This window comes from Vanessa cardui, chromosome 22 (assembly GCF_905220365.1).
Source record: "Vanessa cardui chromosome 22, ilVanCard2.1, whole genome shotgun sequence".
Taxonomy (NCBI): domain Eukaryota; kingdom Metazoa; phylum Arthropoda; class Insecta; order Lepidoptera; family Nymphalidae; genus Vanessa; species Vanessa cardui.
Window position 1 is genome coordinate 5041050 of NC_061144.1, and position 72089 is coordinate 5113138.

General features: G+C 33.3%; 4 protein-coding genes and 1 long non-coding RNA gene across 5 annotated transcripts; all 5 read right to left on the minus strand.

Moving 5' to 3' along the window:
• Positions 1 to 1296: 1296 nt before the first annotated feature.
• On the minus strand, positions 1297 to 9970 carry LOC124539188. Its single transcript, XM_047116487.1, has 8 exons — positions 8946 to 9970; positions 8234 to 8456; positions 7939 to 8158; positions 7570 to 7843; positions 3872 to 4711; positions 3423 to 3645; positions 3128 to 3347; positions 1297 to 2137 (listed from the first exon to the last, which is right to left on the minus strand). Exons 1-8 carry the CDS (start codon positions 9765 to 9767, stop codon positions 1858 to 1860), a joined length of 3102 nt encoding a protein of 1033 aa, XP_046972443.1. The 5' UTR covers positions 9768 to 9970; the 3' UTR covers positions 1297 to 1857.
• A 1864-nt stretch (positions 9971 to 11834) lies between these two features.
• LOC124539158 (UDP-glucosyltransferase 2-like) lies at positions 11835 to 13697 on the minus strand. Its single transcript, XM_047116456.1, has 4 exons — positions 12838 to 13697; positions 12516 to 12738; positions 12221 to 12440; positions 11835 to 12129 (listed from the first exon to the last, which is right to left on the minus strand). The coding sequence occupies exons 1-4, from the start codon at positions 13657 to 13659 to the stop codon at positions 11850 to 11852; spliced, it is 1545 nt and encodes a 514-aa protein (XP_046972412.1). The 5' UTR covers positions 13660 to 13697; the 3' UTR covers positions 11835 to 11849.
• Positions 13698 to 15863: 2166 nt separating this feature from the next.
• On the minus strand, positions 15864 to 17156 carry LOC124539160. The gene is made up of 2 exons (XR_006967017.1): positions 16996 to 17156; positions 15864 to 16435 (listed from the first exon to the last, which is right to left on the minus strand). It is a non-coding gene; the product is annotated as an uncharacterized LOC124539160 (long non-coding RNA).
• Positions 17157 to 17173: 17 nt separating this feature from the next.
• On the minus strand, positions 17174 to 19894 carry LOC124539157 (UDP-glucosyltransferase 2-like). The gene is made up of 4 exons (XM_047116454.1): positions 19045 to 19894; positions 17864 to 18086; positions 17571 to 17790; positions 17174 to 17468 (listed from the first exon to the last, which is right to left on the minus strand). Exons 1-4 carry the CDS (start codon positions 19864 to 19866, stop codon positions 17189 to 17191), a joined length of 1545 nt encoding a protein of 514 aa, XP_046972410.1. The 5' UTR covers positions 19867 to 19894; the 3' UTR covers positions 17174 to 17188.
• A 7665-nt stretch (positions 19895 to 27559) lies between these two features.
• On the minus strand, positions 27560 to 29974 carry LOC124539189 (UDP-glucosyltransferase 2-like). Its single transcript, XM_047116488.1, has 5 exons — positions 29153 to 29974; positions 28554 to 28776; positions 28256 to 28478; positions 27897 to 28140; positions 27560 to 27679 (listed from the first exon to the last, which is right to left on the minus strand). The coding sequence occupies exons 1-5, from the start codon at positions 29972 to 29974 to the stop codon at positions 27560 to 27562; spliced, it is 1632 nt and encodes a 543-aa protein (XP_046972444.1).
• Between the last annotated feature and the right edge of the window lie 42115 nt (positions 29975 to 72089).

Genomic DNA, 72089 nt, shown 5'->3' on the forward strand with positions numbered 1-72089 from the left:
CCATGTGTATGCTCAACAATGATACTTTCTTAAACTAATTTGAAAAAAAAAAAAAATATGTTAGATTATAGGTATCCCTTTGTTCGGTCGATATAGGGATTTAAGAATCCAAGACTAACGCACCATGCGGCTTCTACTAATAAATAGTCATCTATTAAAAACGACTTCGTCACAACACAGATATACTCGTTGGTCTGGAAGCAAAGGTCAGCAGATATCAGTTCCAAACTGTTAAATATTTAATAGTTCTTTATTAATTACTTCTCAATAATGGCTCGGAGTTTTGTAATTAAAATGTGTGTCTGTGTGTATTCCTCGGATAGCACGTAAGTTTATACCTGAACTCTTTTCAACGTAACCGTATCATTGCATTACAAAAGTAGGGAAATAGAGTGTATTTGTGTTCACACTGAGCACACAATTGGGTATTGTAATTTGAATACCATAAAGGCTAAAATCGGTCAGGATGACATAATCATGTCAAAATCATTCTAATATTATTTTCTTTCCTAAATAAGACAACACAAGTAATGTACCTTACTTGGATTTGAGACGGTATTTTTTTCTTTGAGATCCTCTTTTAGTCACTGAATCATGTAACAGACGTAATAATCTTAAATAGATTTTGGATAAAGTTATATTATAAGTATATTTTCGCGATTAGTATTGTTCAGGAGTATTCTCTCGAGAGTGTACGTGGAGAATTTCTACAAATTGTTAAGGGTATCATTGATAGTGACTGGATAACATTTGCCCTGAATACAAAGTATTCTCTTGAGATGTCGCTATTCGTTTCGTAAGTTCTCTGAAATTAGACGTTGACACTAATGGACTCGATACATGTTAGATTAATCAATCAGGGTTAGAATTCATACGTAGTTATTGAAAATCATCAATAGTGCAATGATTTACGCATTTATTGAATTGCCTAGCGATGAAAAAAAAATGGCCGGTCGAATCATGACCCTTTAAGCTATTGTTAAGATTTGGAGGATTTTAAGGGATAAATAGAAATGTTAATATCCTTTAAAATCACAAAATGATATATTTAATTTTATATAAAACATATACATTTCATGTTCAGGTCGTCAAGACTATTCAGGTCGTATAAAATTTAAACCTGAAATTTTCATATTTGTCAGTTTATAATTTATTTGTTCATGTTATTATAATATTAAGTAATTATGAGTTACATTACCACCTTCTACTGTTTTAACATTTACGTTAACGTAAATTAATGAACATTTGAACAACAATTTAGTGTTCCTAAATTGGAATAAATAAAATAAACACCCATTTACTGACAACGACACTTTATTGGTATTCGTTTTTAATATAGTCTAACAATAAAATTTAATTACTGCAGATAGCTCACAATGTTTAAATGTCGATACATAATTATTAGCGCAATAATTCGTCACTGTATTGCGTTTATTTATTACACGAACTAAATACAAAATAATTCTAAGCATATTATAGGTTTGCACACTTTATGTGTTTTCCAAAAATTACAAAAGGAGTAACGAATTTAGACGAATAGATCAAAACATACAACTAAAATCAGATTGACTTAGTGCTAGGGTTTTGTTAACACAAAACATGTTCGTCTGTGTATTTCATCTCATATTTTAGTGATATCTATATCAAATTATTCTTATTTTATTACACATAACCTTTGCTATAAATAAAGTTTTATCTTACTATACTTTAATTTAAAGAACATCAAACGAAACAATCGAAACATTGCATACGTTAGCTTAAGAAATATTTTTTATACAATAACTATTCTAGTTTCTTTGGTATCTATTGGTAGCTGATGAACCTTATCTTTATTATTGATGACGATAATATAGCATTTTAATTCATTTTTCTTTTAATTGTAATATAATTTAATTTTAATAGAGCTTTGCGTATTATAAACATCAATATGAGCAATAATATAACAAAGGTACTTAAAAGTAATATTACTAAATCCAAAGCATAATATTCAGTCCATTGTATGTGAGCTGCCGGTGAACGTAGATGGGTGGCGCCCTTATGTCTTAAGACGTATTCCGTCCACCAAACAGCTCGTTCTAACGGTGACAACGGATTATCTCGCATAATATTTCTTAATTTTACAGCATTCTCACGAAAGCTAAAAAAGAAAGATTTTATTACACACAAAAAAAAATCAAAAATATGTCATATTCAAGGGTCCCAGAAATCAATGTCAAGCCGGCAATAGGCGATAGGTCAATTGATGTAAGTTATCAGAAAAAATATGTTTTTATATACAATTTAAAAATAGAATGGCTTTTTAAAAAAATCCAGAAACTGACATCATGTCCCTGTGTCAGTCTTTCAAGCTTTATGACCATGAATCTTGACCATATTTTGATTTCATTTATGTAACGGATCTCTGAACCCTTTTTTTTTCTTTTTTTTTTCTCGCTGGAAAAACGTATTACGCGCTTCCTCCACGTGATGGAAAGTGGGGGGGGGGGTGGCACTCCCCGGAGCCCTGGACGCCGAGTGCGCCCAAGTACGCCGGGTTTACTAACTAAAAAACCAGCGGTACCCTTTTCCGTCTTTCGATGGACGCCACGGGATCGCTTACGCATGCTACCGTGACGCCCTGACGGTCGGCCCACCTATGCGGGCCTCTAACACCTAGGGGTGATTCCCGGGGTACTGGGACCCCCCTAGTCCCTGCGGCGCCTATTGAGGCGGTGGGAGAAGGTGCGCGTAGCGCTTTTTCCTCCTCCCCGGTCGTCTTCTGCGGAGCGAGTCAGCGGCGGCACTCTCCTCCCGCTCCCGCTCTGCGGCTTCCTTCTGCGACATGACACTTTCGCAGAAGGGGCGCATCTCTGACCAGCACATCTCGCTACCGAGCATGGCGTTGATGATGCTCGGCAGCGAAAGGTCTCCGCCTATAGTCGCCGCAAGGGTGTGCCTCTGGGGCCCCCACGCAGCACACTCGTACAGGGTGTGGTACGCCGTATCCACTGGCGCATCACACTCGTGGCAGGAGGGTGACTCCTCCCGCCGCGCTATCCCGTGCAGGTACTTACCGAAGCATCGGATCTCTGAACCCTGTATAGTAATCAAATTGAAAATAATAATAATAATAATTTATTATGCATACCTATTATTTGTTATAATAGTTTCTATGGCATATTTTAAGTTTTCCTCAGTGAGTGTTTTCATATTAAGTTTGATGCCTATATTATGTTTTACATAATTTTCGACATTGAACCATTGGTCTCCGAGCATTGGTACACCGATGAGAGGTACTCCAGCTGCTATGGCTTCGTCTGTCGATTGCAAGCCTCCTTGAGTTATGAAAAGCTTAATTTTAGGATGCTCTGAAAATATCAACATTCATATTATAAATGTTACCTTGATGACTTTATATCATTGAAATAAAATATTAAACTCACTGAGTAAGTCGGACTGCGGGAACCATTTAGATATTCTTACGTTCTTAGAACGACCTGGAATTTCATCTTTATCCCATTTCCATAGAACGTCGTAAGGCAGCTCTGAAAATACTTTTGTAAATATTTGCACCTTTTCTTTCGGTAAAAGTGACGGTTGAACGTTTGTACCAAAGCTCATGTATATTACACCATTTTTTGAAGAGTCGAGATAAGATTTTAGATCCTGCAAAATGATGGATAATTTTCATCAAGTTCCAACATATTAATAAATATATTATAAACTCTTCTATTGTTAATAATTTTTAAAAAATCGATCCACAGATTTATTGTAGGTGAAATAAGACATATATTAAAAATACATAAAGTGGACCAAGACAATTCTTTAAATTACGAAGAGGAACAGATATGACACGACATTAAGTCTTACTTATTAAAACTCTTAATTATACCTGCGGTAATTCTTTAACGACGTTTGTGTGTAAGCCTCCTAAATAAACTACATTAGGCGGTACAGGACGATTGAAATCCCATATCGGATGTACGTTTAGAAATAACATATGTACATTTTTTTTCAGTTCTCTAACACTTGGAATATTTGGCCCAAATATATTCTGCAACATTTTATCTTCCAAATTTACAAGCTGTGCATACTTATACTCTCCTTTAAAACGGTTATATAATTCTTGAATTTTTTCCAACAACGTTAAATTATTGAGGCGTTGCTGGATGTTTATTGGATATACAAGAGGATTCATTGCAGCTCCGGATTTATCAAATGTTTCATAAATAGGACCAAATGAACTTATCTCAATAACTGGTATTTTGTATAAGTAAGTGAAACTTAGAGCTGGTCTCATACACGATTCGATAAAAAGTAAATCAAATTTATTTTTCTTATCATTAATAAGTTTCTGGACTTCAGTCGTTTTCAATTGCGCTTCGAAAATTCGTACCATAGTTTCTAAAATAAAATTGACTTGTGATGGAGCATCTTCTTCTTTCCCTTTATCCGCTTGTAAAATTGTTTTCCATATATTGTAAGATATATCGTGAACGTCTATTTCAGTTATGTTTTGTGGACTTTGTCCTTTTGGAAAGGCTGGATCTGTTGTTATCACTGTCACATCGTGTCCACGTTTTGCTAATTCATGCACTAGAGGACGAAACACTATTTGATGACTGATAGACGGTGTTGGAAAAACTGCTAATATTTTAGCGCATTCACTCTTCACTATTGCAAATAGGAATAAAACTGCTAATACGTTCGACATATTTGATTGATTTCTGTGAAATGTTAGATAAAATTAATTTCTTGCTATATATAAACACTTCCTGTATAGGTTATTTAGATGCAATAAATGTTGTGACACGAGACAATTACGTCGACCACTTACTTCAATGACAATGACCTTGATTATATGCTTTGATGTCATGCAACGACATCTTATCGTGAGTTAGAATAAAGAGGATTTTATAAAGACCACTTCCATGATAAAATACATACATATAATAACCAAATATCATGGTATTTGCTTAATTCTACTGATCTCAAACAGATATTCCGTTACATTTAAAATTTTTAGTTTTTAAAGTAACAATTCTTTCGAATTTTAATCCAATATTATATAAGAATATTTTATAAACATAAAAAAAAAACATAATCTTCACCAGGCTATTTGCTATGTTGTGTTGCAGCACTCTGAAGGTTATCATACCTATGCAAAAAAGCTGAGCTAGTTATTCATATTATGAAGACGATAGCAGCTGGCAACATAAAGGAACATCCCGTCTTTGTACAAGTTATTGCTTTAAGTATTCCCTTAAGGTCTAATAAATGATCATCTAAAAAAATTATAATCTCTACGAGTGGGTGATTTTATATGTCCAATAGCTTACCAACAAAGGATTCATTAGGAAAATAATATAAACTGATCCCATCATATTGAGTTATTCACTAATAGTATATTATATTAACTTGACGACCAGCGGTGTCGAGTGGTGTGTATACCGGTTTTCATGGGTACCCCACTCCGAGGTTCCGGGTTTGATTCCCGGCCGAGTCGATGTAGATTATTATCATTAGTTTTCTATGCTGTCTTGAGTGTGTGTGTACGTTTGACATATTTGATTATTTCTTGTGAACTAGACGATAAATATCGATCAAATCACTGATATAAAAATATATCTGTCTAGTGATAAGCAATATCAGCGGTGACATGTGATAACAATAATCACAAATTAAGTTTAATGAATTACATAAATAATGACACTTATATATGCTTAATAACATTCTGAACAAACGTTACATAATTCTCATTAACGAAATGGCCCAGTGGTTAGAACGCGTGCATCTTAAACGATGATTGCGGGTTCAATCCCAGGCAAGCACCGCTGTTTTTTAATTCATCTCGTGCTCAGCGGTGAAGGAAATCATCGTGAGGAAACCTGCACGTGACAAATTTCATAGAAATTCTGCCAGGTGTGTATTCCACCAACCTGCATTGAAACACCGTGGTGGAATATGTTCCAAACCGTCACCTCAAAGAGAGAGGAGGCCTTTAGTCCAGCAGTAGGAATTTACAGGCTGTTGTTGTTGTTGTTACACAATTAGACATGAAAAATATCTTTAGTTTTTTTATAAGAAATCTCTATTGGTATAATGCTTAAATAATTCAATAAAGATCAAACAAAAAGTATCTTTAGTAATGCTGTAGAGTAAAGTTCAGCGCATGCTGAAGGTACAAATCTACTTCCGTGATCTACTGTTGATACTTTTCTAGCTGTAGTCGATTGCTATACTAATACTTTATAAAAGTAAGATGATTGAGGACATGTGTGTTTTCATAATTATAAAATCACTTGCAGGCAAGTCTTGGAAATTGCCTACTGTAGCAAGTACTGTGACAAATAGTTAATTTATTTGTTTATTTATTTTAAAAGTACAACTTTAAACGTACAATTTTAAAAGTAAGCATGCTTTTAATAAGTGGATTTTTTTCTATTTAAAGATTTACATAAAACATAAATATTGTAAATCATAAAATCGACTTTGTTACGCACCCTTGTTTGGAATGATTTAACGGAAATGTATTCATCGGTTTTTTTTTCATCTAAAAGCAAAATGGAAATCAAAATAATGTTCCGATTTTAGATATTAATATTTTAATACATTATACACACATAGTGATTGATTTCGGAACCAATGTTTCACGAATGTGGATGTGAAATATTTATATCTACGTGAAACTGATCTATGTAAATACAAGATTTTAAATCAACATGGTTCTTTTTATTATTACAGTTATTAAATACGGGATATTTATTTATCAGACTGAGACTGAGAGATAAGTCTCGTGAACAAGACATACGTAGATAATGTCGTAATATGGAGCTCCGCCGAATAAAAATAAAAAACATGGTAAATACAGTAATTTTTATTTTGAAAAAAGACAGATTAACAAGAAATATTATTCAACGCTTATCTTTAGTTAAATTAAAGGAATGATTATTAAAAATTAAATTCGGTAAAAATATCATGATACGATACGATATGTATAATTGTAGTTTTCATTTTTAAAGAATGAACGAAAAAATCTAACTCATTCATTTTTAATTAATAAAACGTAATCACTTTCTATTCATTAAAATTTAAATCCTAACTTTTATTATTCTTTGCTAATCACATCTTTAGTAATACCAACAACAACAACAACGGCCTGTAAATATATATACCTACCTACAACTGCTGGGCTAAAGGCCTCCTCTTCCTTTGAGGAGAAGGCTTGAAACATATTCCACCACGCTGTTCCAATGCGGGTTAGTGGAATACACATGTGGCAGAATTTCTGTGAAAGTTGTCACATGCAGGTTTCCTCACGATGTTTTCCATCACCGCTGAGCACGAGATGAATTATAAAGACAAATTAAGCACATGAATCAGCGGTGCTTGCCGGGGTTTGAACCCGCAATCATCGGTTAAGATGCACACGTTCTAACCACTGGGTCATCTCGTCTCGTGTTTCGAATGTCACTATCAAATGTCTTATTACAATTTTTACTTTAATTCTTTTCATATTTGTGCGGAATTTCCCCAAACGTGTAAGTGATATCAAAATAAAAGGCATAATATTGGAAGGTTTACTTAATTAATTTTACTCTTAATCCGAATATCCGTTAACCTTGATAATACCATACGAATTACAAACATTAATATTAACACTAAAGTCACAAAGGAACCTAAAATAAATAGTACTAAATCCATGGCGTAGTATTCAGTCCAATGCATGTGAGCTGCCGGTGAACGCAGATGCGCCGCGCCCTTGTGTCTTAAGACGTGCTCCGTCCACCACACAGCGCGCTCTAATGGTGATAGCGGTCGATCTCGCATCGTATTTCTTAGTTTTACAATATTTTCGCGAAAGCTAAAAATAGAACGATTTCATTAAAAAAAGGTCAGATTAATAATTAATCTATGTGATATGATTTTAAAATGAAAAATAAACTCTGTTATAAATACCTATTGTTTGTAATAATAGTTTGTATGGCGTTCTTTAGTTCTTCCTCTGTGAGTGTTTCTATATTAAGTTTGATGCCTATATTATGTATGACATATTGTTCGACATTGAACCATTGGTCTCCAAGCATTGGTACTCCGATAAGAGGTACTCCAGCTGTTAGCGCTTCGTCTGTCGATTGCAAGCCTCCTTGAGTTATGAAAAGCTTAACTTTGGGATGTTCTGAAAATATCAACATTCATATTATAATTGTTACCTTGATTACTTTATGTCAATGAAATAAAATATTGAACTCACTGAGTAAGTCGGACTGCGGGAACCATTTAGAAATTCTTACGTTCTTTGAACGACCTGGAATTTCATCTTTATCCCATTTCCATAGAACATCGTAAGGCAGCTCGGAAAATACTTTTGTAAATATTTGCATCTTCTCCTCCGGTAATAATGAGGGTTTGACGTTTGTCCCGAAGCTCATGTATATTACACCATTCTTGGAGGAGTCAAGATAAGATCTGAGATCCTATAAAAATATACATGATGTACTTTTTTCAGGAGCCACATAAATTATGCACGAAGTAAGGAATTAAAACAGATATGAACATTTGAATAGTAAATTAATGCAGTGATATATTTAATGCAAAAAATATTTATCCATTGATGAAAGAAAATTAGGTTCAGCATTATATTTACCATGCTTGATTTAAAAATGGAAATAATTAAATGATTTTCCAGGCTTATAAATGTAAATTAAACAAAATAGCTGCAGTAAATTAGGTATTCATTTTCATTAAATATTTAGATGTCAGAACATATATAAAATATCGAAAGTAAACCAAAATCTCAGCATAATATAATTAAATTATATTAATTTTTTTACACATTTTCTCACAAAATCTGTGAAAATAAGATGACAAATGATTCAAACAAAAATAATGAAATATATGCCAATAAACTTGCTCTACAGATAAAATTAACTTCGCCATTAAAGTAATTAAGTATTCTTACATACCTGTGGTAATTCTTTAGCAGGATTTTGGTGTAAGCCTCCCAAATAAACAACATTAGGTGGTACAGGACGATTGAAATCCCACAGCGGATGTACGTTCAAAAATAGCATTTCTATATTCTTTTTTAATTCTGTAATACTTGGAATATTCGAACCAAAGATTTTCTGTAACATTTTGTCTTCTGTAGGTATAAGATCAGCATATATATATTGCCCCTTAAATTCTTTATATAATTCATGAATTTTTTCCCACAACGACAAATTATTAAGTCGTTGGCGACTTGCTACAGGGTATAAAAGAGGATTGGTTGGAGCTCCTGAATCATCAAAGGTTTCATATAAAGGACCAAATGAGCTTATTGCTATAACTGGCAATTTGTATAAGTAAGTAAAACCCAGAGCTGGTCTCACACACGATTCTATAAAGATTAAATCGAATTTATTTTTCTTGTTATTAATAAGTTTCTGGACCTCAGAAGTTTCCATTTGCGCTTCAAAAACTCCGGCTAATAATCCGAAAATAAATCTAATTTGATCGTAAAAATTATCACCGTTTCCTTTATCCGCAGTTAAGAAATTTGTCCACATGTCATAAGATATATCATGAACGTCTATTTCAGTCAGGTTTTGAGGACTTTGTCCTTTTGGAAAAGCTGGATCCGTTGTTATCACTGTCACATCGTGTCCACGCCTTGCTAACTCCTGCACCAGGGGACGAAACACTACTTGATGACTGATAGACGGAGTTGGAAAAACCGCTAATATTTTCGCGCACTCGCATTTTGCAAATAAAAGAACGAACAACACCGGCAGTACGTTTGACATATTTGATTAATTTTTATGAACTAGCCGATAAAACAACTTTATAACTATATAAATATTTTCTGTTGAGTGATAAGTAATGTAAGAGGTGACGTGTGATAACTGTGATAACACATTAACTATAATTATGGCAGTTTTGAAATGACCTTGCTTTATCACACTTAAATTGATGTAATATGCTTACGCGCATTCTGTTCGGAAACTTATTGTGTATTGGAACAATAAACCATCACTAAATCATTAAATACATAAATGTCTAGAGTCTCTGTCAATCAAAATACGCTGTGTCATTTTTGAGTCTACCGTGTTGCACCATATTATGTAGGTATTATCAACAACAACTGTTATATAACTATAGATAGAATGACATAGCAATTTATGAACAAGTTTCTTGGTATTCAACTTACTTATGATTTATGTACTTAAAGTTTGTAGTGAAATAAAAAACTGCCCATAAGTGCTAATAAGACGAATACATTTCGATAAAAAAATCAAATGTTATCATGTCAAAAGTTAACATGAATCAAAAATTAGTCTTTTTTTTCCGATTTCGAATCTGTAAGGCGGTTAAAATTCTGATAATTTCAGCTCTTAAAGTATCAAAGATACAATGCAATAGTTTTTCTACATAAAATGATTCAATGATCTAACAATCCATGCCATGAGACACTTATTATAAGGAAGTTACCATACTCGTATATCCGTCATCCCTGCGTTAAAATCCTGATGTTTTCAACCGACTTCCAAAAGGAGGAGGTTATCAATTCGTCTGTATTTTTTTTTTTTTTTTTTATGTTTGTTACCTCATAACTTTTCACTGGGTGGACCGATTTCGATAATTTTTTTTTGTTTGAAAGGTAGTGCTTCCCGTGGGGTCCCATTTTTTTTTTTTTTCCGCTGATGGTATGGTATCCATATGAAAACGACATAAGTCTTAAATTTGCATTATGTATATGCGCGACAAATAGGTGAATAACTGAAAATCACGTTAACCAATTTTGATAATTCTTTTTTTATTAAAAAAAAAATACTTCAAGGGTAATTTGGTGAAAGTTTGGTAAGGTTCTGAGCACAGGATCCATGACAAAGTAACGGAACGGAAGGGAACGGAACAATTCTGAGGAGCACGTTAGCGATACTCGGTCGAATCTTTTATTTATAGGTTATTTGAATATTTGAGTCACCTTCCGTAATGTGGTTATGTTTATGTAATTATCATAGTCGAATATTATAATCAACTAGCTACCCATTCCGGCTTCGCACGGGTGCAATAGTGATACTAAATATACTACAGAATTTGTGTATTTACGACATCACATCGCAAACTTCTAAAATTATCAGTGTTTCTTTACTATATTGTTCGTATATTATATACACAAACCTTCCCCTTGAATCACACTATCTTTTAAAAAAAACCGCATCAAAATCCGTTGCGTAGATTTAAAGATATAGGGACAGAGAAAGCGACTTTGTTTTATACTATGTAGTGATGGAACTCCTATACGGCTCGCAGTTAGGGTGCGATATGGGGCAGAATTTCTTACTATCTTTAATCAAATTTTGTGTATGTGATGTGATGTCATATGATGGACGAAATGTAGTTGGTCTTTTTCAAAGTTTTTTTGCTGAGTTCGATTACAGCTCTTTCGAGGAATCCTTGTAGTTTACGCCGCGTGACGTATTAAATCCGCATTTTCGAAAGTCTATTTTTGCTTTATTCGCAAGTTTCCTTTGAAATTGTCCTCGAAGTAGTTTCTTACTCATATAATCGGAATGCTTAATCTATCCATATTAAAAAAAATTAGTTAGTCAACATCAGCTTCACTTAAAATCAAAAAATAAATAAAATTTTAACAAAAAGAAAAACCGACTTCAAACAAAACACTATTTTAAAACAAATGAATATGCACGAAAAAGTAATAAAAATAATTGCGTATTCAACATATTTTTTAGAGTCTTCCTAAGTTAAATGAAATGAAAAATATTAGACTACTTAAAAGTCGATTAACGATTATATCATGTAGTTATAATTATTGTTATATTTGGAGTCGGTGAAATAAAAATTCATAATATTGGAAAGTACCTTTAATTAATTTTTGTCTTAATCCGAATTGTCTTTAATTGTGATAAAACTTTATGGATGACGAAAGTCAATATTAACAAAATGATAACAAAAGAGCCCAAAAGTAATAGAATTAAATCAATGGCATAATATTCAGTCCAATCCATTTCAGCTGCCGGTGAACGCAGATGCGCCGCGCCCTTATGTCTTAAGACGTGCTCCGTCCACCACACAGCGCGTTCTAATGGTGATAGCGGTTGATCTCGCATGGTGTTTCTTAGTTTTACAACATTTTCACGAAAGCTAAAAATAAAACAATCGTCAAAAAAATATCAGATTTCATAAACTATGCAACATGATTTTAAAATATACAATAAAAATCCGTTAGAAGTACCTATTGTTTGTAATGATAGTTTCTATAGAATCCTTAAGTTGTGCCTCAGTGAGTGTTTCTATATTAAGTTTTATGCCCATATTATGTTTTACATAATGTTCGACATTGAACCATTGGTCTCCAAGCATTGGTACGCCGATAAGAGGTACTCCAGCTGTTAGCGCTTCGTCTGTCGATTGTAAGCCTCCTTGAGTTATGAAAAGCTTAACTTTAGGATGTTCTGAAAATATCAACATTCATATTATAATTGTTACCTTGATGACTTTATGTCACTGAAATAAAACATTGAACTCACTGAGTAAATCGGACTGCGGTAACCATTTAGAAATTCTTACGTTCTTAGAACGACCTGGAATTTCATCTTTATCCCATTTCCATAAAACGTCGTAAGGCAGCTCGGAAAATACTTTTGTAAATATTTGTATCTTCTCTTTCGGTAATAATGAGGGTTTGACGTTTGTACCGAAGCTCATGTATATTACACCATTTTTGGAAGAGTCAAGGTAAGATTTGAGATCCTATAAAAATATACATGATATACTTTCTTCAGGAACCACGCAAGTTATGCAAGCAGTAAAAAAATAAAAATATATGATCGTGTGAAAATTCTTACATACCTGTGGTAATTCTTTAGCAGGAGTTTGGTGTAAGCCTCCTAAATAAACAACATTCGGTGGTACTGGACGATTGAAATCCCATATCGGATGTACGTTCAAAAATAGCATTTCTATATTCTTTTTTAATTCTGTAATACTTGGAATATTCGGACCAAATATTTTTTGCAACATTTTATCTTCTGCAGGTATAAGATCAGCAAATATATTTTTTCCCTTAAATTCTGTATATAGCTCTCGAATCTTATCCCACAGCGTTAAATCATAAATTCGTTGGCGAGTTACTACAGGATATGCGAGAGGATTGGTTGGAGCTCCTAATTCATCAAAGGTTCCGTACATACCACCAAGAGAACTTATAGATATAACTGGTACTTTGTATAAGTAAGTAAAACCCAGAGCTGGTCTCACACACGATTCTATAAAGATTAAATCGATTTTTTTTTTCTTGTCATTAATGAGTTCCTGGACCTCAGACGTTTTCATCTGCTCTTCAAAAACTCCAGCTATTAATTCAAACATAAATCTCAGTTGTGAGTTTAAACTATCTCCGTTTCCTTTATCTAACTTTAAAAAATTTGTCCACATGTCATAAGATATATCATGAACATCTATTTCAGTCAGGTTTTGAGGACTTTGTCCTTTTGGAAAAGCTGGATCTGTTGTTATCACTGTCACATCGTGTCCACGTCTTGCTAACTCCTGCATCAGGGGACGAAACACTACTTGATGACTGATGGATGGAGTAGGAAAAACCGCTAATATTTTCTCGCACTCGCATTTTGCAATTAAAAGAACGAACAACACCACCAGCACGTTTGACATCTTTGATTTTTTTCTGTACACTAGTCGAAAAATTCACTACATTTATAGCTTCATAATTTTTTTCTGATTTGATAAGAAATATACGTTGAAATAAGATTTTGGTGATGATACGTTAACTTTAATGATTTGCAGAAATCGAAACGAACTTGCTTTGTCATGCTTAAATTGATGAATTCTGCTAACATACATTTTTTTTCAGAAACGTATTTGTTTTTATGAGAATAATGAACTACCATTCAGTAATTTATACTATTTGTAATATCAAAATATACATGATATGCTTTCAACTAAATAGCACTACTAATTAAACTAAATTCCATATACGTGGTATGGAAACATACGCGGTGAAAATACCAAAATAATATATTTTTTTAATTTTTGTTTTTGGTCTATCTGTTTGTGCTGACTGATGCTTGTAACGGCTAGTTCAATTTTGACGGTACTTTCACTGGCACACGACTGTTGAAATAAAAAGTAACTTAGGCTATAACAACAACTTTTTTTTCTAAATTCAAACGCGTACAAAGTCGCGGGCACAGTTAGTTATATAAAAAGTATATACAATAACTGCAAATCAAAATATTCTGCATCATTTTTGTGTACTTTGTGTTGACCATATTATCTCTAGTGTATCAACAACATCTGTCAAATCATTAATTAATGAAGATGACAAGTTAATTAAATATATCCAAGTATCTTGATGTTAAAATTATTTACGTATTTCCTTATTTAGGTATTGAGTTATATTCCGGCCTACTCTCATAAGCATACAAAACGACACCCCACATACAAATCGAATCAGGGATAGAACCTGCAAGGAGTTAAAGAAAACAATTATTAATTAATTAATTTACTGAATTATTTGATTAGTTTTTGTTATAGACCAAACGACCGAATGTTTATCATAAACACGTCAACAGGGATAGAACCTGCACGAAGGAAAGTTGCCTGGACCATTATTTTCACAAAAATAGTAGTAACACTGTGTTTTTGAAAGTGTGACAGGCGGTACAGAGCCATCTAGCGAAATTAAACGGAATCTACGAAGAAATTTAAAACGTTGCACTTTGGGTTTAATATATTTTGAATGCAATATCTGATTTGAGTAATTCAAAAAGAAATTAATAGGTGTTGAAATACTAAAGACTTGAATATGATATTACTTATTACCGTAAGGATAAATACTATATTGAGGCATTTTATTTTTAATTTGTGTTCGCGCCTATAATTTTATTATAAGTATATATATATATATAAAACCTTTTTTTACAACATTAAAAAAAAAGGAATGTGTAAAATCAAATGTTCTGTGATGTTCTTTTGTTATTTTTTATTCACTTACTAAGTATTAATGACTACGTAACAATGTACAATTATGTTTAATTCTGATATTAAATAAGTTAATTATTGTAAGTTAAATAAATTTATATTATATTGCAAGAATATTAATATAAAGTAGTTTTAAAGGCAATTTTTTGTTTAATTGAGTTCGGACTCCAGTGTCTAAGTAATAGACATAATTGGCGACCGTGACAGGACAAAATCTGTCGAAGACAATATCGATTCAAGCATTCGGATCGTGGAAGCTTGGAGTCCTGCTGGAATTGGTCAGCAGCAGCGCCATAGCAATCAGCTACCGGGCAGCACCGCACCGAGTCCAGTCAAGTATTGAGGAACGAGCTAAACCCACGGAACATTTATGCGCATTTTAAAGTAACACGGAGTTAGCATTGCCGGTCGTTGGACTTTAGACTATTCACAATGCAGCAGACTATAATTGCAGCTAAGCTTCCCTTCTAGTATTCTGTTACTATTTTTCAATCATTTATGAACATCTTTTAATATAATTTCGAAACGCTTGGCTCTTCGAGTAGTGGTGCCAAAAGCTTCATCAAAAGTATAACATCTCGCCTCATTGCCTTCACTGGTGATAGGAGGGCTGGTTCGTTTTTTGCCCAGAGGATCGGAATTGCGATTCAACGGGGAAATGCTGCTAGCATTCTTGCCACCATTCCACACGGTCAAGATTTATACAGTAACTAGTTTTAGTTCATATTTGTATATATATATTTAAGCATTTAATGTTGTTAATTCTTATGTTAATAAATTATACCTTTAATGGTTTTGACTTGTATAATAAGATAATACCTAATTACATTTTTTGAATGTTTGCGTCTTTGTGAATGTATTGCGTCTTGTCGTGCGCCTTTGTGAATGTATTGCGTCATTCGATTGTATAGTCGAGTTCTCTCTAGAAAATAAGTAATCTGTCCGTTTACTTACTATATTTAAAAAATATCAGGCAGATATTAATATCAAATATAATTGTTAAATCTTAAATTTACCTTATTTAGTATTTTTGAGTCTGCCGTTTTTAAATTTCATCGTCGATATAGCAACCGTTACTAGTCTTGTGGTGGGTCTGCCACCTCAGAGCTCTCAGGCTCGCTCGGTTTTCTTCGGGTATCCTCCTTGGTGATTTGATTCTGCTTTGAGGCGCAGAATATTCGCCTTGTGCCCTGCATCCGTTAGCAACTGCAACGCTTTATGGCGAGGCGCAGTGGCGCGGTTGCAGCAGGTCCCGGGGTGGACGGCGGGGACGTGGATGTCTCGGTCTGGCTGAAGTTTGCAGACCCCTGTGTTACGCCATTAACAGGGCGCATTCGGTATCATGGTGCTTTATAGAGACTGTAGCTTCACCTCGCTAACAGTTCCACCAAAACCCTTCAGCTTCCCACCCCATAAATATAGGGTAAATAGTAACATTAGTGATTTCCTAAAATGAGACGTTGCTAGTAATAATCAAAACATCGTATTGCCCTTAAGTAACGAAATGTTTATGTTAATAACAGAAATATCAAAATTAAAATATAGATATAATAAATAGAAATAAAAACTCTATTTGGTTCGAAAAAACTATTAGCTATTTAAAACTTTTATCGTAATACCGAATAGTTAAAAAAAAATTAGTTATCTATATTTGGATAAAGCAATAATTGGAGATAATTTAGAAGTAGCTATAATATTGGAATGTCGAAGGGCTTTGAAGACACAACATACAAATGAATCTTTATCTACAATATATCATATAGATGTCAAAGATGTCCCTGGATCAGTTCTGATCAGATCAACGTTTTCCATCCTGAAGCTTAAGACAGAATGAAATATGGACAGATGACCACTTCTGTCTTTAACAGACGAACCCTGATTCCCAGGTTCGGCTAGAGCCTTGGGGACCCTGCAGGATTATCGATAGTGAGGCAATCCCCACTTCAATCATTGGATTTTTGGGAAGGTTACGGACTGAAAGTTAGGATGATTATATGATCAACTCACATGAGCGTTTCGAAGTGTATTTGTACGGGACAGCTCTGCGTTGCCGTTTTTTACATTTCCGCGAAAGATATACCAAAATGAAACTTCATATTATTAGCATGAAAATTTAATTAACACCGCTAGTACGTTTGACATATTTGATTAATTTGATTATTTCTTGTGAACTATAAGTCCATAATATTGTAAAGTACTCTTAATTAATTTTACTCTTAATCCGAATATACGTTAACTTTGATAATACCATACGAATAACAAACATTAATATTAACACTAAAGTCACAAAGGCACCTAAAATAAATAGTACTAAATCCATGGCGTAGTATTCAGTCCAATGCATGTGAGCTGCCGGTGAACGCAGATGCGCCGCGCCCTTGTGTCTTAAGACGTGCTCCGTCCACCACACAGCGCGCTCTAATGGTGATAGCGGTCGATCTCGCATGGTGTTTCTTAGTTTAACAATATTTTCGCGAAAGCTAAAAATAGAACGATTTCATAAAAAAATATCAGATTTTATGTGATATGACTTAAAATAATATATATTTTTTGAATAATTCATTAAACTCTGTTATAAATACCTATTGTTTGTAATAATAGTTTCTATGGCATTCTTAAGTTGTGCCTCAGTGAGTGTTTCTATATTAAGTTTGATGCCTATATTATTTATGACATATTGTTCGACATTGAACCATTGGTCTCCAAGCATTGGTACGCCGATAAGAGGTACTCCAGCTGTTACCGCTTCGTCTGTCGATTGCAAGCCTCCTTGAGTTATGAAAAGCTTAACTTTGGGATGTTCTGAAAATATCAACATTCATATTATAATTGTTACCTCGATGACTTTGTCAATGAAATAAAACATTGAACTCACTGAGTAAGTCGGACTGCGGTAACCATTTAGAAATTCTTACGTTCTTAGAACGACCTGAAATTTCATCTTTATCCCATTTCCATAAAACGTCGTAAGGCAGCTCGGAAAATACTTTTGTAAATATTTGTATCTTCTCTTTCGGTAATAATGAGGGTTTGACATTAGTACCGAAGCTCATGTATATTACACCATTCTTGGAAGAGTCAAGATAAGATTTGAGATCCTAAAAAAATATACATGATGTACTTCCTTCAGGAGCCACACACATAATGCACGAAGTAAGAAATTGAAACAATTATGAACGTTTGAATAATAAATTAATGCAGTGGTATATTTAATAAAAAAATATTTATCCATTAATGAAAAAAATTAGGTTTAGCATTATATTTACCATGCCTGATTTACCAATGGAAGTAGTTTAATGATTTCCCAGGCATATATTGTGTAAATTAAACAAAATAGCTGCAGCAATTTAGGTTTTCATTTTAATTAAATATTTAGATGTCAGAACATATACAGTTATTGGTAACTCGACGTGTAACCGTTAGGAGGTGATAGGGGTGACTATTTGCAATATAGCCTAAATAAAGTATTAATAAGCGAATTCGAGAAACTCTCTAAAACAGAGCACAGCACACACAGCATGTTCTACAATGAATAATGCAGGATCCTTACTATTATCCTCACGAAGAAATTTCTGAAAGGAATGTTTTTTTTATAAGTTGTGCTTAATGCGGATTCAGGAGTTCCGTCTTGTTTGGAAAAGAACTGTGAACCATAAGAAGCCAAATTCGATCAATAATATATAAGGATTATAAATTTTTGAAGTTACATTTTTGACACATTTTAAAAAAAACTAAAAAACGTGATAACTCGAAAATGGATCACTTTTGGAGTATGTATATGAGGGTTAAAATTATTGCAAATAGTCACCCCTATCACCTCTTAATGGATATACGTCGAGTTACCAATAACTCTGTATAAAAAAATCAACAGTAAACCCAAATCTCAGCATGATATGATATCATTAAATTATATATTTTTTTTACAGATTTTCTCGCAAAATCTATGAAGATAAGATGACAAGTGATTCAAACAAAAATAATGCAATATATGCCAATAAACTTGCTCTACAGGTAAAATTAACTTCGCCATTAAAGTAATTAAGTATTCTTACATACCTGTGGTAATTCTTTTGTAGGATTTTGGTGTAAGCCTCCCAAATAAACAACATTAGGTGGTACAGGACGATTGAAATCCCACAGCGGATGTACGTTCAAAAATTGCATTTGTACATTCTTTTTTAATTCTGTAATACTTGGAATATTCGAACCAAATATTTTCTGTAACATTTTGTCTTCTGAAGGTATACGATCAGCATATATATATTGCATCTTAAATTCTTTATATAATTCGTGAATTTTTTCCCACAACGACAAATTATGAAGTCGTTGACGACTTGTTATAGGGTATAAAAGAAGATTGGTTGCAGCTCCTAATTCATCAAAGGTTTCGTAAAAACCACCAAGAGAACTTATTGATATAACTGGTACTTTATATAAGTAAGTAAAACCCAGAGCTGGTCTCACACACGATTCTATAAAGAGCAAATCGAATTTATTTTTCTTGTCATTAATGAGTTTCTGGACCTCAGAAGTTGTCATTTGCGCTTCAAAAACTCCGGCTATTAATTCAAAAATAAATCTAATTTGGTCGTAATACTTATCACCGTTTCCTTTATCCGCTGTTAAGAAATTTGTCCACATGTCATAAGATATATCATGAACATCTATTTCAGTTAGGTTTTGAGGGCTTTGTCCTTTTGGAAAAGCTGGATCTGTTGTTATCACTGTCACATCGTGTCCACGTCTTACTAACTCCTGTACCAGGGGACGAAACACTACTTGATGGCTGATGGATGGAGTGGGAAAAACCGCTAATATTTTCGCGCACTCGCATTTTGCAATTAAAAGAACGAACAAAACCGCCAGCACGTTTGACATCTTTGATATTTTTCTGTGAACTAGTCGAAAAAATCACTCAATCGCTTTATATTTTTTTCTGATTTGATAAGAAATATACGCGTTGAAATAAGATTTTTGTGATGATACCTTAACTTTAATGAATTGCAGAAGTCTAAAAGACCTTGCTTTGTCATGCTTAAATTGATGAATTCTGCTAACATACATTTTTTTCAGAAACGTATTAATTTATGAGAATAAACTACCATTCAGTAATTTATTCTATTTGTCTTATTAAAATAACCGATTTTAAGTAAATGCATGTGTGTGTATACGCGGTACATATACCAAAATAATGTATTTTTATAATTTTTGTTTTTGGTTTGTCTGTTTGTGCCGACTAGTGTTTGGATCGCCTAGATCGATTTTGAATACAAACAACTGTTGAAATAGAAATTAACTTAGGCTACAACAACAACTTTTTTGCTAAAGTCTAATAAAACTCGAGTATGATTCGTAACGGACTGACGCTTTATTTGAATTTCGGGTGACGCTGTTTGTACATAGACAATATTTTGGTACCATAGATAAAATATACAATATATTTTACACCACCACTTAACAAAATAATGTCCACACAGCTTACACATAACAATTTAAGGAAATCAAATTAAACAATTTTTGACAACCCTAACATCTTCATAAATTTATAATGTTTGGCACTACAGAGACTCTTAGTAAGTATGTCAGCTGGCATCTCAGCTGAAGGTAAATAAGATAAATTGACCCACTCTTTAACAACACATTCTCTGATAAAATGATGCCAAACATCAATATGTTTTGTTCGTCTATGAAATAAAGGATTACATGCTAATTTCTGTGAACTCTGGTTATCACTTAACAAATCTACAGGTAAATTATCAATTTGGCCTCCATTTATTTCAAAAATTAAATTTCTTAAATATACAGCTTCTTTACATGCCTCGGAAAGTGCCATATACTCTGCCTCGGTGCTAGACAATGCAACAGTCTTTTGTTTCCTATATTCATATGATATTGCACTTCCAGACAATTTAAAAATATACCCTGTATAAGATTTCCTGTCTATTGAACAAGATGCCCAGTCAGTATCCACAAAGCCAATCAATGAACTATCCCCTTTTACATATTTCAACCCATAGTCTTTAGTTTTACTTAAATATTTCAAAACTCTTTTTAAATGTTTCCAGTGAGTCTCATCATAACAGTTATTATATTGACTTAGGAAACTCACTGCATAGGCTATATCAGGTCTAGTTAAAACACATAAATACATTAGTGCACCTAATAACTGCTAATATGGATATTTCTGAGAAATAGACTTAGCTTTATCTAATTTCAAATTCTTTTCCATAGGAGTATCTGAACTTTTACATTTAACCATATTGTATCTTTTTAAAATAATATCTACAAAATCCTTCTGATCTATAGTAACAAAGTTATCTTTTATAGTTACATTTAAGCCTAAACAATGTTTCATCTGTCCTAAATTTTTTATGTTAAACTTTGCCTTCAATTCACATATTAATTTATCACATATTTCTTTACTATTATAAAATACAAAAAAATCATCCACAAATAATGCTATATACACTCTGACATTTTTATTACAAATCATAAACAAGCAAGGTTCATACTGAGACTTGGTGTAACCTAGTTTTAACAAAAAAACTTCCACTCTCTGGTACCAAGCTCTGGCCGACTGTTTTAATCCATATATAGCTCTTTTAAGTTTTAGTACTTTATTTTTACAGTTAGGCATATTTGAATAGGCTGGTATTTCCATGTAAATACATTCATCTAAAGAGCCATTTAAAAATGCAGTAGGTACATCAAGGTGTAAACATTCTAAATTCTTATCTACACTTAAAGCTAATAAAAGTTTCAAAGTAGAATATCTGAGCACTAGTGAGAAGGTTTCTTTGTAGTCCATATCTTTCTTTTGTGTGAAACCCTTTGCTACAAGTCTAGCTCTATATCTCACTTTGTTTTCACTGTTATATTTAATTTTAAATACCCACGTGCACTTCACTATTCTTTTGTTCACTGGCCTATCTACAAGTTCCCATGCTTCTCTATCACTAAATGATTGCAACTCTTCTTTGATTGCTTGCTGCCAGTGTACACTGTCTGGACCATTGATTGCATCACTCAAGGAAATGTCATCACATGACACCTCATCATTAATACACAGATTAGCTATACCGTAGTACTCAGGCTTTTTCCTTACTCGCTTTTCTGCATTTTAAATACCACTAGAAGGAAAATTAGCAATCTCTGTATCTTCTGGCATCAATGAACTTGACTCCTGGAAGCTGTCCTCCGACTCTAAACTGGACTCTTCTGGCATATAAGTCTCATCATGGTTGTTTGTCTGCTCATCTTCTGTATCACAACTTGACTTGTCTGACTGTTTATCCCCCACTGAATCCTGCTTTTCTTCACTGTTCTCCTCCAATATTATCTGTGTTGTCATACTGTCATTCTCTGGTTCCATGACCACAACATCTCTTGCTACTGTAACAGATTTTGATTCGGGATCATACAGTCTATATCCTTTAACGTTCTCAGAGTATCCAACCAAAGATAGTTTTTTCGCTTTTCTATCCCACTTCAGCCGCCTTTCTTTTGGTATATGAGTCATGACTAAGCTGCCATATACACGTACATGGCTGACGTCTGGTTTCTTGCCAGTCCACAGTTCAAATGGGGTGCAATGCTGAAGACCCGCAGCTGGGGATCTATTCTTGAGTTATACTGCAGTTTGAACTGCCTCTGCCCACAATGTTTTTTCAAACTTGGCATCAAATAAAAGACACTTAGCTTTTTCAACTACTGACCTATTATACCTCTCACAAAGCCCATTCTGTTGGGGTGTGTATGGGTTGGTCTTTTGATGTATAATTCCAGTCTGCTTCAAGTCATTTTCCATTTGTGCTGAACAGAATTCACCACCATTGTCTGTTCTTAAAATCTTTATTTTTGTAGATTTCTGGTTCTCCACCAAGTTCTTAAATTGCTTGAAATAAGAGAAAGTCTCATCTTTAGATTTTAAAAAATACACAAATCCCATTCGACTGTAATCATCGACCAATAGAAGAAAATATCTAGCCTGTCCGAGCGACTTGTTCTTCATAGGCCCGCAGAGGTCAGCATATTCAGAATATTATCACTGCGTGATGAACTAATGGGGAAGGGTAGTTTGGTTTGCTTTCCCTCGCAGCACACTGTACAATTAGCTCTGCTAATTTCTGCCATATCTTGGAGTAATAAGCCTTCAACTGCTCCATCTCTCATAATCTTAAGGTCATTACAGTTTATGTGGCCAAGCCGTCTGTGCCATGTCCAACTAGAAGTCACTGCAGATGCTGCTAACAGTTGTTCTGACTTCACAATGTTCAACTTATACACACCATTGGTTAGGTTAGCTTCTGCAATGCATTCATTGTGTTTATTATAAATGCAGCATACATTTTCTTTGAAAATCACTCTGTTGCCACTATTTATTATCTTACTCACAGATAGAAGGTTTGTGGTAAGGTTATGTATGCATAAAGCATTGTTGTCATTTACCTTGTGTTCCTTATTTCGAACTTTTGTGGTAATTTCTATGTCACCGGAACATATAACTGGCACGGTTTCCTTATTAGCCACCACTATATCACGAGTCTCAAGGTTATATGAAACATTCTTCAGCAAACTTTTGTTCGACTGCGAAATCATATGAGTACTAGCACCCGAGTCGACATACCAATCTTTGTCACTGAATTCACCCGTCAGGAACATTGCACTAAATGCATTTACTTGTTTATCCTTTTTCATTTCTGGGGAATGACACTGATTTTTGAAATGTCCGAGTGGCTTGCATTTGTAGCACCGAATATTTTTCACCGGTTTTCCGTCACTTGAATGGCTGATGTTTTTATTTGACGTTGACACTTGTATGCGTTTCCCGCCATTCCGTTGATGTTTGGAAGAACCTTTTGAAAAAAATGCACATTCGGTTTTAGTTTCGATATCTGCACTCATATCTAACAGCTTGGTCTTTATTGCATCTGCACTTATTTTTATGCCGGAGTGCTCAATGGCCATTATCATGGGCGCGAACTTGTCGGGTAACCCGGCTAATAAAAGTGAACCAACCCACTCGTCATTAATCTCGAAACCTGTACCTTTTAGCTTTTGAGCCGTATCCACAACCTGGGTAACGTACGCAGTCATTGATTCCGAGCTGTCTAGGCGGATGGAAATCAAAGTTCTGAGTAGGCTGATGCGACGCGTGAATCCGGAATCGTCAAATAACGACTTTAACTTTGCCCACAAGTTATGCACGGTGGTTTCATTCTTGATGTGATGGTAGAGTGATGGGTCGATAGTCATCACCATCTTTGCTTTAGCCTTCCGATCATCTTGCTCACTGAGAGTAGCACTGTTCGCGAGGTCGATACCTTCGAGAATCAAAAAGTTTTCGACCGCGAATGCCCAATCGTCATAATTATCTCTTCCCTTTAGCTTCGGGACGTTGAACGAATAATTTCCTGTCATTGTAACTGCACTATTATAAAGACTTTTTAATTAATTTGGACTGGGCCCATAACCTAATAAAACTCGATAATGATTCGTAACGGACTGACGATTTATTTGAATTTCGGGTGACGCTGTTTGTACATAGACAATATTTTGGTACCATAGATAAAATATACAATATTTTTTACAAATTCAAACGCGTACAAAGTCGCGGTCACTATTAGTTACATAAAAAAACCTATACAATAACTGCAAATCAAAAAATGCTGTATCATTTTTGTGTACATTGTGTTGACCATATTATCTCTACTGTATCAACAGCACCTGTCAAATCATTAATTAATGAAGATGACAAGTCAATTAATTATATCCAAGTATCTTGATGTTAAAATTGTTTAGGTATTTCCTTATTTAAGTATTGAGTCAAATAAAAACTATGAATTATAATCGCTGGGCAAACGACGTTTTGCTTAGCAACAAAAAAACAGCTCTTACCTCTCAGCCCCAAAGGTTTTCAGAGTAAATATTATATCATAAAAAATAAAAATATTCATTTCTAGTAGTTCTCTTTCCTAATTTGAAACAGTAGAACGGTTAAAATTCTGATAATTTGCGCTATTAAAGTGTTAAAGAGCGTATGGAAAATTTTGTATCTTAAATATTTCAAATATCTAACAATTTTTCCACTTGAATCTTTACCGCCAGGAAGTCATAAGGAAGTTACTCCGCCGTCTTCCCTGCGTGAATATCCCCCCATTTTATTGCAATATTTTTAACGAGACGTAAATAAATATGAAAAATATCTAATAGCACCTAAACATTAATATTAATAATTCATAAAAATCAACTTTGTATCGCAAAAAATTAAGATTTTAATATACTATATCCACATACATATAGTAATTGATTTCGGAGCCAATGTTTCACGAAAGGACTGTGAAATATTTATATTTCGTCGTCGTTACTTCTGGTTTTTCATAACACAAGTGCTTTAGCTAGTTACATTTGGGTTAAATTAATATATGTGATTTTGTCCAATTAATTATTTACTAATTTACGCGATTACGGCGATTTACTCAAGACGGCATGCAGAAGCTGGATGCGAGTAGCAGCAGAAAGACCGCAGTTGCGTGTATTTGGAGAGGCCTATGTCCAGCAGAGGAAAAAACATGGGCTGATGATGATAATTTATTTAATTTATTACGTAGTTCCATGAACTAATATAAATACAAGTATGTTGCTGCACTGGAAACAATACACAAAGCTCTAGGTGAGATACCATTGGTAAGTACATAAGATTTCGAAAGAAGACACGATTAATACTCACAATGTTGTACAAACAAAAATTTTAAGAAAAAAAAAATACCGATTTCAAGCAATATATTACTTCAAAACAAATTAATGTGCGCTAAAAGTAATAGAAACCATTGCGTATTCGAAATATTTTCGTCTTCTCCTACATAAAATGAATTTAAATATTAGACTACGTAAAAGTCGATTTACAATTATATAATGTAGTTACAATAATTATTGTTACCTTAAACCGTACAATATATCTAGCAAACAATAATATGAGAATACCTTAAGATTTTTTTTTATTTTACCAAAATCCGTTCACCTAGTTAAAAGTTATGAGGTAACAAACATTTAAAAAAATACAGACGAATTGATAACCTCGTCCTTTTTTTGAAGTCGGTTTAAAATCAGCAGTACCTATTATAACGGTATTTCTGGCTTCAGGTTTAAAGGGCGAGTGAGCCAGTTCCGGCACAAGGGAAATTGGCTTTTCAGAAGTCAAAAATTATATAACCCGCTGTCAAAGCAATTCATTAGAAAAATCAATTGCTATTTTTTCTTATTAACTTAATTACCCAAACAGTTACGCAGGTTCGTTTCATTTTGAAAATCTATTAACAAAACCACCGACCACCACCAAAATAATAAAAGGAGATTAATATTATTCCCTTAGGGAGTGAGAATGTATCTCGCTAGATCTGTGCGTTGCAGTTCAAAAAAGTATTTTTCATTGTTATTCGGCGTGGCAAAATGTTTTTACATTTTTTTCATGACGATAAAACCAAAAATGTCCCCTTATCGACCAAATCAAAACAAAATAGTTTAATAAATACCCTAATTTCAATTCCAAAATATTGGCAACTATTTGTGTTTATAATTCATCTCGCGCTCTGCGGTGAAGGAAAACATCGCGAGGGAACCTGTATGTGTCTAATTTCATAAAAAATCTGCCGCATGTGTATTCCGCCAATCCGCATTGGAACACCGTGGTGGAATATCTTCCGAACTTTCTACTCAAAGGGCGGGGGGACCTTAGCCCGTATACGGGGCCTTAGCTCAGCAGTGGGACATTTACAGGCTGTTGTTATTGTCGACAACGACCTCAAACTTTTGTTTTAAAGAAAATGTTAGAAGTAAAGCAATGGATGGAGATTTTAAGTACGTAGCTCATTATTTTTCTATGGATACCCTCGTACCGTTTAATGATATAACGTTAGAATCCCTTCAAGGAAATCATCCTTTGCAAATTCGATATCTGTGCTTCTGGTTCCGTCAATTCAGAACAGCATTTTACAGGTAACGGATGAGGATACCTATGACGCCGTTATGTCATTCGCCTTTATGGAATTGATGGTATCAATCCACAATATGTTAAAGATCTTGTAAATGCCTCGCCCGGTGACGCTGACACTGGCAGAGCCTTATTGAGCAATATAATCTATTTTATCCTATCAAGTAAGGTGATTTTACTGTTTTTTGTCACGTCTTCATGATGCAAAACATTGTGCCTTCAGTAAAAAAGTCGGAAGTAGCCGTTAATTAGCAATCGAGATCCCTTTTCGCCGTTTAGTATGTTAATTAGCATTTTACCCTAAAAACCAAATTTAAACCAATTCAACTCGGTTTTGCAAGCAGAGGTGGTTGTGAAACATTAGTGCACTCTACTCATACCTGTCTAAAAGGAAACCAGGCCGAGGTGCTTTAGAAAGTTGATGTAAAGAATGTTTAAAATTAAATTTATCACAATGAGTATTTTTTTAACGGTAGTATTTCAAGCCCTGATTCACTGGTTCACGAGAGGCTAGGGGCCCCGGACTTGTCGATAGTAATCTCCATTTAAGTCACTTATTGGGAAAATCTAGTAAACTGATCATTAGATTAACTCGAGCATTTTTCGAATGTCATTATTGAATCTGGAGGCACGGCAGTGCCCCAGCCAAGTCTCGAGCAAAACAGGCACGGCTGTACCATCTTTTCTCGAAGCGATTCGCGGCTGTTTTTCGCAACTATATGTTAAATATGCAATTATTTTTCTATGCTTTCTTTTTGTTAAAATTTTATTTTTACATTTAATGTTTTTGGTGGGATGTTTTTTTACAATGTTTACTTGAAATTCTCCCAAACGTGAAAGTTATATCAATATATAATAAAAGCCCATAATATTTGAGGTAACTTTAATTAATTTTTGTCTTAATCCGATTTTTCTTTAATTTTAATAAAACTATACGGATTATAAAAGTCAATACTAACAGTAAAATTACAAAAGAGACTAAAAGTAACAGAATTAAATCAAGGGCATAGTATTCAGTCCAATGCATGTTAGCTGCTGCTGAACGCAGATGCGCCGCGCCCTTATGTCTCAAGACGTGCTCCGTCCACCACACAGCGCGTTCCAATGGTGACAGTGGTCGATCTCGGATGATGTTTCTTAGTTTTATAACATTTTCGCGAAAGCTAAAAATAAAACGATTTTATAAAAAAAAAAAAATATATCAGACATCATAAATCTATGTAACGTGATTTTCAAACAATAAATTTTAAAATATTCAATAAAAATCTTTTATAATACCTATGATTATTGGTAATAATAGTTTCTATTGCGTTCTTTAGTTCTTCCTCAGTGAGTGTCTCTATACTGAGTTTTTTGCCTATATTATGTTCAACATATTGTTCCACATTGAACCATTGGTCTCCAAGCATTGGCACACCGATAAGAGGCACTCCAGCTGTTAGCGCTTCGTCTGTCGATTGCAAGCCTCCTTGAGTTATGAAAAGCTTAACTTTGGGATGTTCTGAAAGTATCAATATTCATATTATAATTGTTACCTTGATGACTTTATGTCAATGAAATAAAACATTGAACTCACTGAGTAAGTCGGACTGCGGTAACCATTTAGAAATTCTTACGTTCTTAGAACGACCTGGAATTTCATCTTTATCCCATTTCCATAAAACGTCGTAAGGCAGCTCGGAAAATACTTTTGTAAATATTTCCATCTTCTCTTTCGGTAACAAAGAGGGTTTGACGTTTGTACCGAAGCTCATGTATATGACACCATTTTTTGAAGAGTCGAGGTAAGATTTGAGTTCCTAAAAAAATTTATATATCATGTTCTTTTGGTATCACTCAAGTTACACATGAAGCACAAAATTGAAATAAATATGGACATATAAAATAAAAATTAATGCCCTTATGCATTGCAGGAGTTTCATTTAGTATTATATTACCACATTTACCAATTGAAGTAAATTTAATTCGCCCTGGGACAAATATTGTGTATAATCAAACTAGTTGTAATTTGCGTATTTTATTTCAACAAAAATTTAAGATGTCAGAACATGAAGATGAATTATGAAGATAAGATGACGATTGACTCAAATAAAAATAATGTATTATATGCCAAAGAAACTTGCACATAAAGTAAAATCATTTGCTTTAAAAGTAATTAAGTATCGTTTCATTTACCTGTGGTAATTCTTTAGCAGGATTTTGGTGTAAGCCTTCCAAATAAACAACATTCGGTGGTACAGGACGATTGAAATCCCACATCGGATGTACGTTCAAAAACAGCATTTGTATGTTCTTTTTTAATTCTGTAATACTTGGAATACCCGGACCAAATATTTTCTGTAACATTTTGTCTTCTGAATTTATATAATCAGCTACTATATGTCTTCCCTTAAAATCTATATATAGCTCTCGAATCCTTTCCCACAACGTTAAATTGTAAATTCGTTGGCGACTCACGACAGGATATGTGAGAGGATTGGTTGCAGCTCCTAATTCGTCAAAGGTTTCATATAAAGGACCAAATGAACTTATAGATATAGCCGGCACTTTGTATAAGTAAGTGAAACCCAGAGCTGGTCTCATACACGATTCTATAAAGACCAAATCGAATTTATTTTCCTTGTCATTAATAAGTTTCTGGACTTCAGGAGTTTTCATTTGCGCTTCAAAAACTCCGGCCATTATTTCAGAAATAAGTCTCAGTTGTGAAAGAAAACTATCACCGCTTCCTTTATCCATCTTAACGAAATTTGTCCACATGTCATAAGATATATCATGAACGTCTATTTCAGTCAGGTTTTGAGGACTTTGTCCTTTTGGAAAAACTGGATCTGTTGTTATCACTGTCACATCGTGTCCACGTCTTGCTAACTCCTGCATCAGGGGACGAAACACTACTTGATGACTGATAGACGGCATTTGAAACACCCCTAATATTTTCGCACACTCGCATTTTGCAATTAAAAGAACGAAAAACACAGCTAGCACGTTTGACATCTTTGATTTTTTTCTGTGAACTACTGGATAAAACCTTTTCATAGCTTCATAAACTTTTCCTGTTTGGTGATAAGTAATAATCGCGATAAAATAAGATAATTATGATTATACAATAACTTCAATGATTTACAAAATTATGCCAGTTTCGAAAGTACCTTGCTTTGTCATGCTTAAATTGATGTAATACGCTTACACACATTCTGTTCAAAACCGGATTTGTTTTTTACGTATAATAAAACGACATTAAGTAATTTATACTATAACAAAATTGGATTGTCATTAATATCAAAATAACCGCCGTTTACTAAATTCATGTGTACGCAGTACATATAACTTTTGGTATAACATATTTTTCAATTTTGTTCCGTCTGTCTTTCTGTTTGTTCCGGCTGATGTCTGGAACGGTTAAACCGATTTGACGGGACTTTCACTGGCATATAGATGATGTAATAAGGAGTAACTTTGCTAATAAAATTTTTTTGCTATATTCAAACGTGTACGAAGTCTAGCTATTTACATAAAAATATATACAATAACTACATATCAAAATATGCTGTATCATTTTTGTGTCCATTGTGATATTATCATTACTGTATATGATATCAATAATGTATTTTAAATCATTATCATTGAAGATGATAAAGCTGTTTATCAATTATCTTTCCATTCAAATTATTTACGTATTTATTGTAAGTGTTCTGTAGTATAAAAAACTGTCTATAAATCCTAAATTGCTGGCCATAAGATATTTCACTTAAAAAAAGACACGCTTATAGAAGGCACCTATTATGAAATCCAAAATTATACACATTTAAACGCTGTGTAGTTTTTTTGAATTTGAAGCAGTAATGCGGTTAAAACTGATTATATCACCTTTAAGGTATATAAAAGTCCCTATGAGGTTTTTCTATGTAAAATATTTCAAAAATCTGACAATTTTTCCACTTGAATCTTTACCGCCAGGAAGTCATAAGGAAGTCGTAAGGAATACTTCGCCCTCTTCCCTGCGTGAATATCCCGGTGTTTTATTGCAATATTTTTTACGTCACATAAATAACTATTAAAAATATATTTATTATTTATTATGAGAAGGCTCTCTTGCAGTAATGTCTTATTTCTGTTAAGAAGCTTACTGCAGTAGCAGATAGTAGTAATAATAGTAGTGGTATACAGATAAAAATCAAACTTTCGTGTTCTACGTTTGATTTTTTTCTAGTAGTAAGATTTTATAGGCATGTATAATTCTGCGATGCAGTGACGAATACTTCATTTGTTAATAGTTATTATTAATATTTTATGCTATTGCTTGGTGGACGAGTATATGAGCCACCCGATGAAAATGATCACCACCGCCCATAGACAACGGCGCTATAAAAAAACATTACCCATTCTTTTCAACGCCAATGCGCCACCAACCTTAGGAACATAACCATGTTATGTCCCTTGTGCCTATAGTTAAACTGGCTCACTCACCCTTCAAACCAGAACACAACAATACCAAGAACTGTTGTTTGGCGGAAGAATATCTGATGAGTGGATGGTACCTACCCAGATGGGCTTGCACAAAGCCCTACCATCAAGTAAACTTAAAGGTAAGTTGTATTTAGTTAGTGTATCATTATTATGTAAAATTGTAAGTGTACCCAAAACATTATGTATATTTTATCCTCATAAAAATCGACTTTATAACACAACTCTTTTTTGGAATTACTTCACGGAAAATTGATTGTTCTTTTTTTTTCTAAAAATAAAACGTGAATTGAAAAAAATATACCGATCCTATATATTGATATTTATTTTATTATACACATACATATTTAGTGGGGATTGTTTCAAGTTTTATCGAAAGGGATGTGGAATATTTAAATAAAACTAATTATAACGGATGAATCGGTAGACTACTACCCGTGACCACGAACACTGCAAAGTGCTCGATACGTCGGGATGTTTAAAAATAATTAATATACGCGATTCATCCGTTATAAATAGTTTTATTTAAATGTGTAATAATCGCGAAAATTTAAGACAACATGATGTGGAATATTTTTGATATATAACAACGAGATCTACGCACGGTATGTCGTTGTACTGTACTTAATAATTTAATTAATAATTTTAATGTGGAAAATAGGACCGAGATTTTGTAATGCTGCTTATAAAAGATAGATAAGAAAGGTAAGCTGTCGGTTTGTTGAAGACACGCTGAATGCTTTCAATGCTGCGTAATTCCATACCTAAGTTCCTTGCTTGCTTGCTTGCTTGTATGCTTTGCTTCCTATAAAAGCTTTATACAGATATAAAAGGGTGAATAGTTCAATAGTAAAATTTTGCCAGTGATGTAAAAAACCTCCCAGCACAATAAGGCTCAATGAAAAGGGTAAATAGTAACATTAGTGATTTCCCTTAAATGAGACGTTGCTTGTAATATTCAAAACATCGTATTGCCCTTAAGTAACGAAATGTTTAAATAACAGAAATATCAAAAGTAAAAATAGATAAATTATTTAAATCAGATAAAAAGTCGATTTGGTTCGAAAAAACTATAAGTTATATACAACTTTTATAATAATACCGAATAGTTAAAAAAAAAAAAAGTTCTCTATATACATATGGATAAAGCAATAATTGAAGATAATTTAGTAGTAGCTATAATATTGGAATGTCGAAGGTCGTTGACACAACATACAAATTAATCTTTATCTACAATTCCTCAGATAAGATCGTGTGGCTTATAAATGTTTAGTGAACGCTAAATAAACTTATTAAGGTACTGTTAACATCTTAACAAGCCCAAATAGCCGACATAGTAAGCGTGATTATAAATGGTGTAGTACGACACAACTTAGATTTAGCATCGGTAAAATTCGTAAAACCGATCAAATCCGAAGTAAGTACGCTATCCCATATTATCAATATTTATTTCTTATGTGGACAGATCTTTACACAAACGTAATAGCTTGTAATATCATAATATGACCTAATATATTCGTCAGTTTAACACGTCGATTTACAAGCACTTGCTTTCTCGTGTTGAAATGATGTGAGAATCAATAGCGACGAATGGCGTCGAATGGCGCGATAGGGAGGTATTTCTGTTGGTTGTATAAATCGGCAGTAATCGGTTTTATTGAATTTGCCGATGCCACATCTAAGTTGTGTCGTTCTATACACAGGTCAGGGAAAGGGCTAATAATAAGGGTAAACTTGTTTATTTGTGACGGCGTTTTACTAACGAAACTCGGTTATGAGAATTCATTTTAAGCGACTTCAAAAAAGGAGTCTTCTCAATTCGACAGGTATATATATATATTTATGTTTGTTCGCCGATTACTTCGCCATTTATGATCCGATTTTGATGATTTTGTACACATGTACCGTGTTTTACATATATCCTGAAGTTATATTATAATATTATACTGCTGAGCTGATGATGGAAGGTGTAAGTCCTCAATTATTAGGAGTTAGGAAATAGTTCTTTCAACATTAATATATGGATTTATACTTCTCTTCGTAGCTTTTATGAAGAGAAGTACAGGTTCACTAAACATTTCTTTTGTTATGTTATTGTTTGGTATATCATGCTTCAGAAGTGGTCCCATATAAGTTTTATTGAAATCGGTTCAGCGCTTTTTGAAAAAATCAACAAATAACCATTTGTTACATAAGGAAATTTAATTTATATTTTGAGAAAATAACACTAGAAAGAGTAAAATAAAATATTTAAAAAAAAAAAATAACACCGACTTCAAAGTGATTTTGAGTGAAAAACAAAATGTAGAAATATTTACATACGATCGGCCGATTTCAATAATACGTGTTTAAATCAAATTATTTTATTACTTTTTTACTGATCACTTTGAAGTCGGTGTTATTTTAAAAAAATATATATTTTATTTAAGACGTCCGGACGAATTTTTCGACCTCACGATGAGTAGTAAAATACTCGTAATTTTATCAACTTTATGACTTATCTGCTAAACATGTAATTTTGTAAAATTAAAACACAGTCATTCACATCGTGTTCATTTCTATTAATTATTCAATTAAACGTGTATAAGCTAATTTAATTCTGAGAAAAATATATATTTACCGATTTTCTAAAAATTAATTCAAGTAAATACATTATTATTATCAATACTTCCTAATAACTTTAATTGAAAATTATCGTAAGCTAAATATAAATTTAATCATGTAAACTATTTGTAAGAGCTTACTTTGAATTAAGTATGCTTTTGACCTTGGGAGGCAAAACTATTATAGATACTTGCATATTGTATAATACTTGTGAAATCAGCTGACAGCTCGATGACATCAATAAATCGTAAACTGTAATACTTCCTCAAATCGATTTTAAGGAGCACGTCATCCAAGCAATCTGTTTACACATTTATTTTTTTATAGAATCTAAATCAAACTCAAACTCAAATTGCTTTATTCAATATAGAAGTATTACACTTTCTTATTGATAGTCAATTGAAACAGTATCACCGGTTCGGAAAAGAAAATACCCTGACCTGAGAGGAACCGGCGAAAGAAACTCAGCGGGTTATTATTATTTTTGTCTCATGTGTTATATAAACAATTTAAATTAAATGAAATAGCCAGGAGGCGATGGTTTCATTCCCAAGGTGTGCTATCAATCATAAACTCATTAATTGTATAATAACCCTTTGCACACAAGCGTTCCTTAATATAAATATATTTTTAATTTGGCAACAGAGTGGCAATCATCAATATGGATCCATCATGCCTTGTATGCGAGTCCTCAAAAATTTTTAGATTTTATAGTCACGTGTCCCGGAAACATTTTCGTCAAATTGATATCATAACTTTATAGTTAGTATCTTGCTATATTAATATTTAAATAAGGTTTACAATGTTCGAATTAGATATTCTGTTTTAAAATGGTACTGTAACTCCGTTTTTTTGCTTAGAATAATCTTCTTATCAGCTATTGAGTATCAGCGTTCTAGCTTAACATAAAGCTGAGAGGTAGCCAATTTAAATTACTTTATAACATAAATCCATTGTTATAAAATTTGCAAATATTAAATAAATTAATATTTATTAATTTGACTTGTATGCCGTGATGGCAAGTGGCTTAAAACTCGCCTTTTATTGTTTTGCGTGTTATATATACCTAGTATAATATTGTTCTAGTGTTCTATTTATTGTTATACTTATGCAAGAAATATAAATATTTATTTTATTAAGAAAATCATTTTTAGTATATATTAAATTTAATTGATTGTCTTATCATTTTATTTTATAATGATGATATAATTTGCTATTCATCTAGTCTCGGCAATATGCAAATGACGCAAGTCATTGAGTATATTATTATAATAATGACAATTTCATTATTTAAAGGTTGCGTGTGTCAATTTACATCGAAATCCTACAGATTATTATCAATACGGTAGTGAGTTTGTATGTTTGATACGTTATCACGTCTTCACTGAATGATTATAATGATTTTTTTTTTTTTTTTTGATAATTATGAAGAAAATTGAATTCACGTACAGAATAGGATGTAGAATACACAACGTGAAGCCCCAACTCTCTTACGGACCGGCTAAATTTCACCTTCTGACATCTCGTCGAAATCTAAAGACATTTTCTGTCTCGCACAACCACTCAAACCAAACTGTAAAAGGCGGTTTTTCAGAACCTTACTCTTAAAAATTTTTGAAGATTCTCAAGTCGTATTGACTTGGGAATCTTTAAGAATTTTTAAGACTAAATGAATTTTCATGTAATAAATATGTGTATAGTTAAAGGAATTTCATTCTAATCAGATGTCCAACGAAATCGTTTCATATATTTTAAACATGCTTTTATAACTTATCCTCTTCCATTAAGGACATATTCCACAACATGTTCCACCACGCTGTTCCAATGTGGGTTGGTGGAATGCACATGTGGCAGAATTTCTATGAAATTTGTCACATGCAGGTTTCCTCACGATGTTTTCCTTCACCGCCGAGCACGAGATGAATTATAAATACAAATTAAGCACATATATAAAGTGGTGCTTGCCTGGATTTGAACCCGCAATCATCGGTTAAGATACACGCGTTCTAACCACTGGGCGATCTCAGCTCAGCAGCATTGTTTAGTAATCCATTAATCGGTATATGTGTTAGCATACGCGAGTTGTTATCTAATATCTGATATCTATTTTATATAATAAATAGATGTTTACAAATAAAACCGACTATACGAACTCGTGTTCTATCGCCCCGACTCCGGAAATAACTAGTTACATTTACACTAGCGACTCGGCCCAGATTCGTGCGTTAATTAATAAAGAAAATATAATCTATGTTTGTATAACTTCTAAACGTATTAATTTACTTGAAGTTCTTTTTTATTCTTACATAACCAATATGTTAAGAACCTTTGGAGCTGAGATTTTTCGTGTCTTGTGCTTGTAGTTACACTGGCTTACCGTTCAAACCGATACACAACAATACTAAGTACAGCTGCCAGGAAAGAATACGATGATTGGCAACATAAAAGGCTTGTACAAAGGCCTAACAGTAGTTTGACCAATTACAGTTACCATGTATAGATGTAATTCTGATGGTAATGGTATTTATAGTATCCACTTTAACTTACCTTACGTACTTTTTCGTTAATGCGACCATTACAATTGATACAACTAGTATTCGCTCAGTGGTCGAAATTCTACCATAATAACTATTGCCAATTAAGAAATTCATAATTGAATATTTAACCTTAAACTTTTTTTCCTAATTTATTTATTGGTAATACTTAAGTTCGTCAATACCGACCAATTAAAAAAACATTACATGTCATAATCAGAGGCATTGTCGCCTCTGTGTATGATATGAGAACGATTTATAAATAGTTATAGTTTCGACGACCACCGTGGTCGAGTGGTGTGTACACCGGTTTTCATGGGTACGCCACTCCGAGGTCCCGGGTTCGATTCCCGGCCGAGTTAATGTAGATTATCATTAGTTTTCTATGTTGTCCTAGGTCTGGGTGTTTGTGGTACCGGTCGTTACTTCTGATTTCCATAACACAAGTGCTTTACATTGGGCTACTTACATTGGGATCAGAGTAATGTATGTGATGTTGTCTTATATTATAGCGAGTTTTTTAAGTAACACATTATATTGGTATGTACTTAAATCATTTACCGTAATAATGAGCTGTTCTTTAACGTTACAAATCTATATAATGACTAGCTGTGCCCGCGACCTTGTACGCGTTTTAATTTAACAAAAAAAAAATATTGTAGCCTAAGTAGTAACTTATCTGCCAGTGAAAATCGGTCCAACCGTTTCACATATTAGCCGGAACAAACAGCGTACAGACAGACCGACAAAAATTTTAAAAAATGTTGTTTTTGGTATATGTACCGTGTATGCATTGAGTTAAAAAGGGCTACTTTAACATTACTTTATTTACATTATAAACGAACACCTCAATTTTATTATATGTTTAGATAATCTATATAATTTATCAAGTATTTAAAGAATATATGCTTACAGTTTTTTTAATATTATAATTAAACATTATAAAGATTTGTAAAGTTAATTAAAAATTCAGATATATTTAAAAAAAGAACGACATATCCATATAAACACATCAATGAATCCTATCTTAATGCTATCATAATAACACGTGCAAACACTTACCGGCAAGTCCAAAGTGGTATGATATCGCGTGCATCGGCTAAATTAACATATCACCGTAATATTTACGTTCAGATAAAATAAACCTGTTATTATCACACAGCTCCACGGTCAAGTGATTGCGAATTTCCTTGTTTAATCTTTTTTTTATGGTATAGGTTGGCGGACGAGCATATGAGCCACCTGATGGTAAGTGGTCACCATCACCCATGGACAATGACGCTGTAAGAAATATTAACTATTCCTTACATCGTCAATGTGCTACTAACCTTGGGAAATAAGATGTTATGTCCCCTGTGCCTGTAGTTACACTGGCTCACTCACCCTTCAAACCGGAACACAACAATACTGACTACTGTTATTTGGCGGTAGAATAACTGATGAGTGAGTGAGTGAGTTGGTACCTACTCAGACGGGCTTGCACAAAGCCCTACCACCAAGTATACCTAATCCTACACCTCTTTTGATGATCGCACCAATAATATAATTATCCGTGTAGTAACGAGCGGTTTTGGTACGCCACACTGAGAAGCCACCCGGGAAGGGTTCTATTCCCGGTCGAGTCGATGTAGAAAAAGTTCACAAGTATTCTATGCTGTCTTGGGTCAGTCGGGTTGTGGTGTCGTCGTTACTTCGGATTTTCCATTACACAAGTGCTTTAGCTACTTACATTGGGATCAGAGTAATGTATGTGATGTTGTCCAATATGTATTTATTATTATTATATACAGCTTTTGATATAAGCAACCGTATATAGGGAAGACAATGACAACCGTATCGGAAACCCTACTTTAAAACGATTTTGCAATCACTCCCGACAAAATGTATTTGAATTTTATCCAAAACTGCCTCAGTTATATATATTACTATCAACTAAAATTAGAAGCAGCGAATAAAATGAATTTGATTGCCAATTTATTGACGTAAAAGCAAAAAGTATATATATTTGATTGTTTATCGATAAACAAAAAGTTAACGCTCTTTGCCGAGAGCCGAGATGGCTCAGTAGTTAGAACGCGTGCATATTAACCAATAATTGCGGGTTCAAACCCATGCAAGCACCACTTAATATTCATGTGCTTAATTTGTGATTATAATTCATCTCGAGCTCGGCGGTTAAGGAAAACGTCGTGAGGAAACCTCCATATGACAAATTTCATAGAAATTCTGCCACATGTATTCCACCAACCCGTATTGGAACAGCTTAGTGGAATATATTTCAAACCCATTCTATTCTATTATGCCTTAGATTTACATCATCTCAAAAATCGAAGGAGATAAAACAAAAAAGGTTCTTAATTGTTTTACGTGATAAATGTTTAAAACTTGTTAAATACTGATTTCGTTTTATATCTGTTTTTAAGTGAAATTCTAATTTTAAAAAACCTACTGATTTTTAAAAACAAGCAAACTTATTCCAGTAATATTATCGTCAAACCAAATGTATTCATGTTTACAATTGAAGATATATCTCGAAGTCTCACGTAGCGTTTGTGAAACGTGTAGCGTAAGGCTTGTCAGAGATAGTTCTCAAATAGACTTGAATATTTTATTCACCAATGTGCATAAAGATGAAACTTTGAACTAACTAACCAAAGTATATTTAAACAAGAACTGAAATTTATTTTGCTTATATACCACAAGCAAAAGCAATTTTATTGCTTAAAATTTGACGAATAATTTGGTCTTTCCGTTGGAATATCTGATGAGCGATTAGTACACATACGTTAATCTGATCCCAATGTAAGTAGCTGAAGTACTTTTATTTCGGAAAATCAGAAGTACCTAACAACGGTACCACAAACACCCAGACCCAAGACAACATAAAAAAATCGACATTGACTCGCCTGGGAATCGAAACCGGGACCCGGGAGTGGCGAAGTGGAGTAAACCAAACCAAACTAATATTATTTTGCGTCTAACGTTTTCGTACTCAATCCTCCCAGGGAGCAATTACAGGTTTTGAAAATCTAATTAAAATGTTTCTAGGCTGGTGAGCACACTGTTTCATCATCAGCACGTTTTTGTCCACAGTTGGACATAGGCCTCTCCAAGGGCCTGACACTGTGGTCTTTCTCCGGCTACTCGCATCTAGCTCCTGCCTGCCGCCTTGCGTAAATCGTCACTCCACCGTGCCTGGGGACGTCCACACACACTGTTTAAGCTGTTTCAAATAGATATAAAAATATTCTTATATTTTATCTTCTTTCTCATATTATATCTCTGTAGTCGAGTAGTGTGTACGCCGGTTTATATAGCTACGCCACTCCAAGTTCCTGACTTCGATTTCCGATCGAGTTAATGTAGAAAAAGTTCATTAATTTTCCATTTTGTCTTGGGTCTGGGGTTTTGTGGTACCGTCGTTACTTCCGACTTTCCATAACACAAGTGCTTTAGTTACTTACATTGGAATCGGGATAATGTATGTGTTGTTGTCCAATTTATATTTTTAATATGACCGCTGACCCGACGCTGTCCTTGCGAATGATTCTGCTGGTAATGCGCTAGCCTTAATCTAATCTGCTAAAACAACAATACTTCTTGTCCTTTTGAACAAGATGGAAAAGCTACACCAAAATACGATATTAATTTTAATTCTGTAACATCATCCGACTTTAAACAAAAAATGATTTAAGGACAGATTTTTTGTACATTAATATTCCTCACTAATAGACGCAGAAGAAATTGAATAAATCTTTGAATTTATATCGTATTATTAATAATATTACTAATATTGTTATAATAAGCTTTAGAATTTAATGGAGTATTATTTTGTCAAGCATTTGCGTTGTTTTGCATTGCAGACTTCACTTCAAATTGTTGAAGATTCAATAAACCTGCCATTATAAACGGATTATTGCAAACTAATGCTGAAGTTTATTATATAATTTATATTAAAATACATAAATAGGATTTGCAATGTAATGCCTTATCATCGGCTGATTAAATAGTCTGGAAAGTAATGAATGAAGACAAATTTGAATTTCGAATGTAATGATGATACCAATTATTATCACTAGATAAGTATCTTATCTGGTGTTAATAATTGGAATATAGATAAAATAAGATTGAAGAAACTGATCCACAAATTAGCTATTGCTACTAAATCTATATTAATAAGTAACTCCGCCTGTCTTTCTGTCGCTCTTACAAGATCAAACCGCAATTTGGTAGGAAGCAAACTTGTACTCCAAGTTAGGACATATGCTACTCTTTTGCGTAACATATGACAATCAAAACTTGACTCGACAACAAGAGCGAGCAGCGGTCAACTAGTAGTCTATAAAATAAATTAATAAATACAAAAAAAGTCACCAATATATTTATCCTAAGCCATACGCACTTATAAATTATAGTCAATAAATTTTCTTTATTGCTTAATCGAGCGCTAATATTTTGCTACGTTCTTTTGTCGAAGAAAGAAAGAACTTATCATTGCCAAAATAACTATGAAAAATACCTACATTTTTAAAATAATCTTATTGCTTTTAAAACCGGTTAAAACTGGTTCGTCTTTCTAATATCGTAAATAACGAACAGCTGTAAGCTTCTCACACCAATATTTACCGGTTGATCCGTAAATCACCAGACACATCCCTTACCTAAGCTCCAACTTATCTGATCGTATGAGGATAATATATCGTTTCCTAAATCTGAACAAATAAATCGGTTAAGGATCACTAACTCCTCTGGCGAGGTGTATCGTCATTTGTCAATATGTTTGTAGATCTGGCGTCGAGCCAGTTACCCTAACGAGCTGAGCGTCTAGTGGGTTTGAAGATTCAACTCGGAATTTAATTGTGAACCACACACACTTCAATCTTTGTCTTTTTTGTAAATTAAAAGAAAAATAATAAAAATATTATTTATGGATATTTTTCCATTCCAGTTATGAAGGGTACTAAGAAATAGCAAATGTTACAAAAATATTATCTTTTTTTTAAATCCTTATGTCACATATTTGGAAATTTTATAATTATCCATGGGAGAGCTCGAAATCTTCGTGACATTGGCGAAATAATCTGTGTCCTCTTGTCACAAATAAAAGCCAAAATAAAAAAAAAACATATTAAAATAATGTGTGACAATAATAATTTTGAAAAAAGAATTTATGGCAAAAGTACTCGTGATTAGTTAAATAATGATGAGTTCGTTTAGAATATCCAATCTTTAAACACAGAAAAATACAACTCAGGGTTTAACACCACTTAAAAAGTTTTATAAAAAAAGAGGTTATAAGCGTACATTAAAAACAAATTCTTAAAACAACAGATATAATCAACTTAAGCCAATAAAGATAAGTATTTACGTAAAAAAATCAAATGTTCTATTTATAAAATCGTTTCACGGAATAAATAGAACACACAAACAAATAATTTTCTGTACCGTGTATTAGCCAATGAGTTGCGTGTTTATCTGACCGCATTGAGTTACGAATGATCATTGATTATAGTAATTGTTTTAAAACCAAATATCAGTAACGTGAATCAATTGAATAATGTGTATTTAACGTTAAAGAATTATTACTAAATTAGAACATTAGAGTTATTTACAATTTGCGTTTGTAATTAATAATGAAAGCCATCAAATATTCTATTCTCAAGCAACAATGTCGAATTCAATGTCTTATTCTATTATAATTATGATGGATTCCCGTATGGATATAACGACTTCTTGGTGGTAGGGTTTTACTCTAGACAATCAGAGCTACCACTTGCTAATATGACAACTGACAAAGAGCAATACTTCTTATGGAGTTCATGTTCGAAGGGCCGAAGTAACTGGCACCTTAGTTGCAATGGTAAATGGCAAATTGGTGACTATTTAGTATCTGATGATAAATAGTCACCTTCCATGGCCTTTATCAATAGGCACATTTGTTCATACGTCTTCGCCTAACCTACTTCATAAAATTTACATAAACGACATAGATTTTTTTTGATGATATTGGTAGGCGAATAAGCTAGTGGTAAGTGGTCACCACGGACAATAATCATTTCTTATATAAATGGTAGTTAATACCAATACGATCTAAAATATTTCAGGAGCAGAACCCTTGGCTTGCATACTTTCACCGTCCAAATTTCTGGCTGTTGTCGGGAATTCCTTGATAGGTAATTCGAAATGCGGATTCTAAGCTATAGAAGCGTTAGGTTAAGTTGAACTTGGATCAATAAATGTTTTAGTTTTATCTAAGTTATTTAAATTCAAAATCTTCTTTCTATTATTATAGCCCACGAGGGTTCCGTAACCGCAAGTAAGGTATGTATATATTATAGATTACAAGGTTTATAAATATATATCCCTATTTATTTGTGATAGAATTCAATTAATTGTGGTATACGATAAATGACTTTTAAAAAAAAAACTACTGACTGTATCTCCTGCAAACGAATCTTCGGTGAGAGTTTGCATGGTATTGTACATCATATGCTTACAAAAGGGGGCAAACATTTCACCATTTTGGAACATATCTTGCGTAAACTATTCAGTTTAGAAAAAAATAATTAATGGTCATCCTGATTTCATCTATTTTATTTAACCGCATAATTAAAAGTATTTAAACCTTTTTTGAAAGAGGCTGCTAGAGTTTAATGAATCAAAATCCTCAAACAACATATTAACTTATGTCTATTAAAGGTAATTATATAAAAAAACTTTGATTTCAAATAGTTTTACTTAATAAATAGATCACACAAATAACTCATAATTCGTCAAATTTACTTAAAGAGTATGTAAATATCATTAACCATTTTTCCTTGTAATTAACGAACCCGATAATCAACTTTGGGTTCAACTGGACAAACATTACTAAGTTATCATGTGTTAAATAGCGCGTATAATTATATTATCGGCGGTGAAGGCAAGAATCTTCATAAATATCTTGAGGCATGTGCCGTACCAAAATTTGTCACCAACCAATATATTTAAATTTTCTTTTGCAATTTACGATATAGAGTATAGTAGTACGATATAGATAGAGATAGTTAACATAATTATTGTTAGTTTTAGGTGGAGCGAATATACATAGTGCCATCTAAAATACTTTCAAATATTACCAATCTGTTATTCAATGAAATAATAATTATTGAAATAATTATTAATTGTCTATTACTTAGACACTGGAGTCCGAACTTAAAACCTCAATTAAACAAAAAATTGCTTTAAAACCTAGTATATAATAATAATTCTTGCAATTTAAATATACATTGTTTCGTTGTCATTAATAATTAGAAAGTGAATAAAAAAATTAACAAAAGAAGATCACAGAACATTCGATTTTACACATTACTTTTTCTTTTTGAATATTGTAAAAAAAGTAAAAAAGTAAAAGTAAAAAAAACTTTTTACTTTACTTTAAACAAATTTAGATATAAATCGTAAACGCGAACAAGTAAGTACCAATCAATCAGTAGATTTTTGGTAGTTATCACTATATAAATATACATATAAAAGCGCATAAATGGTATATTGTTTATAATATACAATTAACACTCTTTGAGAAGTAGCTATCGTTACTTGTTAACAATAATATATTGAATTTTTAGATTACGAAGTTCATCGAATTTGACATACATTATCATACAATATGTCGTATTTATACAATTATCTGTTATTTGAACAAATATAACGTTTGTATGTTTATCGATTCATTAGTTAAACAAACAGTATAGTCAATTGTTTCATCCTTTGAAGTTTAAAGGCGAAGGATTTGATGAATACTGTTCTGTTAGGTTTAAAATTAAAATTGTAATGTATAAGATGATGAAGAAAACTCAATGCACTTAAAATTAATAGCTCTTTATTGGACCTGTGTATACATTGGGAATTTAGAAAAGTCCGTACAATGACATGGCGAAAAAAACTACCTTTTAGTAACAACTAGACATCTAGTTGTTACTAATGTGCTTAGCTTGATTATTATGTTCTTAATAGTATAGCATGTCGATGGTCTATCGTGTAATCCTATAAAGTATTTTAAATATAACATTTATAAATAATCATTAAAGGTTGTATAACTTCTAGTGATTGAGCTATATTCAGTCACTGAATTATATGAATGTAATGAATACTTTTTGGTTTCACATTTTTATAAATAAAAGTAGAAATAGAATATTATTAAATTTGACGTGGGAATTCTTTATCTGCTTTTAAATACAGAAGATAATGGATGATTGTAAAGAAAACTGTAAAAATAAATATTGTAAACCGTATTAAATATTGTTAATTATTTGATGTTCCTGTTTATCTGAAGCTGGGTCTACAATCGATAGTTAAGATAGTATGTATAGTATTGACCAAAACGATACTATCGATAATACTGTCGATATCCTGAATACCTATCAAGGTCAACTATGAAAAGTCAAACTATTGATTGATCTGCAACACAGGTTCTTACCGTCTAGAACTGTAAAATGCCAGTGACAGATTAAGTAAGAAATTATTAAATAATTAGAAGTTTACAAAAAGGTTTACATTATTTATTGTATGTTCTAATTAATTCTATAATAATAATAATAATTAGATTTAAATTGTATTAAAAACATTGATATTCAATAAGAGGGTACTTTGACTAGTCTTGAAGAGTAGAGATGGCCCAGTGGTTAGAACGCGTGCATCTTAACCGATGATTGCGGGTTCAAACCCAGGCAAGCACCACTGTTTCATGTGCTTAATTTGTCTTTATAATTCATCTCGTACTCAGCGGTGAAGGAAAACATCGTGAGGAAACCTGCATGTGACAAATTTCATAGAAATTCTGCCACATGCGCATTCCACCAACCCGCATTGGAACAGCGTGGTGGAATATGTTCCAAAACCTTCTCCTCAAAGGGAAAGGAGGCCTTTAGCCCAGCAGTTTACTTGGTGGTAGGGCTTTGTGCAAGCCCGTCTGGGTAGGTACCACCCACTCATCAGTTATTCTACCGCCAAATAACAATACTCGGTATTGTTGTGTTCCGGTCTGAAGGGTGAGTGAGCCAGTGTAACTACAGGCACAAGGGACATAACATCTTAGTTTCCAAGGTTGGTGGCGCATTGACGATTTAAGGAATACTTAATATTTCTTACAGCGTCAATGTCTATGGGCGATGGTGACCACTTACCATCAGGTGGCCCATATGCTCGTCCGCCAACCTATACCATAAAAAAAAAAGTGGGAATTTACAGGCTGTTGTTTTTGTTGTTGTTGTACTTTGACTTTTCTTCATTATTGTGAATCACGTGATTTGTAGTGAGGCTTATAAAAGTGATGGTAGCTCCTAATTCAGGGACTCTTTTCTCTGGATCGACGAGGTGTTAAAGCATTAAGTTACGATTTAAGTTTGCGATAAAGTATAATTGTTATTGCTTGTTAAATTATTGACAAATTATATGAATTGTTTATTACAATTAAATTGCAATGATCAACACACAAAGTTAGTATTAAGCTAATTAGTTTAGATCTTAATATTAATACAATACAATAATACGATTACTAGAGCATCATTTCAGCCGTAAGACGTCCACTGCTGAGCAAAGCACTCTCCCAATGATTTCCACCTTGACAAATGAGTTGCGGCCTGCATCCAGCGATACCCCGCGGACTTTACCAGATGACCTCGGTCCATCTCGCGGGAGGACGCCCTACGCTGCGCTTGCCGGTACGTGGTCTCCAATCGAAATTTTTGCCCCATCGGCCATCAGTCCTTCGAGCTATGTGCCCTGCCCATTGCCACTTCAGCGCGCTAACTCGCTTCACTACGTCGGTTACCTTTGTTCGTCTACGGACGAGGAGGTTTCTGATTCGATCACATAGTGAAACTCCGAGCATAGCCCGCTCTATAGCTCGCTGAGTGACTGAACTGAACCTTCTTAAAAGGCCCACAGTTAGAAACCAGGTTATAACCGGCACCACGCACTGTTCATACACTTTTATCTTAAGACACTGAGGTATTGTATTGCGTAACTTCCCGAACGCTGCCCAGACGAGTTGGATTCGCCGAGTGACCTCTTTCTCGAAGTTGGATCTCCCTAGTTAGACCGTTTGTCCAAGATAAACGTATTCGCCTAACACTTCGAGAATCGAGTTTCACAATGACATTGAGGTGGGCGCTACATGGGAATTGGTTGTAAATGACTTTGGTTTTGTCCATGTTTATTTTGAGGCCCATGTGTTGGGAAACACGATTGAGGTCTTGGAGCATTTTGCTGAGAAATCTGTTATTGAAATAAAAAAAAAATTTAACACATGCGAATAGAATAGGCGGTAGGCGAGTAGGTTGCTATGCTATTTATGTCTGGCGCTAACAAAAATAATAAGCGCTTTATTTAATTAACAATAAAAAATGTATTCGATATTTGATTATTCAATTAAAATATTAACAACGAAAGTGATAAGCCATTTTGATATGTATATCCTATAAATTTTATAATTTTAATCGTCAATATTGCATATCCCATTCTGTTATTTTAAACTCGCGTTGTGCGGTGAGTTTCAAGTTTCTTGATAAAAAAATATAGAATAACCAAACAGTAGTTTCTGTATTGTACCATATAATCCCCAAGATGTTTTTAGTTAGATTTAGTCAAGAAACTTTATGAAATATTCTTTCGGCCATTAAATTCACCTAAATGGCTTTATGTAATGAGATCGCAATAAAACAATTGAAAATAAGATAAATTTTTAATTTCAGAAGTTCCACATTAGTAATTTTAAGGGCTGAGTGCCGTCTGCAGTTCAGTAAACGTTACAGCAGGTAGGTATCATCTGTTACTATCGAGTATTTGTTGTGGAATGATAAATGTTGCATTCGAAAATTCGGTATTGTGGAGTATTATGCTACTGTCCATAATATTGGTTTATTTTTATTTGATTTGATAAAGAACAAATATTTGATAGGAATAGAAGGAATGCTATGCTAACCGTACCTAATAGCAAGAATAGGTTATGGAAACCGAATGGAGACTTCGAAACTATTAAATTTATTTTTCAAATTAAGAATCCCAGTTAAGAAGTGAAGTTTTTAAAACATAATTAATATATATGATTGTAAGGGTTGTATTGGGACATCCCTATTTAATTATTAACTATAGATTTTGTTTCTCTCTCTTTTTGAAACATTTAAATAAGTTGATAATCTTACAATATATTATAAGGAAAAAAATCAATAAAATAGCTGCAGTATTTTTTCTTAATAGCAAAAATGATTTCGTCGCTATTGCTTTTAATTACTGGCAGGATTTAAAAGCTTTTGAATAATCGCAAACTTGTTTTCATTTAAATCTTTTACTTGAGATTCACTTGTTCCTTTTGATCTGTCCTTTTTTATTCACTTTTTGTTTTCTCAATGAATCACAATTCCAAACGTTTCGCTAAATGAATTTTGTTGGACAAATGAACTAGCTTCGCTTTCAGCTTTAAAAGCGAAGCGACGAGGCGTTAATCTTTTGTTTTCACAATATGATTGATACTACAAAACACAATTCTCTCTTCTGTACATATCAATAAACCACAATTCTATCGACTTTACGCACCGATGTAATCCAATTATATTAAAAAGAAATTATTATTTAAATAGAGGTAGCTTTTAGCGTTAAAAACTAAAGTCAAAAGTAAAAAAATATACAAATCTAAGGTGATCATATATTTTATTTTGTATAATTATTATTTTTTAGAAATTAATGAGGGTCTCATGCGTTTGAGCAAGACTATGATTAATTGTGTGGTTATTAAAAATGGAGCCTGATGATAAAAGGTTGCCACTGCTGAATACAGAGAACTGCTGTTTGGCGGTAGAATACGGTTTGCACAAAGCCCTACCACAGTATAAGTCTTAAGTATTTACGAAATAAAAATAAAAAATAGCTAATGAAAATACCTGCACTGTATGTGGCATGTATTTTCAGGAATTGTGATTAAGCAGAAAAAATCTGCTGTGTATATAATGTAGGGGTAATTTTAGTTTTTAAGGGATAATCCATTAATTGAAACTTTAATAATTATCCATGATACGATTTTGACTAACGCACTATTATCTTTCTCCTATCTTACAAATAATATCACCCATCTCTTGGCTGTGTTCTTCTTGAGTGTGAAGACCAAGAGATCGCTCCTAAGAAGAAAGTGTCTTCGAAAGTAAAAGCTCAGATTTCTGGGTAACAATTGCTCTTTGTACAATCCACTTATCTCTCTCTATCGTTAAAAGTATCATACTTCAATAAATTGTCATAAAATTTTCTTAAATTATTATTAAATAATCTACGTTTATCTTACTCACTCACTCACGTTATCTATTGAGAAACTTCGGAAGGTTTTGGTTTTCATCAGTATCGGTAGGACGTGACAAAATCCCGTCAGTGAGAAGTAATAACTAACGATTCAATGAGGCATGGGTTTCAAATGATATATGTGGAAGATCTATTGCTGTAATATTTGCGATGTTATGTCAGATGTGTCAAAAAATAAAACAAGTGGCTGATTATGTAAATATATGTTACTAATTAAAATTTAAAGTTCTATATAATTATTTTTCAATTAATTCTTGGCTATTTTCCGTTTCGTAATAAAACTTTTAATCCCGGAAAAATTAACGGTTCCTGTGATAAAGCTTTTTATCATAATTTTGCAATTACCGCTTCACGCTTAAACGACTAAACGGTTTTTAAAGAAATTTGAGGAAGTTAATCTAAGCTGGGATTTATTTAACAGAGCCAAAAAATGTAATCAAATTTAAGGTAATTATTTCTTAGTTCACAAGACTATATTTTTATCCCATGCAATCTGACAGACCCTATAGCTTAAAAATATAGTAGTGCTATATCATAGGGCATGGTGAGATTACCTGTACTTTTGCCCAGAAAATTTTGAAATGTATTTTTTTTATATTTGATTTGATATTGTTTCTACTGTCGGTTATCCTTTTTTTTTTTTTTTTTTATCGCTGGAAAAACGCTTTACGCGCTTCCCCCACGTGATGGAAGTGGGGGGGTGTGTGGGACTCCCCAGTTTCCTGGACGCCGAGTGCACCCAGGACCACCGGGTTTACCCACTAAAAAACCAGCGGTACCCTCTCCGTCCTTCGGCGGGCGCCACGGGATCGCTTACGCATGCTACCGTGACGACTGTCGGTTATCCTAATCAATTAAAATAAAATAAAAATATACAATTACAAAAAAAAAAATGTTTCCGAATATTCCTACTATTCCCGACTTTGTTATATTATATAGTTTTCACAGCGCACAGTCTTAGTTCATATCTTGAGAAAAATGAAGGGTTACGTTTATATATATGTTATATTATAAATATTATTAAAAGTAACGGACGCAATAGCTACGGTGCTAATGGATTCAGAACTGAGTTACAATGAGTTAGTGGAACCTCACCTACGGTGAACACTCTCTTGAACAAACCTTTTGTAACTCTTTTTAGACACCAATGTAATGAATTATACACTTTTTTGTATCTTTACCGAAACATTATCTTTGTCGATTTAGAAGCAATACTTGTAACTACTGAAATTGCTATTTTTAATTATAAGGTTTCTTATTCACAGTGATTATGAAAAATATTGTTTTTTTTTTATAATTATAGCAAAAGCGTTGTTAAGCTCAATTGTTATATTTATTACAAGCGTTGATATAATCAAAATATATATTTTCTCATAATGTTAGTGGTCATCGATGATATTGCTCCAAAAAGAGTTGCAGTTTATTCAGTAGAACATGGAAATTACCTTTATCAGTACATAGTATAAACAAAGTTACATACCATTGTCTGTCCCTATGTATGCTTAGATATTTGACTACCTCCGTGGTCGAGCGGTGTGTGCACCGGTTTTCAAGGGTACGCCACTCCGTGGTCCCGGGTTCCATTCCCAGCCGAGTCGATATAGATTATCATTAGTTTTCTATGTTGTCTTGGGTCTGGATGTTTGTGGTACCTTCGTTACTTCTGATTTTCATAACACAAGTGCTTTAGCTACTTACAATGGGATCAGAGTAATGTATGTGATGTTGTCTCATATTTATTTATTTATATTTAATATAACGCAACGGATTTTGTTGCCATATTTTTAATAAATAGAGTGATTCGTGAGGAATGTTTTTGTATATAATACATGGACAATAAAATAGAGAAACACTGATAAATTCAGAAGTTACTAATGTGATGTCGTAAATAGACAAATTCTGTAGTATATTTAGTGAGTAATTTCAGCTTACCGGATTAGTAAGCTGAAATGGCAGTGGGCTGGTCATATTTGTCGTAGAACCGACAACCGTTGGGGAAAACGTGTTCTAGAGTGGAGACCGCGTCTCGGCAAGCGTAGTGTAGGACGTCCTCAGGCACGGTGGAGTGACGATATACGCAAGGCGGCAGGCAGGAGCTGGATACGAGTAGCCGGAGAAAGACCACAGTGGCGTGCACTGGGAGAGGCCTATGTCCAGCAGTGGACAAAAATAGGCTGTTGATGATGATGATGATGATTTAGTGAGTAGCCGGGGCGGGTCGTTCGTATATTATATTTTAGACCGTAAAAACCACCTCCAATATTTAAACTTAAAACTTTTTTGAAGTGATAATTTCTAATGGGAGTAAACCGCTAATGGGAGTAACCCAGAGGTAACCAGGCAATAATGAAACAAATAATGTCAATAAAAAAGTCTAAAGGACTTAGAGTTAAGAGGTCTCAGCTCATAGCCGTTAGCAACAGTATATTCTCACCATTTAAATCGGAATACAGTACTGAATATTGCTGATTGACGGTTGTATATATGTATGTGGTTAATAAGGCGTATACCTAATTACTAGCGAAACTTTTTTCACCTTAATTTTTTTTTGTTTTTTTTACCAATAAAACTTGTTATTCTAGACATGATAAATCGCTTGTAATATAACACACGTTTTATCCTAATATCGGAACATTTCAAAACGGGCTCTACAACTCCATAGTCTTAAGATGGTCGGACGTGTTAAGTCAAAATACGCTTCCAAGATAACGTCATTCCACATCAGATCGTTCTAGACATTAAATTTAATTCCTAGACTTTTACAAACAATAACCCTCGTGGAAATGAGACAAAAGCATGGTGAACTTCAAGACTCTACTTATATATAACTTTAATAAACTTTAGGAGTATATGACTATAATCAATGTCAGTTATTATTTGAGGATAATAATCACTATATTAGGTTGTTTCTTTATGGAATAGGTTGGCGGACGAGTATATAGGCCACCTGATGGTAAGTGGTCACCATCACCCATAGATAATGACGCTGTAAGAAATATTAACTATTCCTTACATCGTCAATCGTCCCTATATATAGATTAGGTATATATGTTTTATATCAAAATAAAAGACAATTGTATCAATTACAATTTATCTTTAACGAAGTCTTATAACAAATCAAGAAATAATAAGTCGCTATATTGTGAGGCTGACATTGATAAGCAAGAGAAAATTAAAGTACTCTTATTATATGCGTATTTGCGCATATAACAAGACAGAGTACGATTGTTTTTATGTAATAACCAATAAGCGTATAAGGATCTGTGTCGTCTCGTGACGTGATCGTACGATGGGAGAAGTATGTATAAAGTATAAGACCACTGCGAGGGTAATGCTATTGCAACGCTAACCCTATACATTTTGAACGAGGATTAGCATTATTTTGAAATGATACTCAAACTATGACTAGTTTACGGTTTTGCAAAGTTAAAAGCCTACCTGGGGTACCGTATTTGTTTCTATGTTAAGATACACAATTATTTTAACTTGGCCTTTAAAAATTTTGTGATTATGCCAAAAAACAGTGATAGATAAAGCATACCGCTCAATACAAGATTAAAGATAAAATAGCGTGGTCTTGTTATATTTCGATGTCTAGATAGGATATATAAAATATTAATTCAGTGAAATGCTCTGTAACTACAGAAGTTTATCATAAAAGCAGTTTTAAATCATGCAAAGTCATGTTACAGTGTTGAATTAAATGTAAAGCTACCACCAATTTCGAATGTAGATTCTCGAACCGGCTAGAAACTCAATAGCTACTATTTTTCAAATTTAAGTACAAAGTTATCTTAGTTCCAATTACTTATTTAATGTACCTGGCTGGATGACAACAATTATTTGCTTTACGTTTTTAGTATCTTATGATTAATATGCTTTTTTATTAATGTATGTTTTACAAATTATTAGAATATGAATGTATGAATAGTATTTTTTTATGGTATAGGTTGGCGGACGTGCATATAGGCCACCCGATGGTAAGTGATCACCATCACCCATAGACAATGAAGCTGTAATATCGAGCAATGTGCCATCAACCTTGGGAACTAAGATGTTATGTTCCTTGTGCCTGTAGTTACACTGGTTCACTCACACAAACCGGAACACAACAATACTGAGTACTGTTATTTGGCGGTAGAATAACTGATGAGTGGTAACCTATCCAGACGGGCTTGCATAAAGCCCTACCATTCACCAAGTATATGAGTAATTTGAAAGTAAAATATTGTTCAGTGGTCAACAAACCTTACAACGCATTCTCTTTGTATTAAATTCCAACAACTGTCGAGTTTGCCAGTTTGTTTCGGTAATGGAATTTTATATTAGTTTTATTGAATTTTTTCGATTGATCGAAACTTCGATATTGAACATTTAATAAGATTTAACATACAATTATATGAAACGGGTAAATCTCTTTCCATTTGATGTTTTATGTAACCGGCTGTTTAAAAGGATTTTTGGGAGAATGATTTGTACTATAAATTAATAATACATTTAGATTTTATTGACTTTGTAGAAAAGGGCCTGAGATGGCCCAGTGGTCAGAACGCGTGCATATTATCGATGATTGCGGGTTCACAAACACCACTGAATATTCATGTACTTAATTTGTTTTTATAATTCATCTCGAAAATGAGGAAACCGGCATGATTCTAATTTCATAAAAATTCTGCCACATGTGTATTCCACAAACCTGCATTGGAGCAACGGGGTGGAATATGTTCCTTCCTTTTGTTTATAGGCCTTAGCCCAGCAGTGGGAAATTTACATACTGTTGTTGTTGTAGAAAACAAACGTGAGTTGACTTTAGTTTTATTTTGACTTTATAATCTCATCTATTGATCAGACTATACATTCATGAAACGTTCAAATGATAAATAAAAGTCAGCGTAAATCGATTTTTAAAATTTTATGAGTAAGTTATCAATGAGTATGATTGGTTTTTTTTCCATTAAACTCAAACTCAAACTCATAGACATACGTTTCGTTCAATCTTGCACTAGCCTAGTTAACTCTTCAGTCGTCTGTCAATACGACATTAACCCCTACGTAGTGCATGCTCATATATTTATTGTAAAATATCTATGTTTATTATAAGTCCCTGTCGTAAATTATTGATTGATTTCAGTCTCTACCATTCACCTTTGACTATTTCTCAACGTAGCATTTTCAATTAAAGTCAGTTGAAATGATAACAAATATTTTTATTATATCTGTATTACACTCAGGACTATGCCTAAAAATACGTACGTAAATTTTGGTTGATACATAATGGCACTACGTGGTAACTGCAATCAAACAGGAATCCAAAAAATGTCTTAGATTTTCGAAATGTGTATTGCTGATGGCCCTATTGGCCTCTACAGCGTCACCGGGTAGGGGAATGTCTCAGAATTTTCATTTTCAACACCTTATACATATCGGAGCAAACCAAACGTTAGCGCGATTCAGAAATTTCACCTTTCATACAAATTTTCAATGCAATTATTGAATTTTTTTTTACGGCTTAACAATAAATATCGGCCGTTATTTACACGTCTTAAAACTAAACTCTTTAATTTTCTTTTCAATGTGTCAGTCCAATCAATTATCAAATGAAAAAGTATTTTTGTTTCTGAATGTTATTATTTTATTTTAGCAAAACAATTCGTTGCACCAGACCTCTAATAAACGAAGATCCATTACATCCGGCTTTGGAATTTTGTGCTCCTCTTAAGGCAGTTAGTCACTTACAAGTTAAGTGTATTAGTAGACCCAATTTTTTTAAAGCAGATTACGACATGATATTGGAGCATATTTTCTCAATTGATTGGAAGCATGAACTTCAGAAGTGCTTATCAGTTAATCAAATGTTAGATTACTTTTACAAAACTTTAAGAGAAATAATCAAAAATTGCGTACCTATGAAAAGACCACGTAACTCAAAATATCCCACGTGGTATTCGCCACACCTGATTCGTCTCTTTAAAGAAAAATATAAACTCCATTGTAAAATCAAAAAATTTAACAATCCTCTTGACTGCTTATATTTTGACAGACTTCGCGACAAGTGTCATAAATTATCAGTTGAATGTTATAATGAATATATAGCAATGCTTGAAAGATCTATTCAATCTAACCCCAGAGTTTTTTGGTCGTTTATCAAAGCTAAGAGAAGAGGTAGTAGTTCTTATCCAGCCAAAATGCAACTCGACAGTAAAGTTGCTTCTGATGGTAAAGAAATATGTAACTTATTTGCTGAAAATTTTGTACAAGTATTTTCAAAGTCCGATAACAATAAAAAAACATCTTACAGTGGTAATACCTCTTCAAATTTCCTTTGTCAACTTTCATTTAATACATCAGAAGTTTATAAATCACTTAAAACACTTGATGAACGCAAGGGGTCAGGTAGTGATAATCTTCCACCGGTATTTATAAAAAGATGTGCTAAAGCACTAGCTTTACCTGTTACTTTAATTTTTAATCGTTCATTAAAAGATGGAGTTTTTCCTGATCTATGGAAAGTAGCTTTGATACTTCCAATATTTAAATCTGGTGAAAAGCATCTGGTCAGTAATTACAGACCAATCTCGTTACTTTCAACTTTAGGCAAAGTTTTTGAAAAATTGATCACTGAAAGATTGTCATGGTATCTGAAACATCAAATCACCCCCCACCAACATGGTTTTTTAAAGTCAAGATCAACCACCACTAACTTATTGTGTTTTACTTCCGCTTTATCCGAGAATGTTGATAACCGAATACCTGTAGATGTAATATACACAGATTTTAGTAAAGCTTTCGATAAAGTTGATCATTTGCTTTTAATACACAAACTTTCACAATTTGGTGTAGGTGGAGCGCTCCTCAATTGGTTTACATCATATTTGCAGAATAGAAGTTTCAAGGTCGTCATCAATGGTCATTGTTCGGACAGTTTTGAAGTCGTGTCAGGCGTTCCGCAGGGTTCACATCTCGGACCTATTCTTTTTAACGTATTTATTAATGACATCACAACATGTTTTTACCACTCCAACTACTACTTATTTGCCGATGATCTTAAATTAATGAAACCAATATTTGCAAACGATGATGTAAATAAATTGCAAGAAGATATCAATAGATTGGAGATTTGGTGTAGGGATAACAATATGAGTCTTAATATAAAAAAATGTCACTGTATACAATTTACCCGAAATAAAAAAGCTGAGCCAAATAAATATTACATCAACAAACAACAAATCTCACTATTGCACTGTGTACGAGACCTTGGAGTTACTTTAGACTCAAAGCTGAGATACGACACACATATATTTAATATTGTATCTAAGGGATTTAAAATTCTTGGTTTTATACTCCGTAATATGAAGGACTTCAAGAACAATTCTACCAAAATCAAAATATTCATGACCCTGGTTCTTCCCATACTCGAATATAATAGCACTATATGGAATCCTCAATATAATATCCACATCAATAGATTAGAAAAAGTACAAAAACGCTTTCTTCACCATCTATCATTCAAAGATTTACAGGCTAAAAACATCAAAAGTTACAACGATAGACTTAAATTTTATCACATGACCTCTTTTACAACTCGAAGAATTATTATAGATCTTACAGTTCTACACAAAATTATACATGGGGTGATTGATTGTAGTAATCTTCTACATAAGCTCAATATCAATGTTCCTTCTCGCTTGCCTCGTTTAAAAGCTTATAACCTTTTAAATATTCCGACATTTAATTCAAACCTAGGACATAACGCTGCTGTTCCAAGGCTCTGTAGACAATATAACAAACTTTCTAGATGTAATATCGAACTCGATATTCATCGTTACAGCTTGTCCAAATTCAGAGTGTGTCTCAATAAAATTCTAACGTGATATTATTATTAATAAAAAGTTTAGTTTATAAGCTTTTTCCTAATTTTAAGATTTTAATTTGTATTTGTATTTTTACTTCCATTTATTACTTTTTCACTTTTATTTTCTTTAAGTTTAAAATATTTTTTTTCCTGTGCATGCTGTGGTCTCCTATAATTGAAGGAGCACATAACTTGTGTAACCTTTATACCGTTTTATTTTTAATGTGTAATTAGTGTGTATCCTTTGTTGGGGACTCATAAATAAATAAATAAATAAATAAATAAATAAATAAATAAATAAATAAAATGTCACAGTGTTATGTAAAAACCTAAGAACTCAATAATTAAGTTATCCAAGTCACGTCCGTGACTTCCTAAAAGTAATTACATTTACATCTTAGTTCATAAAAAAAGTTTTAAAGGTCATTTGGGTCCGCGTTCACAGTAATCTTCTTGTGCTTTAGAAGTCACGACTTTTGTATTTTCGCTATTTTAGCTAAGCTTGCCTTTATCCTGGCATGAACATGCATATATAAATACTAGAACTATCTTAAAGAACATAAAACTTACGAGTTTAAACGAAAATTAATTAATAGAGATAACAAAGTTCCTTTCCAATTCTATGATCCAAAAATAAATGACGACCTGCGTGGTCGAGTAGTGCGTACACCATTTCGATTCCCGGTCGAATCGATATAGAAAAAGTTCACTAGTTGTTTTTTGCTTTTTTTATAGGGGTAAATTAGCACTAAGCTCACCTGATGGAAAGTAATGACACCGCTCGTGGACATCTGCAACACCGGGGGGCTTGTGGATGCGTTGCCAGCCTTTAAGGAACGAGTATGCTCTTTTCTTGAAGGTTTCCTGTGTTGTCTGTGGTCTGGGTGTTTGTGATACCGTCGTTACTTCTGATTTTCTATAACACAATTGCTTAAGCTACTTACATTGAGACCAGATGAATGTATGTGATGTTGTCCAATATTTAAAAAAGAAGAATCTTAAACGAAGATTGTTGGTTCAAAGCAGGGCTATGCTATTTTCATGTACTTAATTTGTTAGTTATCTCACCGGTGTAACGAAACTTCAAGAGGAAACCTGCACTTGTTGCATATGTAATTATAATTTTTGGCTATTGTTATATTGTTTGGCTTAATAAAAGGTTATTTTAACATTTATTTACATAATATTTACATGAAGTTTTTATTACAAAAGGTAGGTAAAGGTATTATCTATATATATAAAAATGAATTGCTGTGCGTTAGTCTCGCTAAAACTCGAGAACGGCTGGACCGATTTGGCTAATTTTGGTCTTGAATTATTTGTGGAAGTCCAGGGAAGGTTTAGAAGGTGAGTAAGTATGATAAAAATGGTAAGAATGTAATAAAAATAACAAAATTGTTTTTCCTTAGAAATAGATTAATAAGAGGATTATCATTGATTTTCTATGATAATCGATGTTAGACAATAAAACATTGATGTTTTAAAAATTATTTTGTATTATTTACATCATCGCTACATCAATTTTTCGAATTTATATATATAAAAATAAGTATCATTTTCGATATCACTTTATAACTCAAGAACGGGCTCACCTATCCTAACCAAATTTTCAGGGGTTGTTCGGACTATTTAGTAGATGGTTTATGTGAAGTTTGCACAAAATCGGTCGAGTGGTTCTTCATTTATCACATTTTTTGTAACAAATGAATTCAATAAATGGCGGGTCATTTTGTTAATGGAGATTTTTTAGACGGGGAATTGTACTGTCAAAATAAAAGTAAGTATTAATTAAAATGAGTACACTGATCCACCAGTTTCAATAGGTAATACGAATAATTTCAATTTATTATTATCAAAAAAAAAATACATTTAAACGTACAATGTGTGCATTTATTTTCATGTCTAAATATGCAGAAAAAGGTTAGAGCCTTGAATTTTTATTCGTATCGATTGATGGTTCGTGCACTAGCACAAAATTTTATCTCGTGATATGGTAAACTATGTATATCATCAGTACATCGTTGACATGCATGCCAAAATAGAAACTGACCGTCTTAATTTTAATCGTTAACAAAGCAAAATTAAAATCCGAAGAATATATTCATTTGCAACACGCGATAGTGAATGATGCTAATGAGACATCGGGCGATTGACTATATTGCCATCTTCGTTCATTAGTTGCCCACGGCATATGAACGAATATGCACAAGACGCAATTTCTTATGTGGTCGACATAATCGTATAATGGTCGACCGGATCTGTTCATTACATTTACATGTAATCGGCAGTGGGATGATATTAAAAACAATTTATTTGAAGAACAGTCGACAACTGATCGTCATGAAATAACAGAACGTGTTTTTCGGCAAAAATTGAAAGCACTTATAGATTTAATTGTAAAATTATGTATATTTGGAGAAGTGCCATATGTACTCCACTGAATAGCAAAAGAGGGGATTCCCTAATGCAAATGTATTAATTTGCCAGTTCCTTAAAATAACCCCGGATCAAATTGATAACGTTATATCAGCTGAAACTCCAGATCAAACTCTTGATCCAGAGTTATTTCACGTTGTCGTGAAAAAAATATAGTACATAGTGCGTACCATGCGTATACTACATACATATACTATGTATATACGTATATATACGTATACTACATATATCTACATATTATGAGTTCGTTACATCTATTTCTCGAATTTACTAATTTCTTCCAATCGCAAAAAAACGCAGATGTTAAACCATTACACGCAGTGAAACTGTGGTCCCGTGTGGTCCCATTTTTATTTTATCCATTTCTGATGATGGTATCCATAAGAAAACCACATAAGTGATGAATCGCGTATATTAATTATTTTTAAACATCCCGACGTTTCGAGCACTTTGCAGTGTTCGTGGTCACGGGTAGACTAAGACCACTGCAAAGTGCTCGAAACGTCGGGATGTTTAAAAATAATTAATATACGCGATTCATCCGTTATAATTAGTTTTATTTAAATGTGTAATAATCGCGAAAATTTAAGACAACATTAAACCACATAAGTCTTAAATTTGCATTATGCATGTGCGAAAAAAAATAGGTAAATAACTCAAAATCACGCAGGCAAATTTTGATGATTCTTTTTTTAGTATAAAAGATATACTTCAAGGGTACTGTTATCTGTTAAGGGGTGAAAGTTTGGTTAGATTCTGAGCATGGGATCCAAAGTAACGAAACTCTTCAATTCTGAGGAACACTTTAGCGATACTCGGCGGAATCTTATATGGGTTATTTGGACATTTGAGTTACCTTTCGTAACGTGTTCAAGTAATACAAGTCAACAACAACAAGTCATAGTCGAATATGATAATCAATGCAACTCCTAAACAGCTTCAGGGTGCGGTAGGTGAGTTATTGTCCTTTGTAAAATTTTAATGTGCTTACGTTCGTTGCTGCATTTCAACATTCTGTGTGACCTTATGAAGTACGACATACATTAGCTCTTTTGCAAAGTTTTTTTACTAAGGTCAATTAAATAAATAAATATGAGACAACATCACATGCATTACTCTGATCCCAATGTAAGTAGCTAAAGCACTGTGTTATGGAAAGTCAGAAGTAAATACGGTACCACAAACACCCAGATCCAAGACAACGTAGAAAACGTATGATAATCTACATCGACTCGGCCGGGAATCGAACCCGGGACCGCGGAGTGGCGTACCCATGAAAACCGGTATACACACCACTCGACCACGGAGGTCGTCATATTTGGACTCGGTATCAGCTCTTGGCTGGCTTGGTTTTATACGATAATATACTGACTCGATAACAACAACAACAATAACAATAATTGTAACTACGTATAATCGTAAATCGAGCTTTGAGTACTCTAATGCGTTTCATTTTATTTTACTTAGGAGGACTCTGATAAATATTTTGAACACGCAATTATTTTTATTACTTTTTAGTGCATATTAGTTTGTTTTAAAATATTGTTTTGTTTGAAGTCGGTTTTTCTTTTTGTTAAAATTTTAATTTATGTAAGTATCTAATTGTTGTAACGTGACTATTTATGAGCAATATAAATCAGACAATATTTTCAAAATATTATAGGCAACATCACCATAATAAAACTTGACCACCTATATTATTTATCTGTGTTGTATTTAGTGAAATTGTATTGATTTGTATTGCAAATGAGTTTTAAATTAAAACTTATGGTATAGCCAATTTACAATAAATGGTTTTGCAAACTTTATGTTGTAAGGACTTAATTATAGCGACATGGGAATTTATTACACAACCTCATGATTCCTTTGTCAGAAAAAAATATTGATAGTGTCGCTTTTGATGTTAGTATCAGTTATTTATTGTTACTGTTAGATCACCAGTGTCGCTGCGTGCAATGGTTTCTATGCTCATCACATTTGGACTATTTAAGTATTTTGATTGTGGCAGTACGAAGTTTGTCGGGTCAGCTAGTATCCAAATTAAAATTAAATAGAATTAAACGTCGAATAGTGGTAAGAATGCCAGCAGCATTTTTCTGTTGAAATTCCATTCTAATCCTCTGGGCAATAGAGGAAACAGCTCTTCTGACACGAGTGGAGTCAGAATTGCACTATTACGCCAAGGTTCTAGTTTTTTAACTGCAAAGACAGACACAATTTGAAATAAGAGAATATTTGATGACTTTATTAGCTTTTAATTCGATCCAGCTGTTGTAAATATAAAACATACATTTAACTCAATAACAACAACAGCTTGTAAATTTTACACTGCTTGGGCAGGTTTAGAACATATTCCACCACGCTGTTCCAATGCGAGTTGGTGAAATACACATGTGGCAACATTTCTATGAAATTAGAAACATGCAGGTTTCCTCAAGGTGTTTTCTCTCACCGCCGAGCTCGAGATAAATTAAAATTAAAAACATGAATATTCAACTGCGCTTGCCTGGGGTTGAACCCGCAATCATATTATACTTAGTTATCAGAACATACTTTTTCGTAATTTCTTTAAAACATTTCCACCGTATAGCAAAAAACACTGACATGCATTAAAGAGTTTAAACAATAAGAAATTAGATATACAATTGCTAAGTGTCGAAGGAAGGTTTTTTAAATAAATAAAGCGTTTAAAGTAAACAGTTATTCGATGTTAATTGTCCGTGAAAAAACAATTGCCTTTCGACCGAATGACTTTCGAGAAAAGAATTTTCCTGCTTAGATTCAAACCAGTAATTAAAAATACCACTAAATTTTTGTACCCTTTAAGAATTTTTATGGGAAAATAGAATTTTATTATTAAGACGATTGTCTTTTATAAGATTTACACAAAGCTGATAAATAAAAATTTAACTGTTTACATACAGCACCGTATAGTTAATAAAAGGTTTTTGTTGGTCTTCCTTTCCGAACAAGTTTAGGTTACCTAAGATAGTTTATGTGTTAACGGCCTCGCTGGTGTAGATACTAAATATAAGACTGGAGTCCTCGAAGTCCTGAATTAAAAACTCAGGTCGGACCGAAAAAAAATTTTTTTTTTATCGAAATATTCTCAGTCACAGTCTGGAAGTTGGAAGTAGTGGGTGTAATATCGTACCATGGAAAGCACGTAAAAAGTTTGGTCCTTCGGCAGAACTCTTTACTATCATGTCGGATTTGCTTAACGATTATGAGAGTGAAGGAATGAGGATTTCTAAGAATTGGAGATCTGTATAGGTGGACTAACCGTCAGTGCTTCTCGGTAGCATAGGTACCGATAATTACTTGTGAAAACGCGTAACGTGTTTTTCCAGTGAGATAAAAAAGGTTAAAAAATAACTATCTATCTATCTAGAAAATAAGATAGTTAAATAAATCATCTTGGTCATGATTGTAATTCTAAATTTAATTTTTTGTTTTTTTTTTTATAGCGACGGTACAGGAAATTTCTAGCTTATTATATCATTTACTTTCGTTTCCTTTTTCATATTCCTTACATACAATCTGTTTTGTTATGTACCGCTATATATACTGAACATTATATAAGCGTTACGTGTCTGATAACGTTGATGAAAGTCTCAAATTCCCTCGAAGCAGAGAAACGATTACATTATTAAGCAAATACAAAGTGATGTTTAATGAGAGCGAGATTAGTTAGAGATTCGCTTTCAATTTGCAAAGAGCTGAAGACCGAGTGGATAGAATGCTTAGTTCTTAACTGACAATAGTATATACAAATCTAAATATACACAATTAGAATTTTACATATTGGTGTTCATATTTCATCTTCTGATAGTAAGGAAAGATCTTGTGGAAAGGTCTTTACAGAAATTCAGACCAACAAACTCTAGAATTTAGAACATTAAATGCTTAAATATATATATATACAAATATGAACTAAAACTAGTTACTGTATAAATCTTGACCGCGTGGAATGGTGGGAAGAATGCTAGCAGCATTTCCCCGTTGAATCGCAATTCCGATCCTTTGGGCAAAACACGAACCAGCCCTCCTGTCACCAGTGGAGGCAATGAGGCGAGGTGTTATACTTTTGATGAAGCTTTTTGCAAACTCTAACTCTAACTCGCGCTACTTAATAAACTTAGGGCAAGTCAGATTGGATAGGTACCATCGACATATCATATGCTCTACCACCAAGCAACCATACTAAGAATAGCTGTATTCCTGTTTAAAGTAACCTATCCTGTACAATTAAAGTTACAAATGGCTTCCTTCCTAAAGTTGTTTTCATATTAACGTTCCAAGTAATGGTTTATGTTTCTGAAAATGTCAATATTTATGGGCGAAAAACTGAACCACAATAGAAATGCGGTCCCAATTCTTCATTTTATTGTGGCAGTGGGACATTTTGGAAATGTTTTATTTTTGGCTTAATATTTTCTTCGAAAATTATGCAGTAAATTTATTCAAATATCATTTTGGTGAAACTACGTAATAGCTCGTTTGGGTGCAGTCTAGTTAGCCATTTATTGTTCTGCAAAATGTAAAGTATATTCGTTCCAATCTTCAAGTATTCCTTAGCAATTGCTGGATATAATGGCTTAACAAATTATATTTCAAATAGCCATAGGTTTGTCCAGGACTATTCTCACACGGCTTGAATTTGCAGTACGATATACGTTGGCTTAACGATAAATTAAAAAATAACAAAACAATATTTCACGGATTTATCGTAAGCAAGTACAGTAACTTTTCATCGATCTAACCTTCATTTGACCTCGGATTATTCAGCTGTATAAGCTAGTATTTTACAAACGAGGCAGTTAAATAAACATCATTCATTCAGATTTGATGGAAGAACTTTATGCGAGTATGTCTAAGTAAGGCTCCTCACTCAGCAAATATTTTTTCGCCAAACAGCAATAAATAGTATTGTTGTGTAAAGGTTCCATCTTAGTTCCCAAGGTTCACAGCACATTGGCGGAATATTTGATGTCAATATAAATGAGTTAACGTCTTTAATCACTTGCTATCTGTGGGTCCATGTGTATAAAATGAGAGCTATACAGACGATAGAAAAGCATGAAATTGAGATATATTGACTTCCTGGTCTATATTTCACATGTATTTAACTAACATGACTTTATTTCTAAATATTGAAATAGAGTAACTACTGAGTCTTTTATTGAATCTTTTCGGTAGAATCTACTTTCCGAACTAATGGTAGCTTCACTTAATATAGTTGTAAAATGACGGTTTGAATGAAGTATATTTTGATTTTGATTATTTATGTCTATTAGTGATAGCGTTATGTTAAGTTCACACGAACCAGACTTGGTACAGACTTTTGTTGTACAGAAATCTGTAAAATCTTACAAGTCTCAGTAAAAAAGTCTATCAACAAAATGTCTGCGGCCTTTCCATGACCTCCGACTTTTAGCTATGAGGATGCAGAATTTATCAAACAATTTTCTTAGCAGTATCGTTGCAAACCTCGGTGCGAATAGTTTTTAAATAACTTTTGCCTCGGGTATTTCATTAATTTTCAGTAAAAAATTAATCAATTTATTATTTTGCTTCAAATATTACGCAGACATACAGACGTTTAAATTTCTCGAATAGATCCGACTTTTTCATGCCAAGCTCAGACTTTTCCAAAACACCAACATTGGTTTGCGCTGCTGAATTGCATAGACAAAATTCAATAAAAGTCAATAAAAGTCTACGTGTGGATCTCTTGTGTGGACCTAACATTATGCAATTTGATCTCAAACGTGAAATCAATCTTTGAGATAACAAAACGATGAAAAAGAAAACATAGTTGTAAATAGCATGTGCTTAAAAATTCAAATTAAATAAAACAGTATAAAATTAAGCATACGGTAATGACCGTAACGGTGAAACCTTACTAACCTGAGTTGAAAGGTAATATGTAGCAGGTGTGGCTAAGCACGACTCATTAGTTAGTCAATATCGACTTAATATTAAAAGATGAATCTTAAGTGGTGGATATAATTACACTAAAAAGTTATTTTGCATATTTTTTGCATGAATAGTCACAACAACAACAGCCTGTAAATTCCCACTGCTGGGCTAAAGGGCTCCTCTCCCTTTGAGGAGAAAGTTTGGAACACATTCCACCACGCTGTTCCAATGCGGGTTGGTGGAATACACATGTGGCAGAATTTCTATGAAATTTGCCACATGCAGGTTTCCTCACGATGTTTTTCTTCACCGCTGAGTACGAGATGAATTATAAAGACAAATTAAGCACATGAATCAGCGGTGCTTGCCTGGTTTTGAACCCGCAATCATCGGTTAAGATGCACGCGTTCTAACCACTGGGCCATCTCAGCTCTCGGAATAGTCACAAGATTGCATGAATATGCTGTAAAATATTTGCATATTCAAAACCGCCTGTGGACCATGGTTTCACAGAGAATATATTTTTTACAGCGCGAACTTTCAACATTTAGATTTCGCTTTACTGTTTTCGTATGCTCTTGTGTTGAATTTTGGTATCGTCAAAAGATTTTATATAGGCATATCTAATGTGTGTAGGAATTTCAAAGTGAAACCGCAGCTTGATTGCAACCGAGCTCGATTGAAACGGTAAAATTTCAAAAATGGTTTTGAATTTAAACCATAAACCAACGATAAAGACTTAAGATACTTTTTTTTAATTTGTCAAAAATATTGAATTTATATATATTATTATTAATAATTAAAAAGCCACATGCTCATTATCGTCAATATAGCAACAATTATACTGTAAGAAATATAGAACGCTTCTTACAACACGCGTCACCAAAAACTTTGTCTTAGATCTTATCATGATTATCACACCTGTAATTATACTAGCGTTCTTACCCTTCCAACCCGAACCAAATAATAGAAATGCTAAAAGCATTAAAATTTACCGGAAGATACGGGCTCCCCAAAACGATTAGTTAAAAAGTATATTTCTGATGTTATGTATACGTGTTTACTTTTTCCTACATATCTTCTAGAATTTGAGAAATAAGATATTAACAGAATCACTATCTAATGTGTGGGAGTGACAGGTACTATACTAGGAAATATACAGGTCTGAAATTCTTGTCATCCAACTGTTTAATTTACACTGGGCCCTTGGAGTAGTGGTCTTAGCCTTATTACCTCTACTGGTGAGGGCTGGTTCATTTTTTGGATCAAAGGATCACAATTGTGATTCAACGAAACACTGCTGCTAGCATTCTTGCCACTATTCCTCGCGATCAAGATTTATACAATAACTATTTTTAACTCATATCTGTATATATTTAAGCATATAATGTTAGTAATTCTTATTTAAATAAAAATATTTCAGTTTAAGACTGTGTGTGTTTTACATGTATTTTATTTAACCCACAGGGGGATGTTCAAAGGGCAGCTGTGTTAACATTGAAATCGCCAAGCTGGATTTATTGTAAGATTGGGATTAGAATGTTTCGGATGAAATCCTGTATCAGTTTCGCCGTTGTGTTTGGTGATGGACTAAATCCCATAATATATTCTCAGTAGAAAAAATTCTTCGTCCATTTACCGGAGGATACTGTATTGTAAGTACAACATTTATCACAATTATATATTTTTGGAACACCAACCTTTTATAGCACTACATATTCAATTCCTTATTCCATTACATGAACTACTGCGTTTGTTTAAAGTTTCTCAAGACTCTAAACATCGGATTCCAAACTACATATCAGGTCTAAAAACAGTTATTAGATCTTCTTGTCAAGAATTTTTAGCAGCCTAAAGTACCTCGAATATAGTATAATATCATTAACCCTGCCCTTTAATTAATTATCTTCTGGACCAGTTATTAGAGATCTAGAGTACCTCTGTTTAAGAACTATATATTGCCTTTTGTAATTGCCATTACCAAAATACACCAAAAGAATGAAATAATTTTCAAATAATTCTTTTATTTTGTTATTTAAGCACTTCTTTTCAACAAGATACGAATTCTTGGCTCATTTTTATAGTATAACCCGTAAGAGCTCACGCCTCATTTAAACACTAACTTAACGTATATACGTAAGAAATATAGAGTTCTTTATAAAGAGGATTTATAACAGATTAAGCCAATTAACATATTTTCCTTCCGACCCTCCTCAAGTATAATCGCCGTTATGCCCCTGACAGCATAACATTTTTGTCTTGTTAATACATTTTCGTGAAATGTTTGATAGTTTTAGAACAACAGTTACGAATTACTGAAAAGAATATCATAAGAATAACCGTTACGCTATCTTAATGTCTGTATATTTATTTATCTAATTAAAGAGTTATTTACACTAAAGACATAAAGAAGCATAAAAGTAAAAAAAAGAATACAAGCAACTTTTCCTTCTTTAATTGTAATGCCGATTCTCTGAGCGAAATATGAACTAACCAAATATTTACATACAGTTGTATGTTTCAAAGTGTTTTATGTCAGAAATTTTACTGATTCATTCAAACGTACAAACCGGTACACAACAATATTATTTAGTGCTGTTTAACGGTAGAATATGTGATGAAGAGGTGGTATCTACGCAGAAAATATTAATATATACATTATACAGCCATAATACAGAGTATTTCACTAGGATTTTCTACATTATATGTCAAAGTGTGTTCATGTACTCCGAAAAAACAATTTAAAATTTTCCAATATCATCATTTCTATGATTACTGATACATATAAAAGCAAATAAAAGTCAAGTAACAGCCTGTAAATTTCTCACTGCTGGGCTAAGGCCTCCTCTCCCATTAAGGAAAGGGTTTGGAACATATGCCACTACTTGGTTGGTGGAATGCACATGTGGCAGAATTTCGATGAAATTAGACACACGCAGGTTTCCTCACGATGTTTTCCTTCACTGCCGAGCACGAGATGAATTATAAATACAAATTAAGCACACATATATATAGTGGTGCTTGCCTGGGTTTGTACCCAAAATCATTAGTTAAGATGCACGCGTTCTAACCACTGGGCCATCACAGCTCATAAAAGCAAATGAATAAAATTATTTGAAAATGGCGATTAAGATTTAAAGTATTTTTTAAGTTATGGAAAATAAGACGTAATTTGAAAGAAATTTCATTACAGAAGAGGCCTTTTCTCCGTAAAGCGGAAGGACGCTTCTTGGAGCCTTCAGGCATTCCTTTTAAGCACTAACGAGGTGTAATTCTCTTTTGATTCGTTTTTTTTTTTCAGCGTCTTGGTTACCGCTGCATTTTTATTGCTTTGCTACAGATGTCTCCGGCTTTAGCTTTAATGGTTTTTTATTCATTTAAGTAAATTAGTATCTAAGATCCATCTGATCCAATATTACATTACTAGTTACTGATTTCTGATTTAAAAAAAGGTTCTTTCTCTAAACCATTTTTATCCATATTAATATATTTTCTAATTTAATTATAGATCATTGTAATTTATTTTGAAAAACATAAATACATATGTATAGTACGACATAACTTAGAGGTCGCATCGGTAAAATTCGTAAAACCGTTCACATCCGAATTGAGTACGCTGTCCCAAATTATCAATCTTTATTTCTCATGCGAATATGATCTTTGCACAAACGTAATAACTTGTAATATCATATGACTTAATATATCCGTCAATTTGACACGTCGATTTACATGCACTTGCTTTCTCTGACGCGAGAATCTATAGCGACGAATAGCGTCGAATGGCGCGATAGGGAGCTATTTCTATTGGTTGTGTAAATCGGCAGTAATCGGTTTTATTTTCATTCCATTGCATTTTCCGATGCTACATCTAATTTGTGTCGTACTATATCAAGTAGTTTAGGTTATAAATAGTCCCTAAGACGACTGACGACGTTTAGCTATATTATGCTTTGACAATATTTCATAATATAATATTCTATATATTATTGTTTTAGTAATCATTTTTAGTTATTTTAGGCTCCTAAGAAATATATCTTGTAATAGATATGATTTATGATTATTTATGATTTGAAAAACAACAAATATATTAATTACTCAAATACTAAGTTAACATTAAAAAAAAAACACTTTTTTCTAAGATAAGTTTTCATTCTTTTAATAAGGATTGTTCCGTTTTTTTGTTGATGTATTTTCTTTTTAAATGTTTACTGAGTAGGTTTTAAATCATTAATTTAATATAAACATTATTCCTGTGCGGTCACTTTGAACAATAACTTATTTCTTTAATTAGAATCTATTTACGTGTTTATAATTCATCTCGATTCATCAAAGGCACACATTATGAAATCAGGCTATTCTGTACTAAGAAACTGAAAACCGCAAAACACGAGCTTGAAATGACAAGATTTGATATACAACATTGACTATAATAATTATACAATACAAGGATCTAAATGGCATATCACTGTAGATCGGCTGTAGCTATTTCGTGAAGTGATTTCTTATGGAATCGCTACTCCACCCTTGCCGTTTTTTCGGTAGAGACAGCATTCCGAACCGGTGGCAGCAAAAAGTCGTATTTTACAACGGACGGACCTATGCCTAATTAACCATCTCTTCCAGACATTTAATGGGATGGCATTTAATTTTCCCGTAGTACTTAATGGTCTATTATAAAAATAATATTTAAAAGAATATCATCAAGGAGGTTTTATAAGTCATCTAAGAAAATTTTGTTTACATATGACCTTTTGAGTCGAGATGGCCCAGTGGTTAGAACACGTGCATTTTAACCGATGATTGCGAGTTCAAACCCAGGCAAGCACCTCTGTTTCATGTGCTTAATTTGTCTTTATAATTCATCTCGTACTCTGCGGTGAAGGAAAACATCGTTAGAAATTTGTCACATGCAGGTTGCATGTGACAAATTTCATAGAAATTCTGCCACATGTGTATTCCACCAACCCGCATTGGAACAGCGTGGTGGAAAATGTTCCAAGCCTTCTCCTCAAAGGGAGAGGAGGTCTTTAGCCCAGCAGTGGGAATTTACAGGCTGTTGTTGGTTGGTTGTTGGTATGACCTTTTATGTATAGTGTAAAATAGTTTGTGTTACTAACAGATGGCGCTGAATGTTTTTAGATCGCGCTATATAAAAAAAATATTTAAAATAAAATAAAAAAAAAAAATTGTCTCCAGCAGGTTTGGCCTGTAATTTCATTGTTAAATTTAGTGCCATTGATAAGGTGATGAAGTTGGTGACGCATTGGTGATGTAAGGAATGGTTAATATTTCTTACAGCACCATTGTCTATGGGCGGTGGTGCCGACTTACCATCAGCTGGCCAATTTGCTCGTCCGCCAACCTTAATTATAAAAAATGATGTTCAATTTTAAGATGCGTTTGGCTTTAATAAAATTTACTATGATTACTACCCGTCGAACATGATTTAGTAAGAACTAAACTTTTGCATTTTAAATTTAAGTACGATATCAAACTCTGTCATGCGTATAATGGTGCATTACACGATTTACGTTCCAACCAATGGCGACTTGGAGTCTGGTTGAAACCGGTTCATCGTGCAGCATCTGCACTAAAATCAGTTCTTAATCGAATTGATATTAGAATCACAGATTTTCTAATATCTATCCCCATAAGAAAACTTAAACCAAAGTCAAAATATTTGAAGTCTTAAGTTGGCTATTTTTAGTATATGAGACTAGACAATGAGTGTGACCCGTGAGATGGTTACCATCTCAATTAGATAACGGCAAAGGGGAGAATCCCGTAGCCCAGCAGTGGAACATTCGAGCTAATGGGCCACCTGATGGTAAGTGGTCACTACAGCTAATAGACAAAGGCGCTGTAAGAAATATTAACCATTCCTTACAACACCAATGCGCCAACAGCCTTGGAAACTAAGATACATCTATGTTGGTGTATCAATCGCCATCATCGTTGGTGATTGATACACCTACTTAGTTGCCAAAGTTGGGAAAAGAAATTCCCAACTGCTAGTCCGACAAGTCTTATGTCATAAAAAATATGTAAATCTACAATTCTGGAGTGTAGATTAGTATCTAGAGTATCCGAGAGTAATCAGTAAATAATCTGTTGCTATTATTTCTCAAATGAAAAACGTAATAAACTCCTTAGCATTACATATACCGCATACCGCATAACTGTTCTACTTTACTAAAAAATTGAAAGACGTGCATTATAAAAGTCCAGTGCGGATCTCCCGAAGGAGCTAGTTAAAATTGTGCGAAAGATACTTATGCGCTTGTATTATGCCACTTTCTGAGACTCGCAAAATTTTAAATTGGCCTTAATATAAAAACGTTTGAGCATTTTTCTTATATTTTATCATATACGATGTTTTGGCTGATTCTAATTCGATTTTAAACCACAATAGGCCACCTGATGTGAAGTACTATCAAGTGGCCCATTGTGTCGGCAGTCTTAAACATTCATAGACATTGGTATAAAAAATATTAATAATATCTTACAAAGTTTCCAAAACATTGGGAATTAAGATGTTATACCCCTTGTGCTTGTTACACTGGCTCACTAACCTTTCAAACCCGAATGCAATTAAATGTTACTCTTTGGTGGTAGAATATAAAAGGAATTGGTTTAACTACTTACTTTTTCATAAATAACTAGCGACCCGCCCCGGCTACGCATGGATGTAATGCTGATACTAAATATACGTACTACAGAATTTGTTTATTTACGACATCACATTAGAAACTTATAAAATCCGTGTTTCTTTACTATTTTGGCCATGTATTATATACAAAAATCTTTCATCCGAATCACTCTATCTATCTATCTATAATCTATCTATCTATCCATCAACGATTGAAGCCTTCTGTCGGAGGAGTTTTCTTCTCAAAAAGTAGAGAATACCATAGCCCGACTATGGGATATTTACAGGTCATTACGACAACATATTAGTATACAAGAATAG

Excerpts from the sequence above, each read along its gene's own strand:
- LOC124539188 (XM_047116487.1), bottom strand. The coding sequence starts at position 9,767 with ATGTCAAACGTACTGCCGGTGTTGTTCGTTCTTTTATTTGCAAAATGC. Across the intron at positions 8,159-8,233 it reads CCCGCAGTCCGACTTACTCA|AACATCCCAAAGTTAAGCTT; the intron begins GTGAGTTCAATA and ends TGATATTTTCAG. Across the intron at positions 2,138-3,127 it reads ACTATTATAACAAATAATAG|CTTTCGTGAGAATGCTGTAA; the intron begins GTATGCATAATA and ends TTTCTTTTTTAG.
- LOC124539189 (XM_047116488.1), bottom strand. The coding sequence starts at position 29,974 with ATGTCAAACGTGCTAGCTGTGTTTTTCGTTCTTTTAATTGCAAAATGC. Across the intron at positions 28,479-28,553 it reads ACCGCAGTCCGACTTACTCA|AACATCCCAAAGTTAAGCTT; the intron begins GTGAGTTCAATG and ends TGATACTTTCAG. Across the intron at positions 28,141-28,255 it reads ATTATTACCAATAATCATAG|CTTTCGCGAAAATGTTATAA; the intron begins GTATTATAAAAG and ends TTTTATTTTTAG.
- LOC124539157 (XM_047116454.1), bottom strand. The coding sequence starts at position 19,866 with ATGTCAAACGTGCTGGCGGTTTTGTTCGTTCTTTTAATTGCAAAATGC. Across the intron at positions 18,087-19,044 it reads CTACAAAAGAATTACCACAG|GATCTCAAATCTTATCTTGA; the intron begins GTATGTAAGAAT and ends ATATTTTTTTAG. Across the intron at positions 17,469-17,570 it reads ACTATTATTACAAACAATAG|CTTTCGCGAAAATATTGTTA; the intron begins GTATTTATAACA and ends TTCTATTTTTAG.
- LOC124539158 (XM_047116456.1), bottom strand. The coding sequence starts at position 13,659 with ATGTCAAACGTGCTGGTGGTGTTGTTCGTTCTTTTAATTGCAAAATGC. Across the intron at positions 12,739-12,837 it reads CTGCTAAAGAATTACCACAG|GATCTCAAATCTTACCTTGA; the intron begins GTATGTAAGAAT and ends ATATTTTTATAG. Across the intron at positions 12,441-12,515 it reads ACCGCAGTCCGATTTACTCA|AACATCCTAAAGTTAAGCTT; the intron begins GTGAGTTCAATG and ends TGATATTTTCAG.